The 71,536-nt window shown below is 30.1% G+C and overlaps 3 protein-coding genes and 1 long non-coding RNA gene across 5 annotated transcripts; 3 read left to right on the top strand and 1 right to left on the bottom strand.

Moving 5' to 3' along the window:
• The first annotated feature begins 49,590 nt into the window (after positions 1-49,590).
• On the top strand, positions 49,591-52,603 carry LOC112279020 (uncharacterized). Its single transcript, XM_024513052.3, has 6 exons — positions 49,591-49,863; positions 50,245-50,757; positions 50,899-51,176; positions 51,294-51,666; positions 51,868-51,920; positions 52,078-52,603. The coding sequence occupies exons 2-6, from the start codon at positions 50,245-50,247 to the stop codon at positions 52,178-52,180; spliced, it is 1,320 nt and encodes a 439-aa protein (XP_024368820.1). The 5' UTR covers positions 49,591-49,863; the 3' UTR covers positions 52,181-52,603.
• On the top strand, positions 52,540-53,714 carry LOC112279021 (uncharacterized). Of its 2 annotated transcripts, XM_024513053.3 has the most exons (3): positions 52,540-52,679; positions 52,956-53,129; positions 53,563-53,714. In XM_024513053.3, the coding sequence occupies exons 1-3, from the start codon at positions 52,655-52,657 to the stop codon at positions 53,712-53,714; spliced, it is 351 nt and encodes a 116-aa protein (XP_024368821.1). In that variant the 5' UTR covers positions 52,540-52,654. The 2 variants fall into 2 exon arrangements, with proteins under 2 accessions (XP_024368821.1, XP_090101708.1); XM_090245582.1 differs by lacking the exon at positions 52,540-52,679 and having other exon boundaries at positions 52,742-53,129.
• On the bottom strand, positions 53,098-56,313 carry LOC141045127 (uncharacterized). The gene is made up of 2 exons (XR_012217046.2): positions 54,460-56,313; positions 53,098-54,252 (listed from the first exon to the last, which is right to left on the bottom strand). It is a non-coding gene; the product is annotated as an uncharacterized LOC141045127 (long non-coding RNA).
• Positions 56,314-64,147: 7,834 nt separating this feature from the next.
• Positions 64,148-69,148, top strand: LOC112292917 (uncharacterized). Its single transcript, XM_024541907.3, has 4 exons — positions 64,148-64,974; positions 65,280-67,255; positions 67,393-67,576; positions 67,734-69,148. The coding sequence occupies exons 1-4, from the start codon at positions 64,839-64,841 to the stop codon at positions 68,432-68,434; spliced, it is 2,997 nt and encodes a 998-aa protein (XP_024397675.1). The 5' UTR covers positions 64,148-64,838; the 3' UTR covers positions 68,435-69,148.
• Positions 69,149-71,536: the final 2,388 nt, after the last annotated feature.

Below are 71,536 nucleotides of genomic sequence, written 5' to 3'. Positions count from 1 at the left end.
TTTTATATTTAATAATCAATGACTTAGTTTATATATAAGTAATAAAATATCTTAGCAACAATACCAAATATCAATACTTTAAGAAATAAAATAAAAAAATACAAGAAGATCATAAAAATTAAAAATATAAAAACAATAACAAAGCTTAAAAGAACTTTACATCTAAAAGCCTACTTTAAAAGGCCATGGTTTAAAATTCTTAGTAAAATTCCTAATTTAATAAAGAATTTTTATTTTGAAGTCTTAGGCTATGAAGTATAAATTAATAAGAAGCCATAAAATAGATAAAATAATTCTTTTATTATAAATAAAAATAAAAAATTTAATACCTTAATTCTAAATTTCAAAAAGAATTATAAATATTTATTTTGGTATTTTTGACAATACTTCTATAATTTTTTAAAAAACTATTTCTTAAAAAAAATCTAAAAATCTCATCAATTTGGTATTATACTTTAGAATATTTTTTTCTATGTATAAAGCCAAATTGACGAGGCTTATTAATTTCAACCAATCAAAATATTTGAAAGTTTAAGTCTCTTATCTTGTCTCCTAAGTATAAAAACCTCCTTAAGAAAAAAAATAATTTGGCCAAAATCTTATAACTAGACTTATAAATATACTTTAATAATTTATTTTTATATTTATTATTAAAAGTTGATGTTAAAGAACTCAAAAGATTAAATGATTTATAGAGTAAAATCATTATCAAATTTGGAAATTAAATAATATTAATAAAATAATTTATTTTTTATCAATAAATATAATACTTTTAATATCAAAATTTCTACCAAGGAACTTAAGTTTGAATTATATATTCCTACTTCATTCTACATCTGCCTTCAAGAATATTTTTTTTAGGCTTAAATCTAAAATTTTTATTAAATGAAGTCTTGATGCTTACTCTTGCAAATTTAGATAATAATTTAAAGTATATTCCAAGATTTTTTTATGTTTTTCTTAAATCATCACTTTGATTAAAAATATAAATAAATATTTTTAGTCTATTATAGAAAAAAGAATATTCTAAATAAATTTATCTTTTCAAAAAATAAGAATAATTAAGTAAAATTATTTTCAAATTTACTATCATATCAAATATATTATTTTTATATGGTAGTTTCTAAAAACTATTTAAAGTACAATTTGTCTATTTAAAAACTTATTTATAATTTTAAGCACAATAAATAAATAATTTTAAAATTATACCAATTAAACAAAATCTATACATAGATTTTAAAATAAAATTAAAAAATAAATATTATTATTTTTTAAAGAATTAGAAAAAATTAATTTAATAGAATTCATTACATCTTTAAAATAAAATTACTTTTTTTAATCAAAATAGAAATAATTAAGGTACTTATAGAATATTTTTGACTATTATATATATTTCCATTAATTAAGTAGTTTTTTTATGCTTCATATCAAAATATTATAATTAATGATACATATGCTTTCAATTATAAAACATTTCATATGTAATATTTACATTACCAATCATTTTAATAATAAATAATAAAATCTAAAATTTTTTATTTAATATTCTATTTAGAAATTTTAATATATACTTATCACATAAGTAAACAAAAATAAGTAAAAAAATATAAAAATATTTGGTTAAAAAATATTTAAAAATAATTGAAAAATATTTTAGCAATGAATTGAATTTATATATTTATAAATATTTCATGTGGCTTATAAAATATTTTTATCTTTAGAAAGCTCTTATAAGAAAAATCTTCAAAACTTAGACAATTGGTTGTAAGCCTTATAATCTTTAGAAACCTTTTACAGAATATTCTTGTTATCTATCATGTATTTAGACAATGTATAGTTTTTCTTAATATTATTTTTTATTTCAGTCCTAGTTGAAGACTTTGTAATTTTTATGTATTTTGAAATAACCATTTTGATTTCTTTATTTCTTGTAAAATATATCTATTTTTATCTTTTATTATTTTAATAAAAAATATTATGTTTTAATAAATTTATCTAAATTTTATGTCTTTAATAGAAATTATCTATAGATTCTAAAAGAGGCATTATGATACAAATATATTAAATATAAGTATTTAAAAAAACTAATAATTAATATTTTATTAGAACAATATTATTATTTACAATATGGTTATATTAATTTTAGCTTATAATAGTATTTTGTATTAAAAATAAAATATAATTTTTTATAAAATAATAAATAAATAAATAAGAAAATAAAAAATAATAATATATATAATTTGATAGATTAATTTGATATAAGATAATGTAATTTAATTTTTTATTGAATTAAGACTTAAAAATTAAAAAAGTAATTAATCTTCTATTTTTATTTTTATTTTATGATAAATTATATCTAAATTTTCATGTAAAAAGATTTTAAAAATTTATAATTTTTCTAAAATAAATACTTTTTTTGAAATAAAATTTTAAAAATGTATATATATTTATATGCTAAAATTAATTTTATGGAAAAATATCATATACATCTTTAATATATGTTGAAATATCAAGAATGTCCTTATATTTTTTTATAATAGCAAATCTATTCTTCACTTTTGTCATGATATCAAATCTACTCTTGAGCTTGACAAGATATTATAAACATTCTTTTTTAAATATAACTATGGCCCAACTTATTTGTTGTGAGCCTTCTTTTGCACCTTCTAGCATTTTTGGACAAATGAATGAATTCATGCTAATTTAATCATTTCCTTGCCTTGCTTGCTTATTTATTTGTATGAGACTTAAGTTTTTTTAGAAGACAACGGCCTTCTCACATATTAATCAATATTACTCTTAGATTAATTCTTCCATCACATGCATGATTAATGAATTTATCTATAAAAAATGATTAAATATAGGCAAGAATCAATTGCTATAGAAGTTGGTGTGGAGAGCTAAAGATAAAGTTATTGTTTGAATTGAGAATGGTATTTCCAAGGCAAGAAATTGAGAAGGTATTCAACACCATCTCAAAAGAAAAATTTATGACTTGTTTGCTACAATATATTTGAAGCTAGACTAAAACACTTAGGTCTTTTTTCAATATTTTTGAACTAGAATCCTAAGCTACATAATCTATTATTTTTGAAAGTATGAAAGTCTTTGATGATGCTTTTACTAAATTCAATATTAAACACAAATCTATGTATTTGACATTTGTATAGATAAATCACAAATAGTCTTAGGAATACAAGGTGTAAATAGAAAGTTGAGTATCAAGACTACTATTAGTGTATTTTCATATTTGTATGTAAAATTATGCTACTATGATATTAATTACTTTTGAATGTCAAAATTCCACAATCCTTAAGTCTTAACCAATCTTAGGGTGAAGATGCACCTTCAATACTTAGACATTATACAAACATGTATTCTTCATACATTGTCAAGAACAAGAGCCTCCTCAAAAAAGCATGAGTTCTTTAATCATAGTTAGGTTATAAGAAGGTATAATATTGTCTCAAATAAAATCAAATATAAAGAGTAGCTTTAAGGCTAGGTACAGTGTGTAGATTAATTTCTTTCTTGTAGTAGAATGTACTCAACTTCTAACACTAATTTCAAATTTAAATTCTTTTTTTAAAAAAATATCTATAATTTACTTTTTACTAATTTAATCTAAACAAAGTTTAGCTCATTTAGGATAAAATAAATAAAATAAATAAATAAATGGCATAGAAAATTCCAAACTAGTCTTAAAATTTGTTTCCCAAAAATTCTAGCAACCTCCTTCTACAAATTTTCTAGGATCTCCTTCTTCATAGATCCATTTCTTATGTGCTATAGCTTCTTGAAAAGCTCACCATCAGATCGAGCTCTCCTTCAAATATAAATTCAAAAAGATAAAAAATGCAAGAAGTGGCATAAAAAAATCCAAATTAGTGTTGAATTTCTTCTTTCAAAACTTTTGGCAAAAAAAAAAAAAAAAAAAAAAAACAAAACAAAACAAAACCACTTGATTCCAAAATCTCCATCCTAGCCTTCTTCCAATACCTACCTTGAACCACTATATAATTGAGTATCTATTCTAAAAGACAATATCCTCAAGCTCAAATAATCCATTTAAGCTAACAACTTTATATTTAAAATCCCATTCAAATTTGTAAATATATTAGCATTATATTCTTCCTCTCTTACGACCAAAATTAATTACACTTTAAATATCTTTGATGCACTTAAATTAAATGAATCACAACATCTACCTCTTCTAAACCTGCACATACTCTAGTATATGCCAAAGAATTAGTCCATAATACCACCATCATCACAATCAAAGCCATTGTGAGTTATATCACTTTTGAACCATTGATCAAAATATTGAAGCTCAAAAGTCTCTAAATCTTTTATATAATTCATCTCATCTTACCACTTCAAGACTTTAATTCATTTTTTTGTAATCCTAGTCTTCCATGGTATCTCATCTAACTTTCAAAGAGAATAAGTTGCATTATTATGCACTTCAACTATTACATAGGGTCCAAACCAACATTGTGAAAAATTACAAAGAGTAGAATGTTAGTGCATCAAATTACTATAAGAAACTAAAATCCAATCATCCACTTTAATTGGCTTAGGTCTCAATTAGTAAATTTTATCAAATTTTTTTTTATTGTTCAACCTTCCTGCCTTAAGCTTCTCTATAGTAACTTGATGATCCTCATGTAATCTTTTTAATTGATGAATTCAAAGTTTCAACAATCTCTTTTTATTAGTACCATCTTCCTAAGATAAAAACAACCAAGAAGGAATAGACTCTTCTATAAGCATTAAAGGCTTTTATCCCAATATCAACTCTATTGATATATAGCTAGTAAATATGCTATAAATAGTCCTATTTTCCATAAAATAAATGATAAAAGCTTAGGCTATAACCTTGCTTAACTCCTACATGCTTTGAGCAAAGCTTGAATAATTGGAAGGTGCCTCTTTTCACTCTTACCATTGGCTATAGGATTGTAAGAGGTGATCAATTTCAATTGTATCCCATATCTTGTAAAAATTATATGCCTCACTCATATCAAGCTCACTCTAATTTGCTTTCATTGTTCTAATATTCCTATAGTAATATATAATGTCTTCCAAAATAAATTGACACACCACCTCTGTAGACTTTGACCTCAATGTTTTTTCTTCTATATAAATGGAGACTTCTTTTTTTATCAAAATTAAATATTTCATACTCCTAAGTTCTATTGGCATAGCAATTAAATCAATTATCTATTAAAAATGAATAGCAAGTGAATAAGTAGGGTATAAACCATCTCTATACTTCACCTTAAATTACAATTGGTACTCTTTACAAGAGCTTTCAATTCTTCTATATCCTTGTATAAGTCCTTCCACTAATAGCACTCTCTAATCTTGATATAAATAGCTAAAATTTCTTTATACTCAACCCACAATGTATTATAAAATTTATCTAATATCTTGTATTTGATCCCCAAATCATCCACTATTCTTAATGATATACCATCTCTTCTCTTTGGTCTTTTCTATAAGAATCTATTACATAAAAGATAGTTGTAGGATTGGTGCCTAATATCCTTAAAGATCTTGTCTAATCAACCTTCTTGTCTTTCTATTGTACTCACATACAAGCCAATGTTATTCAACTCTCTCCATACAAATCAATTTTGAAGAATAGAACTTCATCACCTTGATCTCTGCTACTTATGGCAAATGCAAAGCCTTGGGTCCAATCTCCATCTTCTTCTTGTATAAGCATTTCTTTCTCTCTTGAGTACCTATTCCTAGATAACATATCTGCTACCAAATTTTTTTTGCCTATGACATGCACCAAAATAAGAATTAGAGACTTAATGAAAGAAATCCATCTAAGCAATAGTACAATAAAAAACTATTATAAGAAAAGGCAACCAATAAGTCTCCAATACCACATGAATACCTATTAAGTAATTCTTCTTAGCCTTTAATGTAATAAATGCACCTTAAAGCTCTTTTTTCACTTGTAGATAAGATCTTTGCCTCTCAGTGAAAATCCTTACTCCAAATCTAATCGTAAACAAATAATCTTCTTTATCATCTTATCTAATAGCCCACCTAATGGCTATGGCTCTTCTATCAACTATCACTATCACTATCACTAGTGTTGAGATATAACACAATTAATAGATCAAAGGGATGAAGAAATTATTAAATTATAGAAGATCTTTCTTCAAATATTATAGTAAATTATCTTAAAAAATAGAAAATAGTTCAAAGAAAAAAAAAAAAAAAAAAAAAAAACTAAAGATGTAAATACTATCTTTTTACAAAGTTAACTTCTATTTATTTTATAATGTCATAAATAAGGCAAAATAAGATAAATTAGAAAAATAAAAGATATGAGCATATGTAAGAAAAAAATTAGAAGTTTATTTTAATAATAAAAACTCAAAAAAGCAAATTTGATATCCAAAGAGGACCAATTATCAACTTGGATTGAAATCAGACCCTGAGACACAAAACTAGGCACCTACAACAACTCCAAGGATCTTTTGCAGATCAAAGAGTAATATTTTAGAACAGACTTGATAAGATTTTTTTAAACATTTATTTTGAGTGATTTGAGTGTATAATGACTTTGTAAAAACTTTGCAAAGTCACAATTGTTTTGGATGACTCTCGATTTTATGAAATAAAAAAAGATATTATATTTTGGAAAATTTTGTAAATTTGGTAGTAGATCTATGATTCAAATTTTGAGGGATTATAAGAATAGTTATTTGGAATATATGCTATAAGTTTGAACTTGATCAAATACTTGAATTGAAAGTTATTGAATTTCAAGAAGTTTAAAGTCTGAAAAATTGGACTTTGAAAGATAGTTAAGATTTCTAAGTTCTTTAGCAATCTACTAATTGGATTGGAGTGAAATTTATATATTAGAATAATAGACTTGATTTGCTACATATAAATATAAATTTTGAAAACAATTTAATAGTATGAAAAAGAGATATTTACACTAAAAAACTAGCATTAAGATTGAAGAAGGAAGCCAACCAATACCCAAGCAAATTTTGATATTTTCTTCTATTTCGTAAGTTTGATTGTCATCAAATTTTTTATGCTTGTTATTAACTTAATTTTTGAGAAGTGTGTAAAATTTTAAGCAAAATCAATGGTTTTATCAATAGATATTGAGATACTAAATTATACTAGGATTAGGTTGAATTGGTTAAGTTTTGGTTAGGATTTGGTTTATGATTAGGATTGGAATAGGATTTAGGATTTGATTAAGATTTGGTTTAGGATTTAAGATTTAGGATTTTTTTAGGATTTGCTTAAAATTTAGGAATTAAATTAGGATTTAAGATTTAAAATTTGCTTAGGATTTGTTTAAGATTTATGATTTAAGGTTATTTAGGGTTTAAGATTTCGCCTAGGATTTGATTGAAGTCTATTAAGTTTTCAATTATATTTAAATTATGAATTTTTTGAGATTTATTTAATATATATTTTTAATTATTTTAATATTTCTTTAGGATTTCTTAAATATTCTTACAAGGTTTATTGTGAATTTCTTTTGAACTCCTTTAAGATTTCTTATTGTTTTTTTTTATAATTTCTTTAAGGTTTCTTTTGAATTTGATTAAAGCTTGCTTAGTATTGTTAAAGTTTAATTAGAGATATTTAATATTCTATTAGATTTAAGATTTTGTTGTTGCAATTTTTATCCTACCTTCCATAATTAGGTACCTGGTACATTCTTGAGTAAGACTTCATGTAAGCTGACATATTTGGTGAATCCGACATAAAAGACTTGAGGTGGAAGGTATTTGGTATTCTTGGATTATTTAAATCACGGTAAAAGAAGGCAAGAGAGTTGAAGGAGAAGCTATAGATAATGCTTCAATAAGAGCTATAAGTAACAATATTTGTGGAGGACAAGGCATGTATTTTGGTTCCAATTTTGCAAGCATGTTTGAGGCTCTTGCCTTATTCATGCAACAAGAATAAATTAAAGATTACAAAGAGGATATGGCAAACAAAGCATTACAAGAAATTGTGGATAAGATTGATCAATTTGAAGGGAAGGATATTACAAAATATTTAAGGTGTTATGTAAAAAAAAATAGAGCTGAAGCATATTTTAGAAAGAGAGATGATTCAATTATTTGAATTAGCCTCTTTGCATAAGAGATAAGAAATCAAGTAAAGTCCTTTATAGGACATTTTGGAGGTTCATGGGAGAAATTTTTTCAAGCATTGAAGGATGAATTTTTCTTAGAAGATAGTGATAAGGTTACAAAGAAGTCATTTTTTATTGGATTGAAAGGACAAAGAAGGATCTTCTAACAAAAAAATTATTAAAGAAGTTTGAAAAGCAATATTCTCATTTATTAAAGAAGAAGAGGCAATTATTAGATCCAAGTAAAGTGGAGCTTTTTCTTTAAGCAATTGATAGAGAGTTGTAAGAAAAGTTGGAAGTCTTGTTGGAAGATAAAGAAGAAGATGAAGAATTACCAACAAATTAGAAGAAAGTGGAAGAGGCAGTAGGATTGCTTGCAAAAAGATAAAAGAGAAAGGATAAGATAGGCATTCAAAGACCATTGCAAGCATCTAAGATAAAAATGCCTACTATCTATCCTACATTTATGATTCAACCTTTAATAGCTACATCAAAAAAAGAAAAAATGAACATTGATGAAATCATACAAGGGATGAAATATTTGCAAATAAAATTTGTAAAACTTAAAGAAAAGAGTCACTTATCAAGAATATTAATAAGATAGAATTTAGAAGAAATGGAAGTTGTAGTGCATAGATACATGTGGTGTGATAGCACAAATCATTCAAAAAAGGAATGTAAGGATTTTATAGAGGTGCTATATAAAGGAGTTGTTTTTTTCAAAGATGATATGATACACTCAAAGAAGTGTGGAGAAAAATTAGAGTCAAATTTTGGTACATGAAGAATGAAGATATTTGTGGGAGATAATTTCAAAGTGTATATAAACTAAAGAAATGTAACATCAACATATTAGATGGAAGCAAATCTAAAAAAATGTATGCATAAATTTAAAATTTTAAGAAGAATCTAGTTCTGTGTAGCTAAATGCATTGAGTTATGTTGAAGAAGAAAAATTTATTAGAAATTATTTAAAGTATGTTGGAAATAATATTCAATAAATTAAAGGGTGGAATGATCTAATAGATGGATTATTAGTGTATGTTCATATTATAAGAAGTCAACATAAAAAATTAATAGAAAAAAAATAAAAGAGAGATGAAAATAATAAAGGGCCATCAAAAAGAACTACTAAGAGAGAAAAGACATAACAACAATGGAATTCTATATACAAAAAGATAATAGAAAAAAATTATAAAAAAAAATATATTAAAAAAAAACAAAAAAAAAAAACAAAATAAAGGCTCTTGCCTATAAATTACAATCAAATCTTGAAGTTGCTATAGATTTGAAGAAGGTATTGGAATAATAGATTTTAAGTCAAAAGGTTGAATTCATAATTGGTAAAATTTTCAAAATTATAAAGTGGAAATTTCATGAAATTATTAGTGATAGAATAAAGAAAAATGGATAATCTATAGGAGATACTATGACATCAAATACACAAGGAATAAGAGCAATGGAAAGCAATGAAGATGAAGAGGATGAAATACAAAATTTTAGAGAGGTTTTGCAAGTAAGATTTATAGAAAAGGAAGATGTGACTTAAGCTTTTAGTCATTATTATAGAAGTTATTGGACAATAGCTACTTCAAAAACTTTAGTAAAATTAGGAGATTTAGAAGAATTAATTGTAGTATTCATTGATCATAGTTTTGAAATCAATTTGATATCAAAAAAATTGTATGAAAGAGAAAAATCATATATTAATATTGAACATAGATAGATGATAAGAGTAGCAAATAATTTAAAAGGAGATTTTTATGGAGCTTATTCAAATATCAAAATAATAATAAGTATCAAAGATATGAATCTCAAAGAAAGAAATCCTCAATATTCTCTTATGTCATTGAAAATAATTAAAAAGTCAGTGAAAGATAATACAATATTGAACTAAAATAGCTATTTTCAAAAATAAGAAGACTAGAAAGTCTTAAAACAGGACTAAAAATAAAAAAAAACATTGACAAGAGTGAAGAAGGCTTCACTCTTGTCTCCATATATACTTTTAATTAAAAGTTATAAGACAATGTCCTATAAAAACTCCAAAAAGTATTGACTTCTCAAGACATGTATCTTAATATGTAAGACAACTTTTTTATATGTGCGTCACATAATTACCTTGTTCCACAAGCTATCAACATGTGATCAACTTGTTGACAAAGTTTCTAACCTATTAATAAACTACAAAGACATGTAAAGTCAAAGTAGCATCTATGAAGCTTCTAAAAAGCTTCTCTAGAAGGTATTATGAAATTAACCTACTTTTATCTCCTTTTACCTACTTGTATCTAATCATATAGATATTTATTAGAATATTTATATATATCTATGACATTACTTCCCTTCAAGGGATAAGTTCCACAAGGAATGATCATCATGTATTGATAAAATCTAAGATGTGATAAATTATATTTGTTACATACTCTAATCTTTGTTCTTTTTGAAGATAGTTAATAGGTCCTTGCAGCCATTGATAGTATCCTATACTAGGGCAAGAAAACCACCTTATTATTTGGTTGTTGTTGAAGCCTTTATAATTTTTTATAAATAAATTATTTAGAACATCATTGAAAATTGTTCCTACATCTAATAAAATCAGCAAACATCAAAAGTCTCTTCCAAGGTTGTGATACCAAACATGTTGTATCTTGCCATTTATTTAAAAAAAACTTCATTTTGATTATGTTATCTTAAAGATTATGACAATCACAATGTTTCATGTAATAAATCAGCAAATAAAAGCTCTTGAGTTGAATTTGTTAGTTGTTGGTTTTCTATCTTCTTAGTATCACAAATGTATAGAAGCTACAAAAAAAGATAGAAGATAGAGTGTTATTTTTCTTTGATCTTGTTTTTTTTTATAGCAAAGATTTTTTATTCTTTATCTTGGTTTTGATGGATGTTGTCAATAAAAAGTTTCAACTTTCTTTATTGTATTTGTAAGATTCTTTGCTAGCTCCCATGTATATTCACTAATATCATATCCATGCCAATGAACAAGATATTCCAACCTTTTTTGACACTGCCTTGAATCTAAGACTTCTTCTACTTTGAATTCTTGATTATTATCAACTTCTATAAGAAGAGGTGGCAATTGTCTTCTTTTTGATGTCATAATATAACACAAGTAATAGATAAAAGAGGTGAATAATCTATTATATTATAGAAGATCTTACTTCAAATATTATAATTGATTATTTTACAAAATAGACAATAATCCAAAAGAAAGTAGAATTAAAGGTTCAAATGCTATTTTTTTATAAAGTAGGCTTCTAATTACTTTGTAAGGCCATAAATAAGACAAAACAAGGTAGATTAGAAAAATAAAGAATATAAGTATGTGTAAGAAGAAGTTAAGAAATTATTGAAAAAAAAATTAATTCAAAAGGGTAAAATTTGATATCCAAAGAGGACTAGTTATCAACTTGGGTCAAAATCAGACCCTGAGGCACAAAATTGAGTACCTACGGCAATTTAGGGGTTCTTTGGTAAATCAAAGAATAGAATTTGAGAGGAGACTAGATAAGATTTTTTTAAGCATTATTTTTGAGTGATTTGAGTATGTAATAATTTTATAAGAGCTTTGCAAAGTTATAGTTGGTTTGGGTGACTCTGGAATTTGTAAGATAAAAATATTATTACATTTTGAAGAATTTCTTAAGTTTGGTAGTAGATCTACAGTTCAAATTTTGAGGACTTATGAGAATAGTTGTCTTAATTATATGCTATAAGTTTGAGCTTGATCAAATAGCTAAAGTGAAGGTTATTGATTTTCAAGTAGATTGAGGTCTCAAAAATTGGATTTTAAAAGACAATTAGATTTTCTAAGTTCTTTAGCAATCTACGAGTTTGATTGAGGTATAATTTGTGTTTAAAGATAAAAGACTTGATTTTCTATATACATGTGAAATTTAAAGACAATTAAATGATTTTGTAAGAAAATATTGGTACTAGGAGTTCAACATTCAATTGGAGTAGGAGGCTAGCCAACACCCGAGCAGATTTTAAAGATTTTCTTCTAATTGGTAAGTGAAATTATCTTCAAATTTTTGGTATATAAATTTTTATGCAAGATCAATGGTTCAATTAATAGATATTAAGATTCTAAATTGTACTAGTATTAGATTGAGTAGGATTAGGATTTGGTTTAGGATCTAGGTTTGATCTACGATTTTGTTTAGGATTTAGGATTTAGGATTTGTCTAGGGTTTGATTTAGGATTTGGTTTAGGATTTAAAGTTTGTCTAGGATTCAATTTAGGATTTGATTTAGGATCTAGAATTTGATCTAGGATTTGATTTATGATCTAGAATTTGATCTAGGATTTGATTTAAGATTTAGGATTTGAATTAAGATTTGATTTAGGGTTTGATTTGGGATTTAGGATTTGATTTAGGATTTGATTTGGGATTTGATTTAGGATTTGATTTAGAATTTAGGATTTTTCTAAGGTTTAAATAAGAATTTAATTTAGGATCTAGGATTTGATTTAGGATTTGATTTAAGATATAGGATTTAAGATTTGTTTAGGATTTGATTGAAGTCTATTAGGATTTCAACTAGAGTTAAATTAGAACTTGGTTGACATTTATTTAAGATATATTTGTGATTATTCTAATATTTTTTAAGGCTTCTTAAGGATTCTTTTAAGATTTATTGTGAATTTTTTTCAATTCCATTAAGATTTTTTAATGATTTTTTTGTATTTTCTTTAAGATTTCTTTTCAATTAAATTAAATCTTATTTAGTATTATTAAGATTTAATTAGAAATTATTTAATATTCTATTAGAATTAAAATTTTATTATTGCAATTTCCATTCTATCTTCTACAACTAAGTACCCAGTACACTCATGAGTAAGACTTCATGTAATACAATATATTTAGTGAATCCAATGTCGTATTACGTGTTGTCTTATTTAGGAATGTAATGTGCACCTAGTTGTGGAAGGTGAGATTGTGTTTCACAAATATCTAAGAAATCCTAATAGGTTTTATCTTTATGAGAAGAATATAATCTATATTTTAATTCAAAAGAGCTAAAAAACGCACTTTTTAGTACCATTAATCATACATAAATCCCAATTACCTTGTTACTTTCATATTTAAACAATTTAGATTTTTCTTATGAGCCCCAATCCTAATCAGTGAGCTTTAACAAGCTATAACATCTAATCTGACTGTCCACTTGATGTAAAAATTTGTATGCAATTTTCAATATAACTCTTATATATGCTCAAGAATTTTCAGCCCAATCCAACTTACAAATTGTGAGAAAACCTCCAAAAATTGCACCAATGTCACTTGGTTGCAACTTGAAAAGTGAAGTAAAAATCCCAGCACTGATTTCTCCTTCTCTAATTATTAACTTTAACTCAAAATTGGATTGCGGCTTGATCTTTAAGTCCTTCAATACCATGCCAAATTTCACTTTGATCCAACTAGTAAATCTCCAGATATCATAGAAACCCTATCCAATCTCAAACTACCAACTTTCAAAATTGTCTTGTGCTTAAAACCAAATATTTCTAAACCACGCTGTTAGATTAATATAAAATTTTTTATACACTTAGCACACCTAATAATCCAAATAGTATCAAATTTTCAATTATAGATGTTACACCAATTACACGAAGTAGCCAAAATTGCTAGCTCTAACTATATTATATAAATCCCAAATCACCAATACAAACCTTGACTTTGAACAACAATTGCTAAGTCTTCAAAAAACCTCCAAAAAAAATCCTTATGCCTCTAGAAAGAACTTTAAGTTAAATCTCAAACCCTATACTTCGATATTCAAATGAATCCCTATTTTTCCCTAGGCTATCATTTTTGTAGCCAGAGGTCTGATTTTGACCCTGTCTCATAAATGGCCGACCCCTAAGTAGCACTCTATCCTATCCTAAGGAATTTTTAGCCTAATCCTACTCTCAACTTAATCCTAGTACCAATTATATTAATTATTTACCTCTTCTATCTTGGTTATATTAATTTATGGTCTTTCTAAGGTAGTAGAAGAATCTCTACAACTTAGAAGGTAAAATTACTAACTAACATTCAACCTATTAACTATTAAGATAAGAAAATAACCTAAGAGGCTTTTATAAAAGCCATTTTTAGATACCTCAAATTATAGTTGAACTAAGATAATTAGATATTAATTAAAAATTAAATTTTGATTATAATTTCATTATATAGTCATATTATATCACGACATCTTTCTATTTTTAACATGCGCATCTTTTGACATGCACCAAATGAATCCTATGTCATAATTGACATCACACCATCTCTTTATTTTCTTCATCAAATCCTTCATTTTTATTTTCACCATCTTCTTGAAAACAATTGTCTTCTTCAAAAATATCGATATCTTCAACATGATCCTCCATATTGATTTCTCTATCTCGTCTTTTAAAAATCTTCACTTGCTTCTCAATAATAGGTATTTTTAACCTTGTACTATCTAACTCCATTAATGAATATGTGGCATTATCATGAACTATTACTACCACATTTGGTCCAAACCAATGTTTTGAAAACTTTTGCAAAGCACTATGTAGGTTATCTAAACTGATATCATAAACAAGTATTCAATCACCTTCTTCAATTGCTCTAGGCCTCAATTGATGTTGCTTATCAAATCAAGTCTTATTTCCTAACCTTGCCTTTTGTAACCTTTTTAATTTTAGTTCTACATCTTTCAATCTTTCTTCAAGTTACCAAATTCTAATGGCTAACAATTCTTTTCTAGTCAACCCATCTTCATATGGTAGCATACTCCAAATTAGCACATTTTCTTCAATTGGAATAATTGATTTTTGACCTGTCATAAGTTCTACTGGCATATATCCTCTCACTAAACTATGTGTTGTTCGATCAATCCATAATGCATAAGTTAGAAGTCGAGGCCATTCTCTCATTCTTCTATTGCTAGTTTTAACTAAGGCTTTTACAATTAGTAGATACCTACGTTCACTCTTTGCATTCCCCTCTCGATTATAAGTAGTAGTCAATGATAATTTGATCCCATATCTCTTAAAAAAATCACAAGCTTCATGTGCATCCAATTCTCCTCGATTTGTAGTGATCTTTTCCACACATCCATAGCAACAAATAACTTCCTCAAATAAAAACCTACAAATTTCCTCTGTAGACTTTCTTCTTAGTACCTTGCCTTCTACTTGGTTTGATAAATCTTCACAAGCCAAAACTAAATATCTCATTTGCTATAGTTTCATCAACATAATAACCAAATCTACAACCCATTTAAAATGAATAGCCAAAGGATATGTTTGATGTAACTCATATCGATGTTGTATATTTGAATACATCTGACAAGATACATAAGATTCTACAAACAAAGTTACATCTTGATACATATTCTTCCACCAATATTGTTCATTCATTTTAGTAAAAGTGGTCCAAATTCCTCTATTTTCCATCCATAGATTCTCATGAAATTACTTGAGTAGTCTTTGTTGATCTTCTTTGGTACCTACCACTTGACTTGGTATTTCAATTCCTTTCTTTGGTCTCTTCCATAAAAACCCTTCGTGAACTAAATATCCATAAGCTTTTTTTCTTATTTGATTAAAAAAAAAAAAATTGATCAATTTTCTTGTTTAATTATGGTATTCAAATAAAGACCAATTTTGAATAATTCTCATGCATAAAGCTCTTCAAAAAATATCTTTTATTCCTTATTAAGATTTGATATTAAATAAAATTTTGTTCCAACATCATCAATATCTTCAACCATCTCGTCTTCTCTTTCATATACTACTCAAGATAACATATCTACTATCAGATTATCTTTCTCCGCAACATGCCTAAATTCTGGATTTAGTGATTTGATATAAGCAATCCATCTCAACATTGTAACATCTGGTATTGTATAATTGGTAATCATTCCAAATAAAGGCAAATAATCTATTTCAATTACTACCATAGTTCCAATCAAATAATCCTTTTCAACTTTTATAACTAAAACAACTTCCCATAGTTTCCTTTTCACTTGTGAATATGCAAGTTGGCAAGTACTTAAAACTTTAGTTCCAAATTGTATAGCAAATCTATGTCCATTCGAGTCATTTTGACCTACAATCCATCCAATAGCAATTGGACTAGTATCCACAGTAAGAATCACTGATCTATTGCACTTATAATCAACTTTTCTCAATACTAGAGGCGATATCAATAATTTTTTCAATCTTTACATTGCTTTAATATGATTTTTTTCCTATTTAAATTGATAGCCCTTGTGTAATAGTTCATACAATAAATCCGCTATATGAGTATAATGAGGAATCCAAATATGATAAAATACACATGCATCTAAAAACCTACAAACCTTTGTTAAAGAACTACAATCTTCTTTCATTCTTCCAATCACATCGACTTTAGTTGGATCTAATTTCTTCAACAATCACAACTTCTTGTACTCCAAATATAGATTTTGTATCCGATAATATAAAATGAACTTTTTCAAGCCAAGTCAATATTTTTTTATAATCTTGTATATGATCAGCAACATACTTGCAACACCCCCTCTTATCTAAAGCTTCATCCTTGTCTTCTTCTTTGTATCCTTTTATAGGAATACCATCTAGAAAAGGCATATTCTTCTCAGGAATAAAATCTCTCAATATCTTATTCATCTTGTTCATCATATATGCAACTAAGTTGGTTGTGCCTTGAGGAAGAGTACACATTCTAACTAATCCAAGTAGTGTTCTCATCGTTGTCATATCTCTACTTTCTTCTGCAAGTTAAATTGATTATAGCCCAAATACAAATCACCTATTGAATAGATTGCCCTTCTTGCAAACGCCTCAGTAAATTCATCTATTATAGCCCAATTCTTGTATTTTTTATAGTTACCGCATTCACTGGTTGCATATCTTGAATAAAATGTAATGATCCATTTTCTTAGGCACTGTAAACCATAGACTAGAATATGGTGCAAAAGGTGGTTCTAAAATCTTCATCTTCATCTTTTCTTTTAATAATTCCACTAAGCTTGGTAAATATATCCTTGGTACTGCAATTGGTCTTAGATTTTAAGGTATATGTAGTATAATGAAAATGACCATAGGCATTACAATATTTACATCTACACATCCAATTTCATAAGATTCAAAAGCAAATGATCTACCTTGTTTTGCCAACATGTCTTTGAAGCACGTAATTTTTTCTAGCAATAAAGAATCATCAAAACCAATCTTCAACTCTTCAAAAGTCTCTTTAGTAAATTTGTGACCAATATTCATTAGATCCTTCAAGCTCTTTTTTCTTAATGCTTCTTCTATTTACTCTTTAAAATCTTTTGGTAAAGATCCAGCAACCGATTCAACTTTTTTATCTAATATCTTATATTTTATCTCAACTATAACCTCTAGTGCTTGAAAAGTTTCTATCATATTATAAACTTCTCTTGAATGAATTGGTATAACTGTATCACCATTACCTAATCCAATAGATGCAATCAATTCCAAAGGATCTTCTAATCCATTTTCTTCATAAATATCAATAATCTTTTAATTATTTTTTAATATTCCTAATCTATACAATTTATTTTCAATAATACTTAATTTTTTTTTAAAAAAAAATCATCAATCTTCTACATAGTACTTCTATTTTCAAAAATATCAATAAATCCTCTATTAAAGGCACCTACATCTTACAAGAGTATATCTCCTTTTGTACCTCTACAATCTCGCTTTATAGTGGTACCTCCAAAAAATCCTTGAATTCTTCAACAACCCTTGATAATGGATTTTCTCTCAATTTGTCTTGATTTTGTTCATGATTTGGAGGTATAATCAAAAACTATACTGCCTTCCTCCCATCTTCACTATGAATTTACATACAAGCTCAACCATCATCAAGTACCTTTGTTTCTATCTGAGTTGTAATAATATATGGTTGTCTCAAAATAGAGGATAAGATGTTACATCTTGAACAAAAAAATTATGCTCCATTGCAACATCACCAATCCAAATTTTCACATCTGAACAAGCACCATATAACTTCTCTCGTGTATTATTGGCTACCTATATTGTCCATCCATACTCCATAGCAATTGGCCACCTTTGTTTCATATAAAGATCCTTAAACATAAGGTTTATCTCTAAACCATGGTCAATCAAAGCAACAATCGACTCGTCCACATCTCCAATCTTTACTAATGCCTCTGCAGTTGCTCTAGCACAATGCTTTCGAAAATAATAATTTGAAACATCTCTATCTTTACAACCTTGATCATCAAAACGTACCCTTTGATTATGACTCCTCCCTTCACTTGCTAATTGTTTGTAATAATTATCAAATATATCTTCTTCACCTTCATATATGTATGCATCAATAACATGATTCAATCTAGCTTCTTCCATTAATTACCTCTTTCATTTAATACTGTCAATAATGACATCATGGAATTCTTTCTTGGCAATTCCTAAAATTTCTTTCAATGTAAACTCAACCTTAGCATTGAGCACACGTTCTTCAAGTACTCCCTTTAAATCTGTTGCCACTTCAATATCAGAGAGTAGTTTATAAGTTATTAATTTATCTTTATCTTTCATCTCCTTTGCTTTTTCTTCCAATATTGTTGAAGTATCCTTTGTTGGCAATTCTTATGAAGCTGTTGCATGAGCCTTATCTCCTCAAGTTTGCTTCTTAGAAGAATTTCCTTTTTTTGAATTATCAAAATTTTCTCTCCTCTTTTCTTCTATTAAAGCTTCATATTGGCTTTCAGCAATATATGCATGTATTGACAAAGCTTCTACATGATCCTTCCAACCCGTAGCACCACAAATTATTGCAGCAGTTGTCAATAAAGCTTTCTATGGTATCTTCTCTTTTTGTATTATAGAAATGGCAGAAGAGCAAAATCCATTTGGTTGAATATTTCTAACAAAATTCTGTCTGCTATCATTATCCACTTTAGTTTCATAATTTATAGCTCCCATTACCGCAATTCTATGTGTTGTCAAATAATCTTTAACCAATGCTTTCACGCCTTGTTTACCAAAGTTGGTTTGAAAAAGATTACTAGTATCTTTCAATTCAACCTTTCCATCTTTTCAATAAACAATATCTTGTTGTACAATCTCATCGAGTTTACCACAATCTTTTTGAGAATGAGATTTATCATCACACCAAATACATCTTTGTACATATCCTTATTTAAAAATAGCCTTTGAATTTATTATAGAAGTCTTCTCTTGAAGCCTTACAAGTTTGATTTGAAGATCTTGCATCCTTCATATAATCTCTTGAAGTCCCATATCAACTTTCTTTGATGTAGTCAATGGAGGTTGGACAATAGATATAGTCAATTGTATAATAGGCATTAGGGTCTTTGGTACTTGTACCAAATCTATATTTTTTTTTTTTTTTTTTTTTTTTTTTTTGCAAGTAATCCAATAGTATCTTCAACAGCTCTCCACTTTGCTGTCAATCCTTGCTCTTCTTCCTTAACTTCAAGAAGAACCTCTAACTTCTCTTGTAATTTTCTATCAGCAACTTGAAGAAACAATTCAACCTTGTTTGGTGCCAATGTTAACTTTTTTATTTTCAATAATCGAGAAAATTGCCTTTCAAAGTCTCTTAATAATTTTGTAGCTTGGAAAATTATGTTAAGTCATTCAATCCATTCCAAGAATGATTTCTTGGTAATTCAATCAATATCCTCCAAAAAATATTCATCTTTCAATGCATGTGAAAATACCTCCCATGGACTTCCAAATTGTTCCATAGTAGATCTTATATACTCTCTTATCTTTGATATCCTAGTAAGCTCAAATAATTGAATCATCTCATTCTCAAAAACACAATTCAATTCCATTTTCCATACATAATATCTTAAATATTTGAAAAAAATTCTCCCATCAAATTGATCAATCTTATTAATCACTACTTACAATGCTTTAGTTACCAAAGCTTCTTTGCGATCATTGCCCTATTACTGTTGTATAAATAATGTAAATACTTGAAACATTTTTACAATATTTGGATCAAAGTATATACCTTGTTGACCAATAGAAATTCCACTTGAAATTGTGCTTGAAAATCTACTTGAAGCTCTACCCAAAGCTCCATCAAAAAGTCCAAATTCAACCTTCTTGCCTTCTTGTGCCATCAATTTCAAATAACCACAAATATAATCCAATATCTTCTACTTCAAACTTTCATGTTGGATTCACTACTTATGTTGTATTACGTATTGTCTTGCTTGAGAATGCACCAAGCACCTTGCTATAAAAGGTGAGGTTGTGTTTCACAAGTATCTAAATAATCCTAATAGGTTTTATCCATATGAAGAGAATATAGTCTGAATTTCAATTCAAAAGTACTAAAAACACTCTTCTTAGTAGCCTTAATTATACATATATCCCAATTACCTTGTTATTTTATATTTAAGTAATTTAGATTTTTCTTGTAAGCCCTAATCTTAATCAATGAGCTTTCACAAGCTGTACCTTCCAATCCAACCATCCACTTGATGTAAAATTTTGCATGCAATTGTCAACGTAAGTCTTCTATATGTTCAAGCATTTTCAGTCCAATCCAACTTACAAATTGTCAAAAAACCTCCAAAAATTGTACCAATGTCACTTGGCCGCCAACTTGAAAAGTGAAGCAAAAATCCCAGCAGTGATTTCTCCCTTTTCAACTATTGACTTTGACTCAAAATTGGATTGCAACTTGATCTTCAAATTCTTCAACATCATGCCAAATTTCACTTTGATCCAACTAATGGATCTCCAAATATCACAAAAATCCTATCCAACCTCAAACTACCAACTTTTGAAATCTTCTTGTGTTAAAAACCAGATATCTCTAAATTACACCATTAGATTATCACAAAAATTTGTATACACTTAGCACACCTAATAATCCAAATAGTATCAAATTTTCAATTATAGATGATACACCAATTGCACGAACTAGCCAAAATTTCTAGCTCTAATTATATTATACAAATTCCAAATCACCAATACAAACACTGACTTTGAATAATAATTGCTAAGTCCAAAAAACCCCTCTAAAAAAATCCTTATGCCTCTCAAAGAAATTCAAGCTAGCTCTCAAATCCTATCCTCCGATCTTCGAATGAATCCATATTTTTTCCTAGGCTGTCATTTCTGTGGCTAGAAATATGATTTCGTCCCTGTCTAACAAACGGCCGACCCCCAAGTATCAATCTAACCTATCCTAAGGATATTTAGGGCAATCCTACTTTCAACTTAATTTTAATATCAATTATATTAATTATTTATGTCTTATAACCTGATTTTATCAATTTATGGTCTTTCTAAGGTAGTAGAAGAGTCTCTATAACCTAGAAGGTAAAATTACTAACTAACTTTCAACTTATTAACTATTAAGATAAAAAAATAACCTAAAAGACTTTTATAAAAACCATATTTAGATACTTTAAATTATAATTGAACTAAAATAATTAGATATTAATTAGAAATTTAATTTTGATTATAATTTCACTATGTAGTCGTATTACATCATGACATTATGAATGATAACCATAATTGGCAAAAACAGGTGTTTGTTGAATAGAAGAATATATCAATTTATTATATACAAAATTTGCCAATAGTAAAAAAATTATCCAATCATCTTGATGGTAGTTGATAGTATAACTTAAGTACTATTCTAAAACTTGATTCACTTGTTCCGTTTGTCTATAAGTTTAAGGATGAAAAGTCGAAGAGAGCTTTATATCAACCTTTAAAATCTTAAAAAGGATTCTCCAAAATCTTAATATAAATTGAGTTTCCTTATTTGATATAATATCTTTAGGCAATTCATGATAACAATAGATATTGTTATAAAAAAACTTAGCCATTTCTTCACCTATGATAGATTTTGTACATAGTATATATACATCTTGATAAAATAATCTATTACTATAAATATAAAATTATACAAACTTGAGACTAAAAGACCTATGATAAAATTCATAGAAACAAAAAATGATGGTTGTTTTAAAATAGATAATAGCTAAAAAAGTCCATAAGATCGATAGTAAGGAATTTTGGATCTTAAACAAATATCATATGATTTTACAAAGTCTTTGATTGCCTTCCATATTTGTTGCAACTAGAAATTTTTCAATATTAGCTCCAAAGTCTTATTGTATCTAAAATAACCGATTGTTGAAAAATCATAATGAATTTGAAAAACATGTAAGAGTGCCTTACTTTCTAAAATGTATAGTAGTTCCTTGAAATAGAGTAAATTATTCTTGAGCTTGAACTTGAAAGTATCATAAGACTAAGAAGAATTATTCTTAATATTAAAGACAAGAGGATCACATGATATACTTGATTGAATTTTCTCAATAAAGTCTAAATCAATAATTAATATTGATTTTATTGCTTGAAAGTGAAAATGCTTTGGTTTAAGAAAATTATTTGTTGTTGATCAAAAGATGTATTTTTTTTCTTTTCATATAAGATAAGAATGTCTTAAAAGAATTTCTAACAAATTTTGTTGTTTTTCAAGTAGATAAGTAATCTTGGAATCAAATCTTGATAAAAACATGCTTCAATGAGCTTGAAAAATATTCAAAATATGTCCTAATATGAAATACTTAGGATTCTTATAATTTGTATATAAAATGATTGGATTCAAGGTGCCTTCTAAATGATGCCATTCTTAAAATGAATCCATGATTGCATGTAACTTCATGCTATTTTGTGTTCTTAGAATAGATTAAAATATTATCCAAATAACCAATAAAAAAATCATCAAGAAACTTACAAAAGACATCATTCATTAGATATTGAAAAGAAATTGGTATATTTGTGAGTCCAAAAGGCATGATATTATATTCAAATTATCCATACTTGATTTAAAATATAGATTTTTATTCATTTCTATCTATAATGAATACCAAATTATATGCTCTCTATAGGTTTATTTTTGTATATATCTTTGCTTGATTCAATTAATGAAGAAGTTTTGAAATTAAAAATAGAGGATAATTATTTTTTATAGTGATTTTCTTAAGTCCTTGATAGTCGACAAATATCTGTAGAGATTTGTCTTTTTTCTTCAAAAATAAGATAAAAGCCCCAGCTAGAGATTTATAATGAAGTATGAAATTCTTAGCTAAGTTCTCATTATTGTATTCTTTGAATGCATCCAACTCATTTTGTAGTAGGCTATACATTGGTCTAAATGGTAATTAAGCTCATTCATAAAGATCAATGGAATAATTATAAAGACGATGCTCTAGAAGAATATTTACATTCTTCTTTTCAAAAACTTCTAAAACATCTTAATACTAGCTAAGAATACTGCTTGATGTCTTCTCACCATCAAAAATGGACATGGCATATAAAGCAAAGGATAATTCTTCTTTTATAGTATGCATAAAAGCTCTTGTACCTACTAGTAATGATTTGGATGTAATAAACTTATATATTTCTACTTCACTAATAAGATTTTGAATTAAACTATCAAAAAAACTAAACTTGTAAGAAATCCAATCTATCTAAGGATTATACTTTGTTAACCAAGATAATCCTAAAATAATTGAATTGGATAGAGATCTTATTATATTAAATATTATTAAGCTATTATGATCTTTAATTGCTACATTCAAAGGAACATTCTCATATGTAACATCTCTAGAAGATAGCAAGCAACCATCTATGACTTCTACATGTAAAACTTTAGTTTTTTTGAGTAATAATATTTCTTGTTTTTTGAAAAAATCTTTGTCTATAAAATAAGCTATGGCTCCTAACTCTAATAAAGCTAAGACTTTGGATTTTTTGGTCCTATATAAACTTCTATTATAAAATAAAAGTGAAGGATTTGAGGAGAGAATAGGACCTTTACTAGGAATTATACAAGATTTGAGCTGCATGGTTCCTATTGTAGCTGAAGAAATTCATTTTTTGATACATTTTCTTCTTTGGCAACCATACTTTTCATTTTGTAGTTGCGTTGTTTTTTTGGAAAATGTTAAGTAGTATCTTTACCTTCTTTACAATATAAGCACAAGCTCTCTTAACATTGTCAAGTCTTTTCCTGCTCTATGAAAAATTTGAAATGTACCTTATCAATTTATATTGATTCTGGCCTTGATGAATGAATTTCTAAAAACTTAGGAGCTATCATCATTATTTTATATATTCTTTTCTATCTAAATCTTTGTTCTTGATATTTTTCAAATAATCAATTGTCACATGTAATGGTTTGGGCAATAAATTATTTCAAAGGTTTTATCTTTAGCATTATTAGTAAAAAAATCTTTGACATCATCCTTCAATCCATATTGAAATTGATTAATACGGACTTTGTCATTTCAGTCGACTTTGCAAGCTAGGTTTTGGAATTCAACAACATATATAATGGTTGACAATGATGCTTGCTATAAAGATAAGAGTTTGATCTCTGCTACTCTTTTTCAATCGCTTTTTTTAAATGTGGCTATAAACACTTTTAGGAATAAATTCAAATCAAAAAAGAATTACAAATCCTTTTATATTAAAGGTGCAAATCAAGAAAGAGTACTTTTTGATAGAAGTGTACCTATAAATTTAACTTGAATAAATCCATCAAGGTATTGGAAGGGATGCAACCTTAGATAAAGCTTGATTTGTGGTAGAAATCTTTGAAATTTTGATCTTGTTCCATTAAACTTCTTAGGCATATTAATCCTTCTTTTGGTCATACTTGTAGAAGCAAAACTCCTTAGATTTGGTTGTGAGGTCGATCTACTTCCTTTCTTCAATTGCACAACTTCTTGTCCCTAACTCTAAATTTTTTTTATACGCATAGGAATAGTACCTCCATGATTCACATTAGAAATATGTGAAATTTCTACTCATAGAGTATTGACAAGTTCATTAAGATCTGCAACAATTGAAAATCTATTCTCACTTTTGTTAAGAGTAGCATCCATAATCTTTCCTTTTATAGATAATTCAAACAAATTTAAAAAATTAAATTAAAAGAGACTAATCTACAACCTCTAATAACAAATGAAAATTTTCACAAAGAAGGATAATCCACTCTCTTTAAAGAAAAGTTCAATGTTAAAAGACAAGATTATTTGTTTAAAGGTGGATAGTCCGCAACTTTCAAAATACAACAATAGAAGTAGAGTAATCTACTCACTTCTAAAAGAAGATAGAAATAATAAGTTAGCACTCTTGTCAAACCGTCAAGGACATGAACCTTGAAGAAAGAAATCCTCAATATATTCTTGTGCCATTAAAAATAATTAGAAAGTCACTCAAAGTTGATATAACATTGAACTAGAATGACTATTGTCAAAAAAAAGAAGACTAGAAAGTCTTAAAATAATACTAAAGACTAAAAAGATATTGACAAGAGTGAAGAAAGTTTTTTTCTTGCCTCCATATATACTCTTAATTAGAAGCTATATAATAATATCCTATAGAACCTCCAAAACATGTTGACTTTATAAGACATGTATCTTAACTTATAAAGCAAGTTTTCTATATGTGTGCCACATAATTAGCTTGTTCTACAAACTACCAACACATGGTTAAGTTGTTAATTAAGTTTCTAACCTATCAATCAATTAAAAATACATATAAATTATAAAGTAGGTTTTGTGAAATTACAAAGAAGGTATTGTAAAATTAACCTTAATTTATTTAATTTTATCTAATTTTACCTAATCATATAAATATTTACTAAAATACATGTCTCTATCCATGACAATAGGAGATGTTATTCATGAAAAAAATTTCTTTATGCAAGACATGTCTATATATCCTATTATTTTTGAACAACCATATATTATTGCTATACAAATAGAAATAAAGATAATAGGTGATAGTTTAGCTTATGCAAAAACAGGAAGTAAAGATGGAATGAAAACAACTCAATTTTTTATTGTTTGTGCTAAAGGAATCATGATAAGTTGAAAGAGAAGCTATTATCAAATGAGAAATTTGAAGACCTTGAGGATTTTTACTACATACCATTGTAAGGCAAGATTGTAATGGATTAGAAAAAAGACATGTTTCCACCAAGTATAGAAGAGAAGACATTATCTAGACTTATTGAATTGACATAAGATTGTATATTGTCTTTTAAGACTATTGACAAGATAAAGAAGATAGATAAATGATATGTTAAAAATATTGAGTAAAAACTGAAAAAAATAGAAAACTTATTGAGAATGAATTTATTTTAGAAGCATTTGAAGAAGTGGGATTTATAAATATTATAGAAGAATTAAATTATTTATTGTAAGGTGGATGGCAAGGAAAGAATAGAATTATTAATGTATGTTTTAAAGAATATTATGATAAAATTCACAAATTTATAGAAAATTTAAATCTCCAAGGAGTACATATTGAAACTAAGTATAAATCAGTAGCAAAAAATATCAAACTAGTAGCTTTGTTACTACCATCAGATTGTGAAGAAAGGGTGAATAGAGCATCTAGACAACCAAATTTAAGGAATTCTATGAAGATAGAGCATGCATTTATGGATGCTACATTAGATGGATTAAATGTTGGATGTGATGGATTTTTGATAAAATATAAATAAAATATTTTAAAGATATGTTTGGACAACATAAAAAGGCTTTTATATTTGAGGCACATGAAATCAGATATATTGATTCAAGTATTATAGCACCTATGGTTATTTTTACTATTCGTCATGAACCATGGAATTTGCGACCAATTTCAATACCAAGAGCACATTTATTTAAGCTAATAGATTTATTCAATGAAAAAAATAAAATGAGACTTTTAAAATTGTCTATGGTATCTTGTTCTAATTGATGATTTATAGTACCACAGAAAAATAGAACAATGAGATTTATACAAGATATGCAACATGTGACTAAAGTGACTATTAAAAATTTGGGTTCAAGTTCAATTATAGATGAATTTATAGAAGCATTTGTTGGAAGAGCTATCTATTTAATGATTGATCTTTATTCAAATTATATTCAATTTCAATTAGCAATGCAAAGTAGAGATTTAATAAATATGAAGATACCATTAGGATTGGTCAAAATATATACATTATCATAAGGGGCTACAAATTTTGTGGCATATATAATGAATGAAATGCATAAGGTATTAAGAGAATTTATTTTGAATATAATAATGACTTTTTTTAGATGATTTGCCAATTAAAAGATATAAAGAAGAAAGAAAAGATGAGACATTGGATTCAATGGGATGTAAGAAGTTTGTGGTAGATTATATAAATGATTGTGAGAAGTTTTTGACAAGATAAAAAGAAGTTTATTTAATCTTTTAGAGATCAAATCAATGTATGGAATAAAAAAAATTTTGGTGGTAAGATACATATGTGGATCATATAAACGCAAGCCAAGTATATAAAAGATTGATGTTATTAAAAAAATAAAAGAATATGCAAATATAATAGAAATTCAAAGGTTTTTAGAAGCATGTAATTTTTATCATATATAAATACTTCATTTTGCACATATAGAAGTTCCATTGTATGAGTTGTTACAAAAAAATTAGAAATTTTAATAGAAATAAGAACAAAAAAAATCTATAGAAAAATTGAAAGAACTTCTTTCTTCACCTCAAACTTTGAAGAAAGTAAATTATGAATATAAAAGGTCAGTGATATTAAGACCTCATGCAAGTCCAATTGAAATAGGTTGGACAGTTGGACAAGATGATGAAGAAGAGAATAGATATATAATAAGATTTGGAGCAAAGGTTTTGAATACTAGGCAAAGAGCATATACACAAATTAAAAGAGAATTATTGTATATAATAATAGCTATAAAAAATAAAAAAGAATACTTGATTGGTGCATTGGTAGTTATAGAAAAAAAATATTTATCTTTATTAGAATTGATTACTAGTTGCTCTACACCAGATATAGCAATGTTAAGATGGATTGCATATATAAAGTCTATGAATTCAAAATTCAAGCATATTTTGAGTAAAGACAATGTGATTGCGAATATGCTGTCATAAGTATGATATGATGATGAAGATGATATGATTGATGATGAAGAAAATAGTAGTACCAACTTTTATTCAACTTTGTGTACAAGAAGGAATGGATTATATTTGGCTACACTACTTGAATTATTCTTAGAAGAGTTATATTATGGTGAATAGTTGTATATAGAAAAATATTCAAGTACATTAATGTGGCAAAAAATTTAGATGAATGAAGAATTTAAGAAGATTTGAAGGAAATTATACAAATATTTCTTTCAAAATGGATTTTTGTAGAAGTATCCAAAGAAGAAAGAGGAAGCACCACAACAAGTGCTATGCAATTTGGAAGTTCAACAAAAGATTATTAAGGAATTTCATGAAAGTTTATGAACAAGGCATTGAAGTATTTAGGTAACGTTTACTAAATTGAAAGAAAAATATTGATGAAAGGGCATGTACAAAGATGTAGCAAATTTTATGAGATCTTCTGAGATTCAAGTATATTCAAACATTTGACATCAAGATGGATTATACCTAATATATCTTTTAACTTTATATTATAAGTGAATGGTGGAAATAATAGTGATGCCTATGAGACTAGAATAAATGAGGTATTTGGTACTTGCATAAGGAAATTTATCAAATATGGTTGAAGGACAAGCATTAAGAACAAAGAATACTGAAGATGTATGTCAATTTATATTAGAATATTTTATTTGTTGCTATGGTTGCATTAAAAATATTATAGCAAATAGGCTTGAATTGGATGTCAGAGAAGCATGAAATATTCTTTAGAAGAATAGGAATTAAACCTATCTTTAATAACAGCTTATAATCCAAAAAATAATGGTAAAAGTGAGCGTAGGTATTCACCTATTGTTAAGGCATTAGTGAAGGCATGCAATGGCAAAGCGCATGAATAGCTTAGACTATTATCATTTATACTATGGACGGATTGTACAACTTATAGTTTAGTAATAAGTTATATGCCTTTTGAACTATTGTATGGACAAAAATCGATAATGCCAATAGAAGATATAGGGCCTATATGGAGTATATTGCATTGGAAAGATGATCTCAATAGAAAAAAAAACTTTTAGTATTATGGATTCAACAATTAGAGAGAAGACTTGATGATGTTGAATTGACAATAGAGAGGTTGAAAGAAACAAGAAAAAGGAATAAAAAAATATTTAATAAAAAATATTGACTATAATCTATAGCAATTAAAAATAGTGATTATGTATTAGTTTATGATAGTAGCTTAATCAATCAACATAATACAACAAAAAAAATTACAAAAAGATAGTTTGGGCCTTATGTTGTTAAACAAGTATACGACAATAGAATATACTTGTTATAAAAATTTGATGGTATACAATTGAAGATACCTATAGAAAATAAGAAAATTAAGTTATTTAAAAAAAGAAGTGAAGATATTTATTTAAATAAAGAATAAAATTTATCATAAGATATTAAAATGAGAATAGAAGACCAAATCAAAGATAAAAAATTTAACCAAGATGAGGAGCATTCTACATCCACATATTGAAGAATCATTGGCACATGCTAGAAGATGCATAAGTTCAAAGAGGATAGATGTCATGATGTAATATGACTAATAGGTGAAAAGAGTGAAGAAATTATTATGTTATAGAAGATCTTTCTTCAAATATTATAGCAAATTATCTTAAAAAATAGACAATAGTCGAAAAGAAAATAAAACTAAAAGTGTAAATTCTACCTTTTTACAAAGTTGACTTCTACGTACTTTATAAGGCCATAAATAAGGCAAAACAAGATAAATTAGAAAAATAAAGGATATGAGAATATGTAAGAAGAAGTAAGGAGTTGATTTTAATAAAAAAATAACTCAAAAAGGCAAAATTTGATATCCAAAGAGGACCAATTATCAACGTGGAACGAAATCAGACCCTAAGGCACAAAACTGGGCACCTATGGCAACTCCAAGGTTCTTTTATAGATCAAAGAGCAATATTTTAGAGAAGACTTGATAAGATTTTTTTGGACATTGATTTTGAATGATTTGAGAGTGTAATGACTTTATAAGAACTTTGCAAAGTCACAATTATTTTGGATGATTTTAGAATTTATGAAATAAAAAAGTTATTACGTTTTAGAAAATTTTGTAAGTTAGGTAGTAGATCTATGATTCAAATTTTGAGGACTTATGAGAATAGTTGTTTGGAGTATATGCTATAAGTTTGAACTTGATCAAATACTTGAATTGAAAGTTATTGAATTTCAAGAAGGTTAAAGTCTCAAAAATTAGACTTTGAAGGATAATTAAGATTTCCAACTTCTTTAGGAATCTATTAATTGGATTGGAGTGAAATTTATGTGTGAAGGTAATAGACTTGATTTTCTATATATATATATATATGAATTTTGAAAACAATTGAATAGTATGAGAAAGAAATATTTATACTAAAATATTAGCATTAAGGTTCAAAAAGGAAGCCAACCAACACTCAAGTGGATTTTGATATTTTTCTTCTATTTGGTAAGTTCGATTGTTATCAAATTTTTTATGCTTGTTGCTAACTTAGTTATTGAAAAGTGTGTAAATTTTAAGTAAAATCAATAGTTTAATCAATAGATATTGAGGTACTAAATTGTACTAAGATTAAGTTGAGTTGGTTAAGTTTTAATTAAGATTTAGTTTAGGATTAGGATTAGATTAGGATTTAAGATTTAGGATTTTATTTAGGATTTAAGATTTAAGATTTGCTTAGGATTTACTTGGAGTTTAGAAATTAGATTAAGATTTAAGATTTAGGATTTAAGGTTGTTTAGGATTAAGGATTTGGCTTAGGGTTTGATTGAAGTCCATTAGGATTTCAATTAGGTTTAAATTATGAATTTTTTGAGATTTATTTAACATATATGTGTGATTATTCTAATATTTCTTTAAGATTTCTTTAAGATTTCTTAAAGATTGTTTAAAAATTTATTGCAGATTTCTTTTAAACTCTTTTAAGATTTCTTATTGTTTCTTTTGTAATTTCTTTAAAGTTTCTTTTGAATTTGATTAAAGCTTGTTTAGAATTATTAAGATTTAATTAGAGTTATTTAATATTCTATTAAATTTAGGATTTTTTATTATAATTTTTATTCTACCTTCCACAGTCATGTGCCCAATCCATTCTTAAGTAAGACTTCACGTAGTCCAACATTGGTCTTCTATAATTATAGTCTACTTGTTTTAATATTAGTGGTAATTTTAAAACCACCTTTAATCCATTTATAGCCAATTCTTTACAAGTATAAAATTCAATCCTTAATCCAAGTTACAAGATGGCCTCAATTAAGAGTTGCTTGTAATTAGTGGTATAAAGTGGAGAAAGAAAATAGTAAAAATAAAAGAAGAGCAAAGACAAAATAATTTAAATTAATGAAATCAAGCAATTACACAATCCAAAATTTGATCCAATCTATTCATTAAATTTTTACCTAATAAAAAATAAAAAATAAAAGTAAAAAATACATATTTAGAAAAATATTTTTTTATCTTTTTAGTGATATAAGAAAAATATAAATCCAAATTAACATGAATGAATTATGGAAGTTTAAAAATAAAAATTTAAGTAAAAATACGGTGATTCAAAAAACTATTTTAATATTGACACATTTTAGAAAGAATGGTGTATTACAAATAAATTATTATGAATAATGATACATGGTTTGTATAGCAAATAACATATTTCTTTATAGCTATCAAATAAGCCTAAGTTGAAAAGAATCCATTAAGTAATTGCAGAGTTATGACCAATCTAATTTGGAATAGTATTGAAACAATTTTTTGAGTGTGGTGTCTAATTTTTGGATTCTATCAATTACTCAATATTATAACATTCAATCATCATCAAATTTATTATAATAATATTATTATTAATCTAATGACATCATTAATGCTTATTAGTAGCTATAAAAGTACTATTCTTAATCATAATTCTTCGCACAGACATATTCAAAATTATAACATTATAAGACCTTTTAGAATCTTCTATAAATTTTTAGAACCTTCTAGATACTTATAGAATCTACTACAATCTTTTAGAAAGTTCTATAGGCTTCTAGAAGCCTCTTTAAACTTTTAGAAGCTTCTTTAGACTTCTAAAAAATTCCATAGAAAGTACCATAGATTTTTATAACCTTCATTATAGTATAAATAGGAGTCTTTAGAATTACTTTTTTTATCAATCTCATCTTGTCTTTAATCTTGACATATTTCTTTGTCAAATTCTTGTGCCTTTAACAATTTCTTGAACAACTATGAGATCTATTTTCTGCTCTCTCTAAGACAACGTCACCTCTGTTCTTCTTCATTTTCAAAAATCTTATGGCCAAATTGCTTTTGAACTTGATTGTAGTAAAGTTATTATCTTTAGGCTAATAAAAAAGATCACTTTTAATAACAAAAATCTTAAATTAGGTAGACCAAAGAAGCTCTTTGTAGTAGATAAAAGGACAATTATTTGTAATATCAACACTAGAAAGGCTAAAAATGCTATTGAAGTTACTAAAAATCTTATCAATATTATCAATAATCTTATATCAATCCAAATTATTTGAAATATTTTCAAGAAATAGAATATAAAAGTTGTGGTGAAAAGAAAAAACCACTACTATCTACTTGCCATCAGAAAGAATACTTGGATTTTGCTTTGAAGTACAAGAAATGGACTATGGAGGTTTAGAAGAAGATTATATGGTCAAATGAGACAAAAATCAATAGATTTGGGTCAGATGGCAGAAAGTAGGTATGGAAAAAAAAGAATCAATCTTTGCTTTACAAGAAGATCTAAAAAATAATTAAGCATAGAAATAGAAATATAATGATATAGAGTTGTACGAGATAGAATAGAATTGAGAAGATGGATTGAGAAGGGAAGATGGATGTTAAGCAATTTGTAAAAAATTTTGAAAACAACCTGCTCCATAGCATTGAAGAATCTAGTATTTTTAAAGAAGAGGTGATTTTTCAACAAAATAATGACCTCAAGCATAACTCAAAAGTAGTATGGAAGTAATTTGATCATCATGGAATTAAAGTAATAGATTGGCATGCTCAATGTCTTTATCTTAATCCCATTGAATATCTTTGGAAGTACTTTAAATGCCAACTCAACACATGAAAGATAAAACCAAATGTAATTTGGAAATTATGAAAAAAAATAGGTACAAAATAAAATAATATTGAAACAATTTTATACTAAAAATTAATAAAAACTATGCTTAGGAGGTTGAAAGCAGTTATCAAGGCCAAATGAAGTCCTACAAATTACTAATATATAATTGAATATCATACTCAAAAAAATATTTCAATATTATTCCAAATTAGATTGATCATAGCTCTACATTTACATAATGGATTTTTTTCAACTTCGACTCATTTGGTAGCTTTAAAAAAATACTTTATTTGGTGTACAAATCATCTTTTATTATGTACTACAATTCATGTGTAATATACCATTCTTTCCAAAATATATCAACATTCAAAAAAAAATTTGAGTCACAATATTTTACCTTAAGGATAATTTGTTTATAGATCAAGGTTCAAACCTCACTAAGGCTCACATGTAGTACATAAGGGTGTCTAAAAGAAGCCACAAGGCCTTAGTCATATCTTTTTAACTACCTTCAAGGTACTACAACCTATATGGGACTTGTATACCTTCTTTCTTATGAGGACTATACTAGCTGTTGATCCTCCTATTTTTTATTAATAGATAAAACATTTTTAAAATTTTAACTTCACCATGATATTTAAAAATATCCAATTAACTATAGAACTTAGTATCGCCTTCAAATCTTGCTCTATTTTTTCATATTGGCTCTCAAAGTAGTAAAATTTATTTTTATCTAAGTCTTAAAATTGATCTAAATTTTTTAAATAAATTCTAAATAAATTCTAAAAATTCTTATAATAGTTTTATAATACTAATATCAATTTAAGGCTATATTTTCCTATCTTGATGATATTTTAAAGTAATAAAATAAATTTAAACCCATTATAAATCCTACTTTTTATATAAATAATTAAAAAGCCATGAAGTTCTTTCTTATGCTTCTTCTAGCTACTAATTAAAATTTATAGTTTTTTATAATTAATACATATAGATAGAAGTTAAATATAAATATTGAACTTAATAAATAATTCTTAATACTCAATAATAAATAAAAAAATATTAAGCCAACTAAGATAATTACTTCCAAGACTTACTAAGATTCTATTTCTACAACTAACATTCTAATTTTTTATTTGTCTAAAGATTTCTATATTATTTACCATATATTGTGATTTAAAGTACTCTAAATACATCTTTTTTTTAAAACAATTAGTGAGTCGATTTAACGACTCATATTCTTAATCTTCATTCCATGCAAAAAAAAAAAAAAAAAAAAAAAAAAAAAAAAAAAAAATCTCAATAATTATTATAAAGGCTCCATAATATGAGCATAATAGTGAATCCATATATGATAAAATACACGAGCACCCAAAAATCTTCTTACCTTGATGGTGCTCCTATATGCTTTCATTCTTCTTATGGCATCTATCTTATTCAAATTTGATTTTCTTCCATAGTTTTTGCATAAATTTTTAACAAATATAATTTCTTTAAATCCAAAAGTAGGCTTTTTAAGAAATAAAGTGAGATTTACTTCTTTAAGTCTTTTCAAAATGTACTCCATATCTTTAATATATCTTTTTACAAATGTATGGCATCCATTCTCTCTCAAAGTCAAATCCTTAACTTTATTCTTGCAACCTTTTATTGAAACATCATTCAAAAAAACTATGGTCTTCCCTGATATAAACTCTCTTAAAATTTGATTTATTGCATTTTACATATGAGCCATGAAATTAGTTGCACCTTGCAGTAAAGTATACATATATATTAAATCCAAATGAATCTTTATAGTGGTTAAGTTCCTACTCTCTTTTGTTAATTAAAAATGATCATAGCTCAAATATAAATTCCGACTAGAATAAATGGCATGGCTTCTAAAAGCTCTCGTTACTTCATCTATCATTAGTCTATATCTCATATTCTTAATAGTCACTCTATTGGCTAGTTGCATGTCTTGAATGAACCTAAATGCCTTAGACTTCTTTAGCACAATAGCATTTATCAACTTTTTAGTATATTTATTATCTTGTATGATTTAAGAAGAGATACATGAAACATGAGATGGATCTTTATAGACTTTGATAGATACCATCAATAATCAATTGGATAAATTTATTTATATATAAGAAATAATCCACGTCTATAGTAATCCAAATTATTATAAAGGTAAATAGTCTTGATATTATGACGAAATAATTATATCTTATTACTAACATAGAATTCATATTATTTCTTATGATAAGCATCTACAATGATCTTTTATTGTTCTTAAGCATCTCTTAAATGTACATTTATTATTACATATAGCTTTGACAAAAGATTTGTCAAATCTTTTTCCATAAGATTATCAAATTTTTAAAAATCAAAAGTATTAAGTTGTGGATGATAACCATAATTGATTAAAAAAAGGTATTTTTTAAATTATAGAATATACTATATTATTATAAATAAATTTTTCTAATGATAAAAAAATTATCTAATCATTTTCTTGTTAGTTGATAATACATCTCAAATATTATTTCAAAACTTGATTTATTAACTATACTTGGCCATTAGTTTGAAGATGGAAAGCCAAAGATAATTTTATATCTACCTTCAATATCTTGAAAAGAGTTCTCTAAAAACTTGATATAAATTTCATCTTCTTTCTAATATAATATCTTTTGAAAATTCATGATAATAATAGATATTTTTGAGGAAAAATTTAGCTATTTATTTATTTGTAATAGATTTTATATATAATAAAAAATATGTCATCTTAGTGAATTGATCTACTATCATGAATATAGACTCAAAATAATATAAGATTCAAAGATTTATAATAAAATCTATAGAAATAAAAAATCATAGTTGTTTTGAAATAGGTAATAGTTGAAGAAGTCTATAAGGTTGATGACAAGGAGGTTTCGATCTTGAAAAAATTTTACATGATTGTACAAAGTCTTTAACTACCTTCTATATTTGAAACTACTAAAAATCTCTAGATATTCGCTCCAAAGTTTTGTTGTATTTAAAATAATCAACTATTAAAAAGTTGTGACAAGCTTGAAGAATATGTAATTGTGCTTTGTCTTATGGAATGGATAATTTTTTTTAAAATAAAATAGATTATAGACTTATGACCATACTTAGAAGTACCTTGAAACTTAGAAGAATTATTCTTAATATCATAAATAAGAAGATCAGAGGACATAATTGATTGAATTTGCTTAAAAAAGATTGAATTAACAATGAATATTGATTTCATCACTTGAAGATGAAAATCCTCTAGCTTTAAGAAAATTGTTCTTTGTTGATCAAAAGCTATATCTATTTCTTTTGATATAAGATAAGAAGTTTTAGAAAGGGTATTTAAGAAACCTTGTTATTTTTTGGATTAATAAGTAATCTTGAAATCAAATCTTAATAAAGATATATTCCAACATACTTGGCAATGATGCAAAACACGTGTCAATATAAAATACTTGAGGTTCTTGTGATTTGTATATATGGTGAGTGGATTAAAAGTACCTTCTAGATAATGATATCATTCTTAAAATGAATCCTTGATTACAAGAAGCTCTTTGTCATGGATCTTATAATTAATCTTGATTTCTAAAATATTTTTGGAATAGAAAGCTATTAAATAGAGCTTATCATTTGCTCACATTTGTAACAGTAATGTACCTATAGGAAAATTTGATGCATTTGTTTCCATAAAAAAATAACTTAAAAAAGTTGATGCAATACATGATTGGTAGAGAAATAAATGATTACTTCAAGGCTTCAAAAGATGCTTCAACTTCTTTACTCCACTCAAATTTTTCTTTATATGTCAAATATATAAAAGAGCTTTAACTTGAAAAAAAAATTAATGAAAATTTGATAATAATTAGAAAATCTCAAAAAAAAACATTAAATATTTTTAACTATTTTTGAGATCTTTAAATCTATGATAGTTTGGATCTTCTTGGAATCCATCATAAGGTCATTATTTGAAATGATATATCTTAAGAAATTAGCTTGAATAATATAAAATACATACTTTTTCATGTTGGTATATAATCTTAAATCTTTTAATTTTTATAAGACATGACAAACATAAAATTTATATTCTTTTATATTCTTAGAATAAATTAAAATATCATCTAAATAACAAATAATAAAGTCATTAAAAAACTCACAAAAAATATCGTTCATTAAATATTAAAAAATAAAAAATATATTCATAAATTTAAAAGATATGATATTATATTTGAAATACTCATACTTGATTTGAGACGTAATTTTTCTATTCATATCCTTTTTTAGTGTACACGAAGTTATATGCTCATCATAGATCTATTTTAATATAAATCTTTATTTAATTTAATTGATCAAGAAGTCTTAAAATTAAAAGTAGAAGATACCTATTCTTGATGGTGATCTTATTGAATCCTTGATAGTCTAAATATATCTATAGAAATCCATCTTTTTTCTTCATAAATAAGATAGGAACTCTTATTAGAGATTTAGAATGGTGTCTGAAGATTTTAGTCAAATTTTCATCAATATATTCCTTGAATGTAACTAATTTATTTTGTAATAGGTTATAGATTGGTCTAAATGGTAGTTGAGCTCTTTCTTTAGGATCTATGGAATAATCACAAGCATAATACTTTAAAAAAGTATCTACATTCTTCTTTTTAAAAATCTCTTCATAATCTTGAATTGGTTTAGAATGCCACTTGAAGTTTTTTTTCCATTGAGAATAGGAGTGCTATATAAATCGAAAATTGATCTTATTTTCAAAGTATGCATGAAAGCTCTTGAACCTTGTAGAATAGGTAAATAAATTTTGTGGTAAATTATTAGTTGGTTATTGACAACCTTTAGAATTAGACTTATGGTTCGGCAGTTTAGTTGATAATAATAGGTTGTTAGTAGAACAAATGGTTAAGAATTTAAAGGATCATAACCTTTGCAATCTGTTGGCTGACGGATCATCTTTTGGGTAGGATAAAGAGGTTGAGAAAAAGAAGATCGAGGCCAGACTGTGAGAGTCGTAAGCAGTGGTAGGCTTGGTGCTACTTCTTTGTTTTCTTTGTTTTTATTATTTTCTTATGAAGAATTATGATTGATAGAAATATTATTGAAACTGTGATTAGAATATTGTAGAATATGACTTTGGATTGACTGATTTGGAGAAAATCTGTGACCTTGAGAATTGAGATTGTCGAATTGTGTTGTGTTAAGTGAAGATATTGAATTCTGTGTGATGAATTGAGAAACTGAATATACTAAATAAGCTAGAGATTAGTAATTGAATATATATAAACTGCAAAGAGAGTAAGTGGAAGATGAACGAATAAGAATATGGAAGTATTGTTGAATTGATAGTCATAGAATGGATTATGTGTTGAATTAAGACGGAAGTAGTAAGCCTTAGTATTTTGTAGTTTGATAATTGATTTTAGATAGCTAGAGTACAGTCAATTGTGACACTAATAGACCCAATTCATATAACCAGTCTTTCCCCGTGTTTGAACCCACCTCTATTAGCTCAATTGCTTTGGTATAATGAAGCTTGAACACAACAAGTATAATATTTTGGCACTACTGTCGAGGAAATTATAACAATATGAAATGTTAGAAATTGATTGTATGAGAGATGGAATTATATGTTGAATGAAAATGTGAGAAGAACCAGTTTTAGGATTACAAATATGTGAGTTATAATTCAAGGTAGTATTGATTTTGTAAAGAAGAATGAAAGATTATGAGTGATAATCATGAAGGGAAGGAGTATCAACAAATTAATCAACAAGCGAAAGAAACACAGGAGTAATTATGCATAAGAAATCTCTTATGAGAACGACAAAAAGAAATTGTAGGTCCAAGTAAAACCAAAGGAAGAAAAATTTAGATTCAAATAGCAAGGAGACCAATAATAACACCAATGGTGGCGGGAGTGCCAAAAGTACCAATTGCAGTACAAATGGGAGCAGTAGAAGACCGCACTACAAGTGTGGCACCATTACCTACTTTTAATAGTTGGCCAAACTCTGATCTTGATCATCATATATCTCAATTCTTGACAGCCAATGTGGCTAATAATGGTAGAACTGAAGACATTTGGTTGAGATGGTTGCCAGCAACGTTAAAAGATACAGTTTTTGAGTGGTATAATCGGCAACCAATGGCTAGATTTTTCAATTGGAAGGCCTTGATGAACGCCTTCCTAATCCATTTTAGACTAATTGGATTTGAAGATCGGCTTCGAAAAAGTTTTATAAATAACAAGATGTTTGCGAGGGAATGAGTAGAGTCCTATTATGGCCAGGTCGCGGATATATTTTGTAAATGGTCAAATAATCAAAAGCCAGAGGTATTTATATTATCGATATTAATCAATAGTTTGCATCCATCAAAATTATAAATGTTTGTAAAAGATGCTCGACCAGCTACAGGAGAGGCATCGTTGGCATAAGCAAAGGTATGGGAAGAATGTTATTATGACTAATTGTTAACAGTAGGGGCCACGATGATTCCAAGTTCAGGAAGCCAACAAATACAACTGGGAAATGTATCGATGGATAATTATCCAGAAATGGCTAATTCCAATGTGAAGAATGTTATATTACAAAAATCAATTAATCCTACACCACTCCAAGCAATAGCTCCAATAATAATGACACTTTATTTTACCTTGCCAACCTATCAACAACCGGAGTTGTTCACAAATGCGACTATTAAAGATCCAAATGAAGCCTTGTTATTAAATATAACAAAGAAGATGGAAGAATTGGCCATACGGAAAAACCAAGATCATTTTCTAACCCTACATGGAATAAGCCTAGTAGGTATATATCGATGGAGACACCTAATATGCCAGATGGAAGTACAAGAAGACCACTTTCTGGTTTTCGTTGTAGACAAATTGGTCATTATGCAAGTAAATGTCTCAATCCCAGAGTCAGTGACGATTAGTGTGTACGAATTGCAAGCAGTCATGACATACTTATCGGCAATGTAATGCTCCATTCAATTTCAATAATCGAGATCAACAGATCCAAAGCCAAGAAAAAATGAAGGAGATAAATCAAGGTCCTCAAGATTCACCAGTTCATTGGATAGAAGTAGTCCAAGTTGTCCTTACAAGAAGTTAGCAAAAGGAGAAAAGATCAATTCAACATTTCAGTGATCTTGAAGTTAAGGGCCAATTGGACCCAATTATGGGACCATCCAATCCAAGTCCTGACATGGACTCCTTACTCAGTATAAGACTTGAATCGATTGTGTATCCTAATGAGGTACCAATTACGGAGGCTTTGATTTCGTTTCAAGTTGTTCCGTTTTCTATATAGTTTCAAGAAACGTCCTTTCTGTTGAAAGATCCTCTAAGAGGCGTGAATTCTTAGGAACCAATATCAGCCCAATTGGGAGAATAATCTTACCCATTGAAAGAACTGATTTTATAGGCTCAGTCAAATTTAGTTCCAATAGCTTTACCAATTTCTAATATAGAGAAAACCAATTTATCTGCGTCGGTGTCTAAGACTGGAAAGAAGAAACGGATACTGGAAATTACTACTAATACAGAACCATATGATATTCTAAAAGATTTGAGCACTATATAGCCCACGATCTCTATGAAGCAACTATTGGCATTAGCACTTGAGTGCTAAACTATCTTAAATTCATCATTAATTTGTTACAGATCTCGAAATAAAGAAATCCGAGAAATAAGTTTGAATCCCAATCCGTGTGCACCAACAATTGATGTCTCAATTGTTAGAGTGTTATTATCAAAAGTGCAAGTAGATGGGGAATCTAGTGTAAATCTTATGAATGCCGCTACAATGGAGGAGTTGGGTTTGAATCACTTATTGCCTACTACAGTGGTTTTGAGAATGGCTGCCTCCAGTCAAGTTAAACCTATGGATATTTTATGAAGTATTGAAACAATAATTACGAGGATTACCTACAAAATTGATTATATTGTTTTTCGATTGCAAAGCTCTATATTGTCATACCCAATTTTATTAGGACGACCGTGATTGTATCAAGCTAAAGCTCAAAATGACTGGGGCAATGGTACATTGATAATTGGGAAAGGTAATGATAAAGTTGTGCTTCAAATGTACCCTATCCAATATCATGGAGAAACTCAATTCGCCAGTTCAGAATTCACATCGGATTATGAAGTTCAGTCTACAAAAGAAGAAATTGGTGCACTTGATCTAATTTATGCTGATAAAAGGTAAGTTGTTGAGTACACTAGAATGAACTACCAGTGCAGGGGACCGGGAGAGTACTTAGTTCCTTCAGATGTTATTGACGATTCTAATCATATGATTGCATATTGGATGAATGGACATGATGTTAAACACATTAGTACTATGGAACTGGAGTTGAAAAGTTCTAATTTGTTGGATTTTATGAAAGATTCTAAAATTGAGTAGAACATTATTCTAGAGACTCCTAAAATTCCATGATGTCAATCCATTAATTTAGGTACAGGGGAGCCTCTTCAAATCATTCAGATTTACGACGGTATAAAAGGCAAGGAGAAAGAAATTTGGGTGCATTACTTTTTAATGCATAAAATTACTTTTGTATGGTCGTATGCGGATTTGAAAGGAATTCCAGCTGAAGTTTGTGAGCATCAAATTATATTGGAAGAGAACACTACACTAGTATGCTAAAGACAACATCGACTTAATCCAAAATACTCACTTATGGTAAAAGCAAAACTGGATAAACTCTTGGAGGTTGGATTTATCTATCCGGTTCTTTTCAGTGAATGGATTTCACCATTTGTTATGGTACCAAAAAATAATAGAAAAGTTTGCATCTATCAAGATTTCCGCAAATTAAATGTGACTATCAAGAAGCATTATTTTCTTTTATCATTCATGGATAGTATATTGGATGTTGTCATTGGACATGAATGTTATTCATTTCTTGATGGATTCTCTGGTTATAATCAAGTTAAAATTGTAAAAGAAGACTAGTTAAAAACTACTTTTATTGTGGATTGGGAGACCTTTGCCTATAAGGTTATGCCATTTGGGCTTTGTAATGCACCAACTACATTTCAAAGGGTAATGACGTAAGCGTTCCAAGATTATCTACGAATTTCAATGGAAATATTTCTAGATGATTTTTGTACATTCAGTACGAGAGCCAGGCATTTAGAATGTCTAGGTCAATGTTTGAATCAATGTGCCAAATATGGAATTTCTTTAAATTCAGAAAAGTACCAATTTAGTGTGTCTTCTGGTAAACTATTAGATCATATAGTTTTGATGGCAGGCATTGCTACAGATCCAGATAAAATAAAGATTATAATAGAATTAAAGCAACCAGACACTATTACGGGTGTTCGAGCATTTGTCAGCCATGTCAGTTATTATCGGCGATTTATCTATCTATTCATAGTTATATGCCTTCTCTTGACAAATCTCTTGAAGAAACCACCAATTGATGGGACCAGTCCATTTTGGATAATGGAATGTACAATTGCATTCAAAACATTGAAATAGAAATTAGTTTTAGCACCTATATTGGTGGCACCTTGTTGGACAAAACCATTCCAAGTTTATATAGATGCATCTAATGTCGCGATTGGTTCTATTCTAAGCCAGAAAGATGACTGAGGTTTTGATCACCCTATTTATTATGCAAGTCATCAATTGGTAGCAGCTGAAAGAAATTATACAACAACTGAAAGAAAAGCATTAGGGTTGATTTATTCCATACAAAAGTTTTGACATTATCTTCTTGGTTATAAAGTTGTTTTCTATGTCGACCATGATGCTTTAAACTATATGATTAATAAGCCTCAATTGAGTAGTCGTATTGCACGATGGGTTTTACTCTTGCATGAATTTGACTTTACTATTCAGGTAAGACCAGAAAAATCACATTCCAATGCGGACCATTTATCTCAATTATCCAATATATTGGGTAATGAACCCATTAACAATGCACTATCTGATACAGAACTGTTTGCGGTAGATGTAATTACTCTAAAGTATAGTGAAATAATTCAATACTTGACATTTCAAACCTTTCCACCTAATTTTAATGAAAAGCTTAAACGACACTTAATATTAAAATATGCACCTTATGCGATGATTGGTGAAGCTTTATATAAACAAGACAAGGACGGAGTTTTGCAACGCTGTATTTATCAAACTGAAGTGAGTATTCTATTGGAAGGTTGCTACTTGGATAGTTGTAGTGGACATTTTACGAGGGACAACACAGGTCGTAAAGCTATACAAGCTGGTTATTGGTGGCCAACAATGTTTGCAGATGCCCACCAATTTGTCCTTCATTATGACCCATATCAAAGAACGGGTCGACCTATTGGAACTTCAACAATGCCATTGATACCAATTTTCGCTCAAGCATCTTTTGAAAAATGGGGAATTGATTTTGTAGGACCAATTGTAGCATCCTCGAGAAATGAACAAAAATGATATATACTAGTAGTAACGGATTATGTAACAAAATGGACTAAAGCCATAGCTACGAAAATCGATAGTGCAAGCACAGTAGCAACCGTTTTGTATGAAAATATTATTATATGGTTCGATTGTCCACGAGAATTGGTTAGTGATCAAAGAACTCATTTTATAAATAGTACAATCGAAGCACTTACAGCTAAATATGAGATAAAACATTGTAAGACTACACCATATCACTTTAGAGCCAATGGACAAATGGAAAAGACTAATGGAATTTTATGTAAAATCTTAAAAAAAATAGTTTTAGGAGCGGGAATAGATTGGGACACCAAGTTGTTTCCAACTTTATGGACATACTATACTGCGTATAAAGTTATTACCAATGCTACCCCTTTTCAATTGATTTATGGCCAGGAAGTAATATTACCTATTGAATTAGAAGTCCAAAGTTTACGAATTTCTATAGATAATAGATTGGAAGATCATGATTTATTATGGCACCGTTTAGAAGAATTAAAAAAATTAGATGAAACTAGAGCTAATACATTAATGATAATGGAAACTATACAAAAATGAAGGAAGACTTATTATAATAGTAAGCTTAGACTAAAGGCTTTTATGCCAAATGATTTGATACTTCTATATGATAGTCGATTTAAAAAATTTCTAGGAAAATTTCAAGTTTGATGACATGGGCCATATCGAGTTGTTGACGGATTTCCAAATGATTCAGTATAATTAGAAGATCTATAATTATACTGAATCATTTAAAAAAAGACAAGATGGCGAACATGATATGTGAGAAAGTAAGGATAGAGATCGATTGGAAGGAATGGCAAGAGCAGCTGTAGGTAGAGGTTGTGATGTTGTAGACTAAATTAGCCCCATTAGAGAAGGAGGCCAATAATTTAGTGCAGACCAATATGCTAGTTTTAGCGACAATACCTTCGAAGATACCTTTGAAATCGACAAAAAAATAGTAGAAGATGTTTGAGGAGCGCGACAAGCAAATTGTTGTCTTGAGTCTCAAGTACAGGAATTGGGTTTGTTAAACGAAGATCTGACTGCATGTTTGGATGGAGAACCATTGAACACCGAGGCACATGATGAAGATGTAACAGAGGATAAGGTCACCGATTCAAAGGGTGATAAGCCAATACCATTGATTGAAGAAACCAACGCTGCTACGTCTTTATAAGTTGAGGCTAAATAATGTTTGCAAAGACACTATAAAATTAGAAGTGGGGCTATGTAGAATAGGTAAATAAATTATGTGGTAAATTACTAGTTGATTATTGACAACCTTGAGAATTAGACTTATGGTTAGGCAATTTAGTTAATAACAATAGGTTGTTAGTGGAACAAATGGTTAAGAATTCAAAAGGTCATAACCTTTGGAATCTAATGGCAAACAGATCATCTTTTGGATAGGATGAAGAGGTTGAGAAAAGAAAAATTGAGGCCAAACTGTGAGAGTCATAAGCCGTGACAAGCTTGGTGCTACCTCTTTTTTTTCTTTACTTTTATTATTTTCTTATGAAGAATTGTGATTGAGAGAAGTATTCTTGAAATTTTTATTAGAATATTGTAGAATATAACTTTGGATTGATCGATTTGGAAAAAATCTGTGACCTTGAGAATTGAGATTATCAAATTGTGTTGTGTTAAGTGAAGATATTGAATTCCTGTGTGATGAATTGAGAAACTAAATATACTAAATAAGCTGGAGATTAGTAATTGAATATATATAAACTGCAAAGAGAATAAGTGGAAGATGATCGGATAAGAATATGGAAGTATTGTTGAATTGATAGTCATAGAATAGATTATATGTTGAATTAAGATGAAAGTAGTAAGCCTTGGTGTTTTGTAGTTTGATAATTGATTTTACATAGCTAGAGTACAGTCAATTGTGATACTAACAGATCCAATTCATATAACCAGTCTTTCCCCATGTTCGAATCCACTTCTATTAGTTCAATTTCTTTGATATATTGAAGCTTGAATACAACGAGAAAAACACACCTACCAATAAATTTGGATGATTGGACTTTTGGATTTTTATTTGACTAACAAAATCTTCAACTAAACTACAAAAAATATCAAGGTTACAAAAAATCTAATTTATTTGAAGGATATATTTTTTTAGCCATAATAATCATAATAAAATTAGATAGAAAAAATATTTAATCACATTAAATATTACTAAGTTATTATGACTAGTAGTTGCTACATCTAAAGAAATAGTTTCAAAGGTAATATCTCCAAAAGACAAAAAATGACCATCTTGTACTTCTACTTGCATAAGTTTGGTTTTTTTAATTAAGAATATTTCTTATTTTTTGACAAAGTATTTATTTATAAAATAAACTAAGACTTTTATATCTAATAAGACTAAGCCTTTGTGATTTTTTGCTTCTAAAAAAATTTCTACTATAAAACAAGGTAAAAGATTTGAGGAGAAGATATGACATTTATTACGTGTCACACAAGATTTTAGCCACATCATTCCTATTGTAGGTAAAAAAAAATTGGTTTTTTGATACATTATCCTATTTGGCAACTATACTCTTTATTTTTTGATTATATTACTTCTTTGAATAATATTGAGTAGTATGCATAGATTCTCAATAATATAGACACAATCTTTTTTATGCCATTGAGTCTTTTTTTATTCAATAAGAAGTTTGAAATATACTATATCAATTTACATAGATTCTAGTCTTGATTAATAAGCTTCTATGAACTTAGAAGTTGTTACCATGACTTGATTTATGTTTCTCTAACCAAATCTTTATTCTTTGAGTCTTTCAAAGAATTGATTGTTGCATGTAATAGTTTAAGCAATAAATTGCTCTAATAAATCTATTTTTGATATTACCAACAATAAATCTTTAATATTATCTTTTATTCTATACCAAAATTGATTGATAAAGGCCTTGTCATTTCAATCTATGTCGTAAGTACGGTTTTAGAATTCAATAGCACATATAGTAGCTAAACGTGATTTTTGTTGTAAAAATAGAAGTTTGGTCTTGCTATTTTTTTTCAATTATTTTTTCAAAATATAGTTATAAAGACTTTCAAGAATGAATTTAAATCACAAAATAGTCATGAATCATTTTCCATCAAGGGTACAAATCAAAAAAAAAAACACTCCTAAAGAAATGTGCACCTATAAATCTAATTTGAATTAATCTGTAAGGATATTAAGAAGGATGTAATCTTAGATAAAGCTTCACTTGTTGTAAAAATCCTCAAAACTTTGATCTTATTCCATCAAACTTCTCTAGCATATTTATCTTTACCTCTCTCTTATTAATAGTAGCAAGACTTCTTGGATTTGTGAAATTTATCTACTTGTTTCTTTCAATTGTATAATTTCTTGGTATAGACTTTGAACTTCATTGTTGACTTCTTCTATAAGCATTAGAATACTACTTCTATGGTTGACGTTAGAAATAAGTGAGATTACCACCCTAAAAGTATTAATAAGTTTGTGAAGGTTTATAATAGATACAAATCTATTCTTACTTTTACTAAGATTAGCATCCATAATTTTTTCTTTTATAGACAACTAAAATAAATTTATAAGTCAAATTAGAGGAAGATAATCTGCAATTTTTAATATCAAATAAGAGTTTTTACAAAGAGGGATAGTCCACTCTCTTGAAGGAAAAAATCATTGTTAGGAAAAAAATAAAAAAAATAAAGATATATAATTTATAACCTTCAAAATACAATAATAAAAGTGAAATAGTCCTCTTACTTCTAATAATAAGACAAAAATAATGAATTAACACTCTTGTCAAATTGTCAAAGATACAAATCTTGAAGAATCAAAAATTTAATACACTCTTGTAGAACTAAAAAAAATAGTTATTCATTCAAAATTAATATAATATTAAAACTATAATAATTATTACTTAAGACAAGAAGACTAGAAAGTCTTGAAATAAGACTAAGAACTAAAAAGGCATTGACAAGAGTGAAGAAGGCTTTATTCTTGCCTCCATATATATTATCTAATTAAAAGCTATATGACAACATTTTGTAAGACTTCCAACACATGTCTAATTTGCAAAATACATGTCTTAACTTGCAAAGTAAGTTTCCTATATGTACACCATATTGTTAGCTTGTACTACAACCTACCAATACATGTGATACATAGCTAACTCACTAGACAAGTTTCTATCCTATCAATTATCTATAGACATATATAAAGGTGAAATTGCTTTTATCAAGCTTCTAGAAAGCTTTTCCAAAAGATATTATCAAATTAATCTATTTTTATCTATTCATAACATTTAAATAACTATTGAAATAAACATATATGTCTATGGCATAAATATTGACAAGAAACACGTGACAATTATATTCTTGAAAGTTAGTATTGCTCTTATAATCATTGCAAAAACCTTCTACCTCATAAATTATCAAACAATGTATTGACACATCTACAACTAAAGATACAAATTAAAGGGAGAAATTCTTGTAGGTAATTGACCAATCAAAGCTTTGCTAAACATCCTTATTAATAAAAATAAATAAAACATGACTTTAAAATTAATAAAAATAATAGACTTATATAATTTATCTTTAAATCAAAAATTATTTAGGAGATTGTTAAAGAATATTTATTAAACCTAATCAAACTTCTTGATTGTATTTACAAAAAAAAAAAACAACTTTTCAATTTCAAAAGATAATAAAGTGCTATTTTTTCTAATACATTATTATTTAATTTTAATTATTATTGAATTAGACAAGTATCAAATGGAATTATTGCATGAAATAGAATTCATCTTCTACAAATCAATTATACTATTTTTTATTGTTTTATGAATAATAAAGAAGACTTGCATTGTAAATGGTTAGAGAGGAATTAAGTGTACCGCAATTCAATGTCTTAAAGTTTTATATAAAAATTTACAGTAATTAATCATTTAAAATTAAATAAAATGTATTTTAAGTCCAATCTAAGTTATTACTCTATTGATTATTTAAATTTCATATATCTATCCAACCAACTTTTACCATAGTCTCTATAATGGATATCATTTCAATTTTTATCCAAATAATACATATAAATAAATAAAGGCAAACAACCAAAAGATTTAAGAAAATGATATAATAATAGAAAAATAAAAAATATACAATACTATCTAAAACATAATATAGGGTATTTTTGTTGTGTAATATTTTCATAATGTTTTACAAATCAAATATTGTTACTGTATATGTCCCCTTCATAAAATAATCCACATTTGCACGAATTGAAAGTTGAAAAAATAGTTCAAATAAAAATAAAAAAACATATAATATAAAATCATAAAAACATATAAATAAATAAATACCACAATATGTATGTGGAAGAGGAGACTGCAGAGAACTTTGCAACGTGTAAATGAACAAAGTGCTACCAGCGAACGACATTCATCCCAAAACGGAAAAAGCAGAGGAGATTGGCCTAGTCCAAGTCAGCAGAGCAAAGCATTCAGCGACCACATAAAAACAGGACCAAGCTGCCAGGTGGACAAACACTTACACCAAGACTTGCAGTCTCGCCAATGAAACACACCCACATCAGATGCCACGTAGATTTATATCCCAGGGTGGTGGGTTGCCAGCTCCCCCACCCGCGGTGAGGCCCTTTTGTGAAGCGCGGCCCAGGGTGCTGGCTGCTGCGACCCTCGCAAAAGGGACGCGGCAGGGAATCCACGGTGGGGTTGGGTCCGGGAGAGGAGGATCGAGGGCGCGCATGTGTCGCCGGGGGGAATGATTTGCCGCAACGAGGAAAAGCGGGTCCGATGCGCAAAGGCCATGACCGGGGGTAGGGTTTCGTATAACCGGTGGACCGGTCCGCATCGCCCCTTTGCTTTCTAACTCTTATTCCTATCTCTTCAATCCTCTGCTTCACCGTCGTCGCTAATTCATGCTCTTGGAGTAGCAGATTGTCGTGTTCGGTTAGTTGGCGTTGTGCTGAGCTTTGTTGCAGCAATCAAAATGGCTGCGTCGTGTTCTATATAGCGTTTTTGGCGGTAATCGACGTGTGTAGCTGAAGAAGAAGAGTGGTGTAGCGTTTGGGTTGCGTTGTGGTGAAAGCGGTTGAACGTGCTCTCTATTGCCGAGTGGCACTTCACATTCAGTTGCAGATCTGAGGTTAGTTTGCGGTCGGATTCCGGTGTTTGGCTGCGTTGGTTGAGAGTTTGGACGGGTCTGAGTTTTCGAGTTGCTTGAGGCATTGGCAGAGTTCATCGTTGCCGCATGTGTCGTGATTTGCGGAAATTGGTCAAGATAGTATACTGTTGAAATATGGTGGTTTTTATTTTTATTTTTAGCTTACGGTTCTTGTAGGGATATCGTTAAGCTGCTGTATTGTAGACCTGGAGCTTATTTCGTCTTATTCGGGTTTTTTTTTTTTTTTTTTTTTTTTTTTTTCTTGTGTTTTTCCTTCCTCCCCCCAGTTTTGGTTTTTTTTGGCTTGGGTATACGATTACACGTTGTTGAATTGGTCGTGACGTTGTGAAATTTGGTTAACAGATGTCCATTAATGACATTTCGACTTACCTCGAAGGAGGTGAGAGCTGCGGCGGTGTACGACAAGAGGATGCGAGCAACTTGCTATGGTGTGACCACTGTTCCATAGCTTTGTGCTTCGACTGTGACACGAACTTACACAACTCAAAGAACCTCAATCACGGACACCTTCGAGTCCTTCTGCCTGCTTCACAGACCGAGTCGGTTCGAAAATGTGAGCATGGTTCAGGTGGAAGTGGCAACGTGCGTCTTGATTTGATCAACAAACCTTTGCTCACCAAGAGCAAGAGCAAGAGCAAGAGCAGGAGTAGTTCATCGAAGAATAAGAGGGAGAGGAGCTCCTCAACCACCTCTAAGCTTGAGTCTGGACGTAGGTCTCATTCATCTCGCAATGATCTACCAGAAGACTCATGTTCAAACAAGATTAGCGATGTCGGATATGCGTCAGTCAAAGAATCCCAAAAACCCGACTTGTCATCCCATGAGCCCTTACCGTGTTATAAGAAAACGCCGTCGGTACGTGTTAATATCTTCAATATCTTTATCCCTGCGTTTTGACCGGAATGCATGATTTACAGTATGAACCATCCTGGCTGTGTGATTTTCAAATACATGGGTCTGAACCAGTTCCTTTACCTTAATTGCCTTGTCTTGCAGAGCTCGTTGAAACTACTTAGGTCGGCCTTACGCGGTGGATATGAGGAAGCCGGTCTGGGGTCACGTCCTAAATTACATGTGACATGGCATCCAGATGTCACTGACCCCATATGCAGTATAGTTTCCCACACTGTCGGGCACAAGCGTGTTCCTGCTTTCTTATCACGTCGAAGTCAACAAAAGCAGATGCGACAGAAAAGCAAGGCATCGTCTAAGTCTCAGGCACGAGGTAGGAAACAGGGGACGAAGCTCAAGAACAGCGAACCTGTATATACGAGGTGCCTTTCTCTCCTCTGATACTTGTATCTGCTTATTGCTCTTTAAGTAAGTTACCGTGTCACGTTGACTGAAGCCAGGAAATACTACACAGTTTGACACGTTGTGTTGTGATGCAGGTCTGACTTATCATGCGATTCCATGAGGAATTCGTGCACAGAAGACGAAATGAATGAAATTCTAAGCACTTCCGCTTATGAAGAGTCTACCAATTTGGAGTGGAGCAATTGTACATACTGCACAGAAGGACAGAGCTTGTTTGACTGTGTAAATATACCCGAAGGCTGGAATGGCGGTCTTGAACCAGAATCTGTACTTCTTGATAGCGACAAACACGAAGAAATTCCTTCGAACGAGACTGTCCATGAGCAGTGTATGGCGAAAGTGGTAGATAGAAAGGCAACCACTGATGGATGTTTTAGTGAACGTCTACCTGAAGATTACTGTCACTTACTTGCGACCATGCTTCATGCCGCCTCATCACTTGGACAGGTATCTTTGCAGCCCATCGAGTGAGTCTTGCATATATTTTGCAACCTAGTGTTCCACATTGGGCGATCTTAACGTTGCACCCTCGTTTATTGTATGAAAATTTATCCAGTCATTGAACTAGTCGTTAAGCGATTTTTTTACTATGTGCTCTCCGGAGTGTCAGAACTACTAGTTCATTTTATCTCTGGCATGACCCTGCAGGAAAGAACAGCGCGTGAAAGTGCCAAATATGAAGCAGTTTCAGGGCTTTTCAGGTCAGTACTTCATTATCTCTTCTTTTGATCAACACGTGAACATAGTTTCCGACTACTGAGTTAGTGTAGCTTTGTCTGTCGATATAATGCGCTTACTCATGATGCCAGCGATTATATTTTCTAGTATCTCTAAAACGAAACTTGTTGGGAACTGCAGAGACATGGAGATCCGTGCTTCGAGTGCCAACCTATCTGCATCTGAAGTGGCCTTTAACCCACCAACCCAAAGCAAAATTTCAGCGTGGATTTCTGTCGTCTGATTGGTCGAAGATAATTTTAATGAATGAGGATTTGGATGCGAGAATTACAGGCGCTAGTTGAAAAAATATAGGTTTGGTTTCTGCCGGCACACCTGGATATTAGCCAAGTTTAAGAGCTGATACTTCTGTCAATTGGAGCTTCACATACTTTTATGTATGATTCAATTAACTATGCAAGAAATTCAGATTCAAGAAAAAAAAAAAAAAAAAAAAAAAAAAAAAAAACTTCCGTGGTGCTCGTTGGTGCATCAACATCTGTGTGTCCTCTGATTTTGAATTCAGATTATGGTTAGATGCACAATCAAGTGCAGTTTCATTAAAGCATGGCCGTAACTTGGTGCAGATGAGGCACCAGTGGAGGGTTTTTGGGTCATTTGGAACTTGTTGTAACATGGAATTTTTTTTCTTGGATGGCCACGTGTATTCCTTGGCCTTCGTACTCCATTGCACTTAGCCCTACTATCAGTTCGAGTGATGGGCTGTGGTGTCGTCATCGAAGGTCTTCCCCAACACTCGCACTAAATCAATTAATTTTGGAATGAGCTTTTTCCTAAGCTGTACGAAAATTTATCTCCAGTTAATCATGAGTGGTCGGTATACAATGAGATGTAGCATAAGAGAGAATTTGGCAGCACATTGTAGAGCTTGCCAAACAAGTGCAGAGTGTCCTCATTCTGTTCTTCTGACGATCTCATGCCCAAATTAGGGTCAATTCTATGGTAGTCAATGGTGATGTGTGTTTTAACAGGTCAAAGTGCATTGGATAATTTTGCAGGAATATGGTCACAAGGGTTGATTGAAGGCATGGATGAAGATACATTTGAATTCCCAATGTCAAAGCCATCTTCAAAAATGTTATATGCTAGCCATACAAGCTTTGATTTTAGTGAAAGCAAGACCACACAATGCATGCCAAATTTTCTTCAGTCAAATTGCCCACTGCATGCTGGTAATTTATTCACTCATTTTAAACTTTGAGACATAAGAGGGTATCCCTTCGCTGATTAAAGAGGAGAATTTCAGTTTTATGGTCTGCAAGTGACTTTTACTCAGATTGAACTAGGCTTATTTTAGTTGGTGCAGTGTAGTTCCAACCAAGGTAGGGAACATCTTTTAGTTCTAATTTATCATCTATGATTCAGGTTTGTTCAAACATTTTGAGCAGTTTGATTTCATTTTGAGGTCTCATTGTATTGCTTCTAGAGTTTTTTCAAACATGCTTTCCCATAGTCAGGTAGCCTGTTCTATAGGACATATATTGCTTTGTTCTCTGGCCAAGCTTCTTGTTTAAAAATCATAACACTTCTTTGCTCTCTCATCTGATCCAAGAGCAGATTCCTACTATTAAAGGCCATAACATTTTCCTATCTTTGTTTGTGCAGGCTGGCAATTGGTGGCAGTAATACCCCCATTTGGAAGCACTTTTCAGTTTGGACTTTTGCTGGGATATTTGTGGTCCTGGGCTATCTGGATAAAAGTGATGGCTTCACAAAATGAGTTCATCATGCTGTGTTATGGGCTTGGTGCTTTTTAATCTTTTCTAAATTGTCTTTTATTGGAATAGATGAGATACTTTTGGTTATTGGGGACATTCTTACAGACCAGGTCTGCATTATTCTGCAAAGAGCAATTGAGGTGAATCTTCAAGATGTCGGCATCCCATTAAGCATGCCATTGTGTGTGCCCTTGAAGCCATGTGTACCAAATGCCATTTTGGAATGCGAGGCAGATTGTTATAATATTCAAGATATATATATATATATATATATATATATATATGACATTGTTCAATGAATGAAGGAATAATGTAGCTGTTTCATTGATCTTTTGATTGTTTCTCAACTTGAATCTTTGCTACTTTCAAAAAAGATAATAAAAAATAAAAAATAAAAAATGCCAGAGGAATTTCTGTGGATGATTTTTTTGGGTTTTTGCACCAGAAATGTACAGTGTAATAGGGAGTTAGTCCTTGCAACATTTTGTGTTTAAAACAATGCTGGAGGTTCACATGACAACCAATTTGTAGCTCTATCATATATTATAATACAGAAGTGATACATTTATTTGGGTACCTGAAATTGTACATGAAATCAAAGTTGAAAACCTAATATCAAAAAGTTAGCATTTGATCCCACAAGTCAATTGTAAAATGAATTTAAATTTATTATCAAAATTACATGTTTTCTATTTCATAAAATAATCAGTATATAATTAATTAACTGATCAATTTAAATTTTTTAATAATAGATACATGGTTTATTGTTTTAAAAGAAATATACCTTAAAGGTCTAGGAGTTTACAAGAGCTATTGGATTGTGTTCACAAAGCACCCACTCAAAGAAATGACATATTTAGTGTTATAATATACCTAAATTATATAAATGAAGACATATATGAAATTATTGATAGTGCAATGTAACATCAATATATTAGAAATGTATTAGAAATATTCTGAAATTCCATTACTTTGTTGCATTAAAATTTAATTCATAATGATAAAATAATAAAAATTATGTTGAAACACTTAGATTAAAATATCAAAATTCAAGTTAAAAACCCTAATGAAGAAATTCTGAAATTTAAATCGATACAAAAATTATTTTTAAAGATAAAGACGAGAATAAAATGAATGATTTGAAAGAACATATGTAAGCAAATTTACAGTTTTAATTCTATTAGTAAGTGAAAAAGACTCAATTAAAATTTTATATAACTAAATAACTAAAAATTTGTACTCTTCTATTTATTGCTTCTTTATAATTTATTCTTTAACCTTGTTAATTTTATTATCTACATTGGTTAGAAAAATAATTATTATTGATAAATAGAAATTTCTTGGACTCTATCAGGGTTATATTTATATTTAAGTTTCATGAAAAAAAACTCTTTACAAAAATTTAATAATCAGCCACTATTGAAGTAATTGGAAGCAAAGCTACTTGGAAGTAATTCCTTAAGGCCAAAAATAAAAATATCCAAGTCTTATTAAGAAAAAAATCCAAATTTTTACTCCTTTGTTGATGAATAAGAAATTTATTAAATACGTAAAGATTATTAAAATTAAACAGTGTAAGTGTGTGTATCTTTCATACTAGACAATTTAGCATCAAGAAAACAACTTAGAGAAAATTTCATGAAAAACTCGTATTTAATACTATCTATTTGATCTTGTATAAGTTTCTTCTTGTCCTCAAAAACTTCAACACTTGTTCAAGTAGATGATTAACAAACGTTAGGAACTCTCTTTCCTTGTCACTATATTCTTCCATATTGTAGAACAGGATTAACAACTACAATTAAAAGAATCAAATAACCACAAAACAGAGGAGTAATGACTTGACATTAATAACCAATGGAAGATGACAATGTTCAATTACACTCACACATATTCACATTCACTCACACTTACTTGAACAAGTATTTTTTTGTGATACAAGTTTAAGTAAAAAAATCTAGAAATTGTTTTTTTTTTAATATCAAAATCTAGAAATAAAATAAAATAAAATCTTAATGTGAATATATGTATATTTTTGGAACATTGCAAATAACCCAGCATTTCTAATTGATTATATATTACTTATATTTATTACATATTTATATATCTGTCTGCATGTATGGATTAACAATAAGCAATGACTTAGTAAAAATTACTAATTTTTTATGACGAAGTTATTAATTTAGGGCTTAATGTCAACCTTTAGTTTCTTCCTCAGATGATAAAAAAAAATTAAGAAAATATTTTTGGATTTAATAAATAAATATAAAATACATTTATGATAATGTTGATAAAATATACATATATGTGATGATAAATTTATAAATCGATATTATGTATTTAAAAAAGATTTTAAATTTGCACATAAAATGATTTTGCGAATATAACTTAAGAATCACTAAGATACTGTTTTAATATTACAAGAGTTGTATATTTTATATGATTAAATTGAGATGAAAACTTTGTAAACTTTTCTGTCAATCAGTGCTACAGAAATGTGGGTTGCCTTCAAATGAATCAAACTCAGAAATGGGGAAAAATGCTTTCCCAACCTCTCTCTCTCTCTCTCTCTCTCTCATGCCTATTTCAGTTTCATGCGTTGAATCCGTTTCAGTTTTGGAATTGCTTTCTAATTTTATGCTGACATGCATAAAATCGTGGGAGTGGGTAAAAAAAACCACCCACAACCTCAGAAAGCGTCTCTGAAATCCAATATTCAGGCGACAGCATACTCTCAACTGATGCGTCTGAGGATTTATATTTATTTATTTATGGTCTTTTGGTGTATCCATGGCACTGAAATCTGGGGAAGGAATAAACAGCATCACCTGCACACACCAGGCAAGTCTACTGAACTGGACTGCCAAGTCCGGACTCTGCACACAAAACTAGCTCACAGTAACGACTCAACCTGGCCAATTCTACAACCACGAGGTCAAGACCACGTTACCAAGTTCATCAATCAGGCTAGTTAGTGATGTCGATGCCACGTTTCGGAACGATGTCACCCTCTTTGTCACTCTGGAAAGGATGTTAATTCACCAACAAGAGTCGATTGCAAGCCTCCGAACGCAACATAAATACTTCAATTGAGTAAAAACAACGGCGTGGTGTAGTAGCAGCAGGGTTCAGAAGCGAAAGGCAAGGCAAAGCAAGCTTTGCATACCAGGAGGGTGTGAGTTCGTCCGAGAATTACATCATTGTGATGTAAAATGAGAGTATGCGCATGAGATAATGAGAGAATGCAAGTTTCATGGAGATTGTGCTACAATTGCAACTAAGAGCTTGTATTTTTTTGAAGCCATAGCTGGGCAGTGCTTTTGTGGTGCTAGACACGATACAAAGCAGTGAATCGAGTCGAGGGGGAACTGAGTGATGGATGCACACTGTGTGTCGAGTGTTGGAAGTTCCATTTCTGAAAGCAGCCCATGTGCATGGATTTCCTTCCCACCCCACCTCCATGCTTTCAATCTGGGGCGTAATATTCATCTTTTTAGGGTCTCGGATACAATGTAATTGTAGTAGTTTCATCGATCCTGCACCCGTGACCGATTTACCGACAGTTTTACCGACACGTTGGATGTGAGTCGGTGGATTGTGTTTTGTTTTTTTGACATTAGAGGCACATTCATTCATGGGATTTAAACCACCAACTTTGGAAAGATATGGTTAGATAAGTTAAAGTCATTATGGGAGGAATATGTTTCTGAAAAAAGAATAGCTTGATTTTTTTGTAAGATAGCCCTCAAAGTCTCTATACAGACTCAATGTGGACTCTAATATTTTCTTTACATGAGAGTGTGGTAAATAGTATTGTTAAACTTAGATAGGATAAATGTTTTATTTCTTATCTGATATACTTTGTAATATTTGGATTTTCTCATAATTTTCCATAAATAAAATTTAAAAACTTTATTGGTAATTGTTTCAATGGATGAAAAGCATTATGTATAACACAATGCAATATATAATATTTTATTACTAGAAGTAAATAATAGATTATAAAATACCGAATTGCATATAATGAAAAAAATGAAGCACGTGATAATTTTATATATATATATATATATATATATATACATTTTTTTCTTATAAAATAAATAAATAAAGGATGAAAAACACATTGTAGAGCATAATGTTTGAATATGTCAAATAATTCCTATTTAATTTACATTAAGTTTCACTCATATATATATTTTTTTAAAAGAAGATATTGGTTATTTTCCTTTTTATTTTTGAAAACGTTTTTATAATAAAAATAAATAAATGATAATAATGTGTTTTAGAAGGGTTTTTACTTAAGTATAGTCAGCTTGCAATGTTGAGAGAAGAGAATTAACAGCCAACTTTTTACACTTACTACTCTTAATAAAGGTAGAGCAATGGAAAAATTCAACTTTAACTCACCATATAACAAATTGGTGATTACACTATTCCTCACACAATAAATAATTAATCAAGTTATTTTTGTGTTGTATATTTCTAGCTCGAGATGCAAATATGCTCTCGACGTAGGTGGTCATTGGAACTTCAAGGAAATGATTATAAAAATTCCAATTACCTAATGAAACATATTTATATATATATATATATATATATATGAACAAATAGTGGGATGGGATGGACATGATGGTGGTGACGATAGCGGGAGCACCATCTGCTGATATGGCACCATTTTTTTTGTTTTTTTAATCACAGAAAGAGACATTCATTGGTATATTGTGTTTGTTTGATTTGTTTTGTGTTTTTTTTTTCTTAATTGGCTGCCAAAAATGCACTCAGTATTGGCAAAGCCACTGGTTTAACCACTAGTACGTATGTAAATATATATTCTTGACATCTCTTGCTAAAATTTCAAATAATCATTGCTAAAATTTGAAATTTTAATTAAAAAATAAATCAATCAAACTAGATCCATCCTAAGTTCGAAAGATATTATTTTAAATAAAATTTATGAATGCAAAAAAAAAAAAAAAAAAAAAAAAAAAAAACTTCAACCTCAATTATTCATGAAATTCTATTGGAGTTGTTTTAGCATATATTTTCAGCTAATATTCTATCATAAAATATCATCGAAAGTAAAAGTTTCTTTTTTCTTTTCTACTTTCCAACATTCTTTCATATCCTTCTCACAACGAGAAAGGTATTATTTTAGATGATCCTACCCAACAAGACAATATTTATTGTCATTTTTATCATTTTTATTTTAAAGTCTACTATCACATTTTCTTTTCTTTTTTATTTCATTTTCTTTTGTGGTGATGAGAGCATTTGCACAATCCTTGGTGGATATACCAACAGTAAAGATCCCATTCCTGGTTGAATTGTGACCACTAATTGCAAGCAATTAATACAAGGATTTGCTGATGTAAACATAATAGAGCGTAATTGGGCATCTGGTCTTGACGTTTGCTTGTGTAACAAACTATAGATTCATGATTCCCATTAATCATAAGTTTGTATGTGAATATGCTCTACATACTTACAATATGGTTTGAAGAATTCTGGCATCTCAATGAACAATAACTTCACATGTGAAAACAATTCATTCTCTTGACACACATCCCCATGGTTTCAAATTAAATGTTAATGAATAAATTTGGTATAAAGAAATTATTTTTTTAATAAAAACTGAAAAAAGAAAAAAAAAAAAGAAAAAAAGAAAAAAAAAAAACTGAAGATAACCGCTAACAACTTTGAAATACAGATATTTTGTCTACAAAAAAATTTAATATGATAAGTAAACAAAAAGCAAAAAACAAAATATGAAAAGTAATCACTTCAATACTTAACGAGTGAAGCTAAGGTGACAATGTTTTAAAATTTTTTAAAACATGAAACAATCCCAAAAAAGAAACATGAGTTAAGGTAGTTTTATGATTTCTTTTGCAAAAGTGCAAATAGAATTCTACAGTATTGTATTTAGTAAAAAAAGGAAATACACACAGGTAAAAATGGCATGTAAAACTATTTTGAAGATTGTATTTGTGCTAGTTATGGACACAATGAACACGTGAAAAATGAATTATCACAGAGGAGATTCAAGAGGCAGTGAAGAATATTGATAACAATGTTTTGGACTGAATGATGATTGAAAGCGTTTATAAAAATAGAGCCAAGAATTTGTTCAATCTGGTACAAATATCACAAAATAATTTTTATTATCATCTAAAAACAATAACATTGTGCAAATATTTCAAGTTGTAAAAATATTTAACATCCAATGATCGTGCTGGAAGAAAGTAAAACCAGCTTATATTAAAACTTCATAAAACATGATGTGTTTTCAACATATAATTCATTTCTAAACCACAATTAAAATGCACTTTCATCATCATAAATCTTCTTTGTTAAAATTTAAAAATTCTAGATATATGCTAAAGAAATCTCATGAAAATGAACAATAACATATATATATATATATATATATATATATTGTAATTTGCAACAAGTATGGGTAAGAAAAACCTTAATAAGTTGATACGGTTATTGTAGAGCAGCAACTATAAGTAAAATATTGGAACGTAGTAAAAATAATCAAATGAGTGAATCATTTCTAACTTTTTCTTTTGTTTATACAATTTTTACATACTGTTCTCGAGAGTATTTCACATAAAAATAAACATGTGTTAAAGATGAAAAAAAAAACCATGATAATACATTTAATCATTTGTGAATAATTACAACAACCAAAAAACCAAAAACTTGGGTATTTTTTTTTTTAATATTTTTACCACTTTTTTGTCATTGTACTTTGCCATTTGGGAAGCCTACAATATATATATATATATATATATGACCATTTTCGAATGGAAACACTTGCATACAAACCTACTACCTAACAAACTAGTAAAAAAAGTCCTAATAATTCTTAATTCTCATGCATAAAAAACAAGCATTCATGTCACCAAAGAAATATAATAGCATGCCTCACAATTCATTTGGAAGCTATTTAAAAAATTAAATAAAAATGTGTAAGATCATTTTTTAAAAATCTTGTGGATATAAGTAATAGAAGTCTCATATAATTGTTTTGGATCTATACTTGTGTTCCTGTTACTACCCACAATTATATTTTGGCCCATAAATAAAGTTCATAAGTACTCACTTGCAGTCAAATCACAATTTATAATTGATAGAAAATATAATTAATTACTACTTGTGACATATCTATGCCGAATAAAGAAATATTAAAAAAAACATTGATAGACTTGTAGATAAATGAAATCATTGCAATGTGTAAAAAATTACAAAACATGTCACAGCATGTTTCAAAAACTATAAACAAATAATAAATAATAAAGTGTTGCATTTTATGCAACTTTTGGAGCATTCTAAGTAAACACAAGGTCTTTTATTTCTGCTTCTATTTCGTGAATCACATCCATAAAGACGGAGGTCAAGGACTAAAGAATCCGTTTTGAATAGTGAAGAAACCTCATATTGTATTTTAAAACCAACTAATAATATTTGTGTGAGGCAATCAGGTCTTTTTTGTAATCATTTATTCAAGTTGAAATTCTAAATTATATCAGAGATGTATATAAACAAAATCGAATTATTAATCTTTTGTAATTTTTTATTTTGAATCAAAAGATTCTACACCATTTATCCTCCAATCCAAAAGAAAGAAAAACTTGTGTTCAATAAGAATGGTGTGTTGATCACTTTTTCCAATACTCAAAATAAATAAAGAAAAGAAAAAGGGGTGTACAGATCAGATCTACCCTCCAACACCAAGTTAACCTAAAACTATCACCTTTCCATGGAGCCTATTGGAAACATTAAAAGTCAAAACTTAATTTTGTAAGCTGTACTTTGTGGAGGACCATCCACTAAAACAATTTTCAACATTTTTAACACAATTACTTGCATTTTTAAATAGTTCAACCATAGAGAGGAAACATTAACACATTAGAGGAAGTACTTGGTGATTGTAGAACATAATGCTTTTTCTTTTATAGTTTTAGTATTATATATATATATATATATATATATATATACCACAACTTGCCACCCACCACATGCCATCACAATTTTAGCTAATGCCACCACAAGCTGCCCTAAACTCATGTTGCACACCACAATGCATTTCATGAAATAATGCTAACACACACCACAATGAATAAAAGAGTATATTCTTTACAAATGTGTATTTTAGTGTTTCATAAAACACATTGTGGTGTGCAATGCAAGTTGAAAAGAACTTATGGTGGCGTTAGTAGAAACTATAATGGCATGTGGTGAGTAGCAAGTTTTGGTGACAAGAGCAAAAAAAATTATGGTGGTATTAACAATACTATATGTGTATACATACTCCAAGAGACAAAGGAGCATGTGGGACATGAACCAGTTGTTGAGCTGGCAATTGACTCATGTCCCACACACTCCACCTCCATGTCCTCCTCAGAATTGCGGGTGAATTCATGTAAGGGGCTTCATGTCACCGTCTGACAGGGCAGGGTGGGGCCCATTCATTGGGTCCTATTACGAGGGGGGCCATCATTCTGTCCCTCAAGTGCTGCTGCTGGTGGGTCCCGGCAGTTCCTGCGTCCCCCAACCCCATGTCCCCCGGCTGGGTATGATAAATGAATGTTCCCTGGTCATTGCCTGTATTCATTCATCCTATCAACCATCCATTCTCCCTGTCACCCCATTCCCAGGTTGAGGGACAGAGACCAGTGATCAGATGCCAGGTGGATATTTACTGTACACTCTGCCACTGCCCTGCAATTACTCTTGTATTACCCCATGTGATTATTTTTTATTTGTCAGGTTTAGATCTGACGTGGTTGCCGAACCTCAGCCGAACCAGTGTGGTCCGGTTAGCTTTTGCTCTCAGGTTGGGTTTGTGGTTTTAGAGATGCCTTAAGTTTAGGTCAGCTCCATGTAAGTTACCTCAGAACATGTCCCTCGGTCCTCTCTGTTTTGATGAACGACTAAGGACTCTAACAAACAACAAACCTCGACAATGCCGATGTGAAGGCAACAATTAGGGCAACGGAACGTGACTGTGATCAAAGGTGTGCGAGAATCATCCAGCTGCGCTATAACTTTGCAGGAAATATTTATTGAGATGAAAATCCATCCATTGAAGCTTTCTAAACTGGCAAATGAATGCGGCGAGACAATTGTCAAGCATCATCATCACCCTGATTTTCCAGTCTGTGTTCACTTCTCCCGAGAAATAAAGCAGATTGGGATCGTGTGAAGGCTTCGAATAAGACCCACAAATTTGAATTCAAATTTTGAGTTTCTTTCTATTTTTGGCGATTTAACAATAATACGAAGGCATTTCTTAGATCAACAATCACACTAGAAAATAGAAATCGAATTATGACAGAGGAGAATAAAGTCACAAACAGAATGTAGGGCGCTTAAAAAAACGGAAAAGAAATCACTGTAGGATCAAAAGCAGGTGGTTTTGCATGTGAGTGACAATGTGTAAATCGAAACATACAGCCGTCATTCTATTTCGGGTTTTGAATTATGATCAATTTCATACTTGAAATATTGTGTCATAGTTGCTGATTTTCTTTTGAGAACACGAAAAACGCCTATCCAGGTAGACAAGGTTCCATCGATGTGAAAATTAAAAGGGAAAAGAGGGGAAACTAATGGTAACCTTACAAGGTGATAATAAATTATTCTCGTGGTCTACACCCACCGCAAGTGTTTCGACATGCTGGTACTACAAGTAAAAACCTTTGAAGATTTACGCTTAAAAATGGAGTTGAACTTTACACGGAGAGAGCTTTGATGACGGAGGACCTAAACTCTAGAAAGATCCAAGCGATTTAGACAAAAGGAAGAGCATAATATACAGAATGGAACTCTGTCGGGAAAGAGGATGGATGACTGATAGTGAAAGGCAAAATCCATGATGGATGAAATTCAAATGACGGGCGGGAACTCGTGGAGCGGGCATCTGATGGTGACTGGGTGAGGACTGACAAGGCCCTACCCCACCAGGCATGGCAGGGCAGGGCATCGCTTCGCTCCTAATTTTATCCCCTTTTGAATTTTGAATAGGGAGGCTACTCCTCAAGCTTCACAGTCACTGCGCCATGTACAATTCCACGAGAGGTGAATCACTCTCGTCAGCATGCGTGCAATTCTGACATGGGTTTTGAAACGTTCCGTGTAAGGCGGTGGAGGTCTGAAGCTCTGGCTTGCTGTGATGAAAAAAGCGGTTGTTCCCCTAGGGATCAAAGCATCGGGAGGAGTCGTTAGTCCTCTATTATGAGTTTTCAAAAGCAACTTTCGCTTGTCAGCATGAATTCATCACCCGTTTTGTTCCCCCTTTTTTTTGGATCTCTTTGGACTCTTGTGACCAGGTTATTTTTTTCATTTCGAGGTCAGAGTGGGAGGAAGGTTCATTCAAAACTTTCTTGCAGCATGAATCTCGCTCATCGCCGTTGAGATTTGTTACCTACACTCGTGCCGAAGGTTTCTTGCTCGAATTTTAAACGCAGGTCTTCGGTCCCCGATCGTACAAAGCCTTGGACCTCTCCACGGAACGTCTGATGTGATGAATTTTCTGTGCTGATCAGAATGATATGTGGGCAGCGTGTATTCTTCTAGAATCCTTTCAAGGAGCAAGTAGAGTGTATTACGATTTCGTTGTGTTCCCGCGTTGGTTTCGCTGGGATGTTAAGATTCAGAGTACATACTGTCGATCAGTAGAACTTTATGGGGAGACTGTACGAGTGATTACCTCCTGTCTCTTTAACTTGCGACAAGCTTCATTACTGGAGGTGACATAACAATGATGATAGGGTGGATTGATCTGACTGATGAAAGTTACAGTTCTTGAAATTGCTTGCAGTGAAATGCAAACGGTGAGCTGCGAACCTGAAATTGTATTAGAGATTCTCCGTTGTCCACTGTCGAGAAGAGTCTAAGACGTGGAGCTTGTTGTCGAATTGCGCGAGCCTTCCTCTAGTGAATAGGACTTGAAAATCGACATTTTCAGGGCTTCACAATTCCCTCACCATTATTGAGTTGGTGCTCTTTCTGCCCGCGCTTCTGTCTGGTTCATGGGCAATGCTCAATCTGACCATGGAGAGCTGAGCGGAAATAGAGTATTGACTACTTGGAAGAATTGATTTGTGCAAATCGACAAGTGGCTGTATTCCGTCCGGGATTATTCCTAGCGTTTTCATGGCAGATGTTAGATCGCCAATTCACCACTTCGCGCAGTCTCCTAGAATCGGAGGTTGCACCGGAGCTCTCTCACAACTTTTTGACTGGAATCTCAGCAAAGCTCGCTGTTCTTCTACCAAGCGCCTTCCGGCAGGTGTGTTTACATTTTACTGCACATCTCCGAATTTAAGTTATTTGAAAAGATATGCCTAGGTTTCCTTAGACATCCTGCATTGTACATGATTACTGAATCTGAGTCGGCTCTACCTCGGAAGTCTACAAATTTATGTGGAGCCTGAGATTCATTCGTGATGCTTGCACCACGTTGATATTCCAAGGTTTCAGGAATTCTCCTCAGATCTTTTGCCTAGATATAGCCTCAACCGTTTGGTGGCGTAGGCTTTTTAGTTTACTGTTGCTTCATTGGTGTGTTGCTGACAACAATGTTTCGCTGAGCAGTCCGTTTAGACAAGTCCCTGGAAAAATCTAAGAGCGTCCGGGATGATCGCAACTCGGACGTCAGAAATGACGTGCATCAATGTTCCTCACGAGTTACCGAGAGCTCCCACGAAACGAATTGCGGAGTCTCAATCTCTCCTAAAATTGAGACTTTTTCAAAGCCCAAGAGTCCTGGTTCCAAACATCAACGTTCACGAAATTTCAGTGGTGTTGAGTCGGTGTTGCAAACGGAGAAGGATAATGTTCCGAAGAAATTGCCATTGCGAGAGTTGTCGTCATCAGAGCTGAATTGCGTAGACAGATCCTTGGAAGATAAGGCGCATGTAACTCCTGTTGAGTTCAAGAAGCAGCACGAGAAAAGAGTAAGAAAGGGCTCTTCACAGACTCCAGTTAGCACCTTTGTGCCATATTTGGGGTCCCCAACAGGATCTTGCCGTTCTGTCTACACCCTGCCATATAAACAGAAGGGCGAGAAGTCACCATTTGTATCGCGCTTACATCCCAGCCCGGTGTTGCAGCCATCGAAGGACCACACTCAGAATATCACTCCATCCAGTGGTGCCAGAATTGGAAGACGGGCTTCTCGATTGCTTGAAGCTGCCGTGAAGATTTTGGAAGAGATTTCTGATAGTGAGCAATGCATGAGGACAGTCTCGGAACTAAGCCCTCTCTCAAGTGGCGATGATTTGCTGCATTGTCCGTCGATGCGAAAAATGTGGAACGACATCAAAGCCTTATCTTCAACCCACGGTGTGAGAAATAGATCTTTCATAAGTCATGAGTTGGTTTCTCATCGGAAATTGCACAAGAAAGATAGGGTGAGCAGAGACAATTTTGATAATTATTCATTAAATTCTAATCAGTCAACCGAGATGAAAGCTTTAGGAATCCTGGGAACTCAGGAGGCCTCTGTCAGGAGTTTCAAGGTAAGTGTTGGAAAGCATTCAGCAGGCGCCCGAAAGGACAGGGGTGAGTCAATGGCGAGCACCACAAATAGTGTTCCACATGTGCACATAATAGCGGCAGACAATTGGGAAAGAAAGAGGCTTGATGCTACATCTAAAGCATGCCCAAGTGGTTTGAAGGAAAAGCATCCGTACATTTCTGACGTAAAATCATTTACACCTCAGCTCTCCTGCAAAGTCAAGTCGGAAACTTCCACCACCCTCCGTAATAGCCAACGTACAATTGGTCAGGTGGACGATTTAGAGCTATTAGTGTCCCCAAAGAGACAGGTACGAGGAGTTATTGAATTAAAAGCAAGATCGCACCTCCAATCTAAATCACGAAGTGCAGCCTCAGCGACGCAGACAACTAGAAAGAACGGACATGGGTCGCAGAAAGACATGAAGGGTTCAGATCCCCCAGTAGTTGTTCTGGGAGGCGAGAGGAGAACATCTTCATCAAATGGCGACCACGGAATAACGAATTCTGAAGCAGATGTCAATCTAGAAACAGAAGAAATCGTATCACGAAATTCTCCTGTTCTCACAAAGAATTTTAAAGGAGGAATCAATTTTGCCGAGAAATCAACCATGGGAACGATGGATTATGGTGGTAGTGATAATCCTCTCCACCAGGACAGTATTTTGCCCAATACGCTAAACGACGGAGGATGCAAAGCCAACTTGTCTGGTGCACATTGTAGTGGCTTTGAGTTTAGGTTCCCAGAATTTGCTCCTGGTGGTCCTCAGAGTCCTCGTCAAACTCATTGTGCGGTAAGAGATCTTTTAGAAGTAGAAGATAGTGGACGCCACAGAGGCCGGCAGGAACTCGGTTACTCTGAGGAGTTGCTATTACCGGGAGTGGAAGATTTCCAATGGGATGATAGGATGGCTCATGTTGTAAAAAATGCCTCCTTCCGTGCCAAATATTGCGAAACTCGTACTTCTGGCGAATCGTTGCAGTCAATCTACGGCACATTGGATGAAGATGTCTGCAACGTTGACGATGGAAGCTGGCCATTGACCCATGATGTATGGTTCCTCCCTGCATTTATGGCCTGGAAAGGCCGCACTTATTTTACGTTCGCTTTCTTCCTCTATGACTGGACCTTAGTGGTGTTATCATATGGCTAATCTGCACTAGTGTTGATTCCTATAATGTTACGCAGTTTGCAGAGGAACGTTTTGGAACCAATAGTGATGGAGAAACTTCAACGCCAATCACTTTGAAGCGTTTTCAAGGCAACCCTTCAGGTGCGGATGTAGACACGCAGGAGACCAGCCCTGTATCCGTCTTAGAATGGCCAAATTTTCAAGACGAATGTTGCACTACATCGGCATCCAGTACTACAGGTGCTGATCTTTCTAATCAGTCTCCTCATCTACTTCATATCAAGAACTTCATACATATCCATCCAACATCTCCTAAGTTTTATTTTCACTTCGCTTGGTTCATTTTCACATCCCTTCCTTGCATCTGACCGAACAAATATGTCATAATATATTGCAGTGTCGGAGCAACGTGTGGATGAATCATTTCAGGAAAATGCCCACGCTATGGATCTCTCAGAGTTACTTGCTGAACTTGAACGCGAAATGGACTTGTTGGAGTCCAGGTATAAATTTGGCGGTGTGTCAGAATGCGCAAAGGAAACTCATGCCGATTTCGATGAAGAGAAACATTTCGTTCGAGAAGTGCTTTCGGCTGCCCAGTTACTATCTAGTCCAAGTCGCTCACCAACATGGTGTGGAGGGACTTTACCAGTGGATCCATCTCTCTTACGTAACCTAGAGGGTGATGTGAACACTTACCAAAAGGATTTTAGCACTGGGAGTCATGAAAATTGCCCCATCAAATCAAACGGCAAGTGGAGATGCGATCGAATGCTTCTCCTCGATTGTGTGAATGAGGCACTTTTTCAGAATGTCTTTCGCTACGAAGACCCGCAGCCATGGCTGAGAAGTCCAGTTCTTAGAAAACGGCCAGTCGGACAGGAAATGGTCGAAGATGTCCAAGGGAAGATACAAGGATGGCGGGAGCTTGCATATCATGCCATTGACACTCTGATTGATATTGATATGAGTAGTGGAGTTGGTAAGTGGACAGATTTCAGTGAAGAAGTAGCTGAAATTGGGATCGAAATTGAAAGCATGCTTTGGAAATCGATGATTGCAGAGGTGGTGCTCGACCTTGCAACCATTACACACTGAGCCGGAGCTGCATCATGGTCAATTTTTTAATCATCGTCTGGTGAACGATCGCTCTCCAACCCCGGACTAGAAAATCAACTCAAGTTGTCAACGTTGAAAAAAAATTAAGAAAGGATGAGGAGTTCGCTAACTGAGCGAGCTCGTTGTAGCATTACTATGAGCGGTCGACCATCTTGACGAAATACACCGCCCGATCGAGACTATTTCAATATTGAAATCGCGTGCATGGAACTCCGAACTGTTTGATCTCGTTCGACCTTCACACCAGGCACACAGGTTCCACGTGAGTTTCCAGAAAAATCAGAGAAGAAGGTAGTTGTTGATTGTGTGAACACACTAACACATGGACTGTGGCCACAAATTGGGGACGTTGTATAATAAGGGCCAAGAAACGACATTTTATCAGAGGAGAAGATGTAGCGCTGTGGCAGTTAGTACCTGCGGAGGCAATCATACGGTTCGACATTGCTCATCTTTTCTTCGCTGTATGCACCTGAAGCAACGCAAGTAACCCCATCTCCAAAGAGATCCGTTTGGTCTTGTCTTATTCATAGATACATGCACAGAGTTCGCTAGAGTTGCTGGCAGACAAGAGAACCCAGCTTGGAAAACCAATTGTTTACCTTGATGTCAAGGGGATACCGCTTAGGATTCGCAATGGAGCAGCAAGTCATCTTGGCCTACATTCTCTTGGGGTTCACCCACTTTATTTTATTTTATTTGGTTGTGCTTCTGCTATTCAACATGGTATTCAAGCTTGATCTTTAAATTCCATCTTTACATGTAAAACTTGACCAATCTTAGACCTGGATTTGGAAACACTATAACTCCTAAACATATACCTTGAGCAATTAACTTGTCTTTGAGTAAAACTGTTTAGGTGTAACAAGAAATTCAAATACAAGAGTCTTAAAAATAATGAACTTGAGCAATTAGTTGAGAAAATTGTGCAAAATATTTCACTTAGTATACTTACATATGTTAAGAATCCAAATATGTAGGTTGCAAAACTTGTAATAATATATATATATATATATATATATATTTGGTTCATTTATCATATGATTGATTTACAACAAAGAAAAGAGAATAAGCTTTAGGTAAAAATGAATCTTAATTCCTACAAAAAAAAAGACTAAGATTTATATAATTGTTGGATATTTTTGTAGAACTTAATTTAAATATTATAATATCTTAAATGAAAAGCTTCTAATATGTAAATAGTTTAGAATTAGAAACATTATAAGCATGAATATATGTATTCAATAAACATAAAAGGAACAACTAATCTACATTAAGAACTACATATCTTGTTAATTGGTAATAGAATGATATAAATTTTTTATTTTTAAAGATTACTAAAAAAATAAAATTAATAATTTTTTTTTTTAGCAAGAATGCTTTTTAGATTCAAATAAAGTATTAAATCTAATGATTCAATAATTTTTTTTTTATAAAAGACTAATTTTTTACAAAAAAAGAAGTTATATTTATATATAAAAATAACATATATATATATATAGTTTTGGAGCTAAAAAATCATTTAGTTTTTAAAATTCTAAAAATAATTATTAAAGTATTCAAAAAAGATGTTACAACAAAATTGGAATAAAATAATAATATTTGAAAGAATCTTAATAAATTAAAAAATATTATTATTTTAAAGATTGAAAAAATATACATATATACATTAATAAAAATATTTATAAAATATATATATATTGAAAATCTAAAAGGAACAACTAATCTAAAGGAATATGTAGATTAGTTGTTTTTTTTAGTTATATAATTATATAATACATATATATATATATATATATATATATATATATATATGTTACTAATATATATATATATATATATATATATGTTACTAATATATATATATATATGTTACTAATATATATATATATATATATTGAAAATTCTAAAGTACAATTGAACAAATCCATAATGTAATATTCATAACAAATAATCAAGAAAAAATTGAAAACATATCTAAAGATGGTATTAATAATAAAAAAAAATTAGAATATTTTAGTTATAGATATTTATATTACAAAAATCAATTATATAAAAGAAACTCGTAATATTCTATAAAATCTAAATACAGAGGACTACTTCATACTATGATTATTTGATCAAGCAAACTTTGGACAATTCTATTAAAAATTAGGTAAAAAGCTAATATGAAATTTAATAAAATATAATAAATATGACATTTGGCTTGTTTGTATAATTGAGAATTATCTAATTTTAATTTTTTAGTTTAATTTCTTGTCAAGCAAATAATTCTTTGGTCCTATAATTGCCATAAAATACTATTATGTAGATACTTTTGATTTAAATAACTATTGGTTGTTCATCTCCAATATGAGAGTTGAGCAATCAATTTTTTTTTTATATCACAAACATAATTATTTACCTAGTTAAGAATTATTAGATATTACTTAGATAAATGTAAGTAGTTTTGGTAATATATTATAGCAAAGCTTCTTAAAAGTTTCATAGATGCAGATTTGATTTTAGACATGTTTATAGTTGATTAATAGATTAAAAACTTGATCAACAAGTTAGCTACATGTTATCATGGACATATACATGTAAACCAGTAATTATTTATATAAATAGATAGAAGTAAGTAGAAGTGGAAAAAAATAAGTTAATTCTATAATATCTTCTATGGAAGCTTTCTAGAAGCTCCATTGATGCTACTTTAACTTTATAGGTGTCTTTAATTGACTTTTTGGATTAAGAACGTAGTCAATAAGTTGGCTATGTACCACACATTTGTTAACTTGAAGACCAAGCTAACTATGTGGCCCACACGTAGAAAAACTTGCCTTGTAAGTCAAGGTATGTGTCCTACAAAGTCAACACACATTGGAGGTCCTATAGAACATTGTGACATAGTCCCTAGTTAGATAGTATATATAGAGACAAGAATGAAGCCCTCTTCGCTCTTGTCAACTCTTTTCATGCTTCTAGTCTAGTTTCAAGAGTTTCAAGTTTTCTTGTCTTTTGGCAATAAACCTTTCCAATTTCTTGTAATATACGTACTTCCTTATTTCTATTTTTTCACTCTTTCTTTGATATGGATTT

Source organism: Physcomitrium patens, chromosome 2 (assembly GCF_059467195.1).
Source record: "Physcomitrium patens ecotype Gransden chromosome 2, ASM5946719v1, whole genome shotgun sequence".
Taxonomy (NCBI): Eukaryota; Viridiplantae; Streptophyta; class Bryopsida; order Funariales; family Funariaceae; genus Physcomitrium; species Physcomitrium patens.
The sequence above is the reverse complement of the archived record's forward strand: the minus strand, read 5'-3'. Positions and strand labels throughout refer to the sequence as shown.

Excerpts from the sequence above, each read along its gene's own strand:
- LOC112279020 (XM_024513052.3), top strand. The coding sequence starts at position 50,245 with ATGTCCATTAATGACATTTCGACTTACCTCGAAGGAGGTGAGAGCTGC. Across the intron at positions 51,177-51,293 it reads AGCGAACCTGTATATACGAG|GTCTGACTTATCATGCGATT; the intron begins GTGCCTTTCTCT and ends GTTGTGATGCAG. Across the intron at positions 51,921-52,077 it reads GCAGTTTCAGGGCTTTTCAG|AGACATGGAGATCCGTGCTT; the intron begins GTCAGTACTTCA and ends TGGGAACTGCAG.
- LOC112279021 (XM_090245582.1), top strand. The coding sequence starts at position 52,907 with ATGGTGATGTGTGTTTTAACAGGTCAAAGTGCATTGGATAATTTTGCA. Across the intron at positions 53,130-53,562 it reads AAATTGCCCACTGCATGCTG|GCTGGCAATTGGTGGCAGTA; the intron begins GTAATTTATTCA and ends TTGTTTGTGCAG.
- LOC112292917 (XM_024541907.3), top strand. The coding sequence starts at position 64,839 with ATGGCAGATGTTAGATCGCCAATTCACCACTTCGCGCAGTCTCCTAGA. Across the intron at positions 67,256-67,392 it reads GCTGGCCATTGACCCATGAT|TTTGCAGAGGAACGTTTTGG; the intron begins GTATGGTTCCTC and ends AATGTTACGCAG. Across the intron at positions 67,577-67,733 it reads ATCGGCATCCAGTACTACAG|TGTCGGAGCAACGTGTGGAT; the intron begins GTGCTGATCTTT and ends AATATATTGCAG.